The following is a 72,089-nucleotide window of genomic DNA, read 5'->3' on the forward strand; positions in this document are numbered from 1 at the left end:
CCCCCCCCCCCCACCCCCCCCCCCCCCCACCCCCCCCCCCCCCCACCCCCCCCCCCCCCCACCCCCCCCCCCCCCCACCCCCCCCCCCCCCCACCCCCCCCCCCCCCCACCCCCCCCCCCCCCCACCCCCCCCCCCCCCCACCCCCCCCCCCCCCCACCCCCCCCCCCCCCCACCCCCCCCCCCCCCCACCCCCCCCCCCCCCCACCCCCCCCCCCCCCCACCCCCCCCCCCCCCCACCCCCCCCCCCCCCCACCCCCCCCCCCCCCCACCCCCCCCCCCCCCCACCCCCCCCCCCCCCCACCCCCCCCCCCCCCCACCCCCCCCCCCCCCCACCCCCCCCCCCCCCCACCCCCCCCCCCCCCCACCCCCCCCCCCCCCCACCCCCCCCCCCCCCCACCCCCCCCCCCCCCCACCCCCCCCCCCCCCCACCCCCCCCCCCCCCCACCCCCCCCCCCCCCCACCCCCCCCCCCCCCCACCCCCCCCCCCCCCCACCCCCCCCCCCCCCCACCCCCCCCCCCCCCCACCCCCCCCCCCCCCCACCCCCCCCCCCCCCCACCCCCCCCCCCCCCCACCCCCCCCCCCCCCCACCCCCCCCCCCCCCCACCCCCCCCCCCCCCCACCCCCCCCCCCCCCCACCCCCCCCCCCCCCCACCCCCCCCCCCCCCCACCCCCCCCCCCCCCCACCCCCCCCCCCCCCCACCCCCCCCCCCCCCCACCCCCCCCCCCCCCCACCCCCCCCCCCCCCCACCCCCCCCCCCCCCCACCCCCCCCCCCCCCCACCCCCCCCCCCCCCCACCCCCCCCCCCCCCCACCCCCCCCCCCCCCCACCCCCCCCCCCCCCCACCCCCCCCCCCCCCCACCCCCCCCCCCCCCCACCCCCCCCCCCCCCCACCCCCCCCCCCCCCCACCCCCCCCCCCCCCCACCCCCCCCCCCCCCCACCCCCCCCCCCCCCCACCCCCCCCCCCCCCCACCCCCCCCCCCCCCCACCCCCCAGAACGGCCCCCCAGGCGCCCCCACACCGGCAGAATTCTTGCCGGCGTGGGGGCGCCTGGGGGGCCGTGCGGAAACGGCCCTAATTAATCCATGTGAATTTGAATTTTGTCGCCATCTGGTATTTGTGCAAAATAGTTTTGAATCTATTTGAAATATTTATTAGGGATTGTTAGTAATTATATTTATTGTATTTGGAACATTTAACATTGGAATAGGAGAAGGAGATAAGATGGCGTCCATGACGGATGCTCGGCAGTGGAGCTCCGTTACATTAGGTTTTTAATTAGTCTCTCCCCTGGATTTTAGTTAGCTTTTTAGTCTCTAAAGGGAATTTTTACCTGCCTTTGATGTGATGCTTCATGACTGTGGAGCTTATTTACTGAATGACATTGGAATGAGCGAAATAACAACATTAAAGCGAGTGAACCGAGTGAACCGAGTGAAACAACAGAGTAAGGACGGCGGCATGTGATACCTGACTTCCCTGTGCTTCCCAGCGCCTGGTGTTCTGTGCCTCTCACCTCCTGGTTGGATTGTCTTCCGTGTGGCCTCGAGATCCATCTGGGTTCCTCCTACTGCCCTGGAGTATCTCACACTGACGAACTGGGTTTTTTGGAATTGGGGTGGAGGATGACAGCAATCCTCCCCCTGCAACCCCCGGTGGGGCTCCGGCGGCTTTTGGCGGGACCTTCGGCGAGGCGCCTCAAAAATTTACAGCAGGGGCGGTGACAATGACGGGGAGTCCTTCTTGGAGATTGAGATCACAACTTCAGCAGTATTTGCAGCCTGGGATTTCTGCTGCTCTTTCGGGCCTCGGCAAGCCGGTAGTGTGAGGACCGAGCAGTCTGCAGCCTTGGAATGCAGTGGGAGGTCCAGACCAGAGCAAAGTGTAGCGGGGAGATTAGGCTGGAGCAGTGAGCACATAAGCGGCTCTTCTGAGGCTCGACGTGCCGGCGGTGAGAGGGCCGTGTGGGCCGTAGCCCTGAAGAGCGGCGGGGGGAACAACTTCATACTTTCAACCTTGACTGGGGTAATCAGTGGCAGAGACCCTCAGAGACCCTCAGCTCCTGCTTTGCCTCGCTTGGAGCCGTTTTATCGGCCTTACAAGACTGGATTTTTGCAAGTGGCTTATCGGGTGGTGGGAGCCCCGCGTTCTGCCACTTTTGTCCTAAGAAGAGCGCAGGGACCTGGTATTAGAGTTGCCCATTGCCATCTATTGGCGCCCTCTGCTGGCTCCAGTCTTGGTTACCTCCTGCGATCCCTCTCTTCATTCAGAGGCTGGAGGCAAAAGATACCTGTGTTTCATTACATCCCGCGACAGCCCGCTGGTGATGAGAGTATTGGGCTGCTCTATCTAAGGAAACGGTAGACTTTGCTCTTCCATCCAACCTTACGATTTGTGTAACTGCAAGATAGTGCTGGGTTAGCTGTTTAGTATTGGTGGAATTAGTGGTTAGGTTAGTTAGTTTGACTAGGTGTAATGTCCAGCTTTTATTGTATTAGTTGATTGATGTTGTTGGTAGCAAGACTGGACTCACCTATAAAGATTTAGTATTATTAGTAGGCTATCAGATAAACAGAGAGAGTGGAGATATGGGGGCGCCATTGGGGCTGGGGATCCCAGTTTTAATGGAGACCCAGTGAATACAACGGTAGGCGATGAAATTTAGCCTTATGTGAGGAAGGCCGGACAAGATATGGGTATGCTTGTTCGTCTTCTGACCTCCGACCTATCCCAAGACATGAAGGTGGTCGGGCTCAGGGTTACTCCGCTTCGTCTCTGGTGTTGATCAATGCCAGGTCCATTAACAACAAAACTGCAGTGCTTCGCGACTTCCTAGGAAGTCAGCAAATGGACCTGGCTTGTATCACTGAAACCTGGGTGTGTGAAGGCGAAACGGTCGCCTTACGCGAGGTCTCACCACCAGGTTTCGGGTGCTTCCACCAGTCACGAACACGGGGCCGGGGGGGCGGCGTAGCAATGTTCATCCGTGATTCCATTCCCTCTAGGGCTATCCCGGTCCCGGAGATCACAGGTATGGAGTGTGTCGGCCTAGAGTGGTTGGCTTTGGAGAGGTTGGCCGTCCTCTTGGTGTACCGGTCGCCTAGTGCACCGGGGGATGGTCTGCTGCGGCTACTGGAGGTGGTGGCTGACTGGGCGCTGAGGTTCCCCAGACTCATTGTCTTGGGGGGGACTTCAGCGTCCATGTTGACCTACCGCCTCATGTACTGTCAACTCGCGGATCTAGTGTCATCCATGGCGACGCTGGGCCTCTCCTTAATAAATTCTGGCCCCACTCACGAGGCTGGTCACACGTTGGACCTGGTCTTCGGGTCAGGAATTAACATGGTCGTATCCTCTACTGATAGAGTGCCATGGTCCGACCATTATGCCCTAAAGGTCCGGATGGACTTGCCGTGCCTCCCCTGTCTAGGCGACGGACTGATTTATGTCCGCCCGCAATAGGAGACTTATGGGTCCACTTGGTTTCCTGAATGCTCCTGCGGGACCCTGAGCCTGCCGGCACGTTTGATGGACAAGTGGAAGACTGGAATGCTCGGCTTTCCGATGCCGGTGAAACTGTGTGCCCCCCGGAGCCCTCTGCGCCCCGGCTCTGCGGCTTCGCTCCTTGGTATACCGAGGAGCTTTCATGCATAAGCAGGGGAACTCCAGGCGGCACAAGGCCAGTGTGGAAAGTATCTGGTGGCGAAGCTGCGCATTTATCTTATAGGGCGTTTATGAGAAGGCCTGTAAGAGATGGCGGCCGAGGCCCGAAGAGAGTTTTCTTCTCCTCCTCTCTTGCATCTGCTAGCTCTCGCCCAGCCCAATTGTTTCGTTTGGTTCAGTCTTTGACCTCACTATCTAGAGGTTCTAGAGTTCCCAATTGGAGATTGGCTGTAGAGGCATTTATGAGCTTCTTTGCAGATAAAGTTGCATCGCTCCGCCAGGACCTTCCTGCCACGTTGACTACAATTAAGCGAACTAGAATCCCTTACTTGCGTCTTCTGGCCCTTGTTTGGCCCAGTTTTCCCTGCTCTCTGAAGCCCATGTTGACAGGGTCCTGGCTGCTGTTAGACCTACTACCTGTCCTCTGGATCCATGCCCCTCCTGGCTTATTAAGGCTTGCCAGGGGGAGTTACGACCCCACCTGTTGAAGATCATCAATGGCTCCCTTATGCAAAGGAGTCTTTCCGGGTGGAGTTGAAGGGAGGCAGTGGTCCGCCCACTCTTGAAAAGACCATCGTTAGATCCAGGAGATCTGGCCAATTACCGACCCGTTTCGAATCTTTCGTTTCTGGGGAAGGTAATTGAGAGAGTGGTGTTGGAGCAGCTTCAGGGCTTTCTGGAGGACACACGGGCTTTTGATCCCCTTCCAGTCCGGCTTCCGTGCTGGGCATGGGGCCGGAGACTGTCACAAATGCAGCTGTCACAGACCGCGGCTCTGCATACAACTTGGCCGAAGGCGGATCAGCGCTGCTAGTATTATTGGATCTTACTGCAGCGTTTGATATGAGTCGATCCGCGACCTTTTGGCCCACCGCCTGGCCGCTTCGGGGAGTCGCGGGGCACTGTCCTTCAGTGGATTGTCGCCGTTTCTCCGGGACCGGAGTCAACAGAAGTGTGAAGATGCGGGGCAAAATACTCCCAGAGGTACCCGCTTCATTGCGGGGTGCCCCAGGGAGCGCTGTTATCCCCGCTGTTGTTTAACATCTATATGCGACCCCTTGCTCAGTTGGTGCGGAGCTTTTGGCTGCTCTGTCCTCAATGCGCTGGTGGCACTCAGCTCATTTTGTTGATGGAGGGGGGGGGCAGTCATCGCCCCTGCAGCTCTACAGCACTGTTTGGAGCCGGTTGCTGGTTGAATTTAACAGAACGAGTTAAAGGCTGAATCCATCGAAGGCAGGAGATGCGCTTTAGCAGGGCCGCATGGGAATTAGGTGATTTTCAGTCGCGAGATTGGGAGAGGGCTACGGTGGCACCGGCCTCCTCCGTCGCGCCAGCCTGGGGGTCCACCTGGATTCATCTCTTTCAATGGAGACCCAGGTGGCCCATACAGCGGGTTGCGTTTTTTCATCTTCAACAGGCCAGCTGGCTGGCCCCGCCTTTCCTCTCGAAGCCGGATCTTGCCACTGTGATCATCTGCTTGGTCACCTCTGGGTGAAACTATTGTAACTCACTCTATGCGGGCCTCCCCTTCACCGTTTAGCTTCGGAAGCCAGAAGCTGGTCCAGCATGCGTGCACGTGTTCTCACCGGTGGTGCCCACCTTCCAGAGTACATCCAGCCTGTGCTGCATTAAACGCCTGCATTGGCTTCCAGTTGAGTTCAGAATCATTCATAAGGTATGGAGTGCTTACGCTAAAGACCGGTGAAGCGCAGGACCTTCGTAACGCCGGGACGTCGATCTTACCCCATACGTCATTACACGGCCTCTCACGTTCCGTCAGGAGGCCAATTTGCTGGTGGTCCCTAGCCCCTCGATGATGCGGCTGTAGCCTCTACCCGGGCCAGGGCTTTTACAGCCCTGGCCCCTGCCTGATGGAACACCTTACCACCAACTATTAGTCCCTCGCGGAACCTTGGAGAGTTCCGCGGGGCCATATGGGCTGAATTGTTCCGCGGAAGTTTAGAGGCGGCCGGCCGCTGAGGTGCGTAGCCCCTTCCGTCTCCCTTTCCCCTTTACTTTCTGGGTTCTTCACTTCTCTGTTTTGTTTTTCCAGGGTGGATTTATGAAGTCTGTGTTTATGTTGGACGCCACTGCAATGCATTGTTATTAATCTGTTTTAATGGGGGTATTGTAATTATTGTTTTTATCATGTTGTTCACCGCCCAGAGCCCTTCAGGGGAAGGGCGGTATACAAGACTAATTATAAATAAATAAATAAATAAATAAATAAATAAATAAATAAATAAATAAATAAATAAATAAATAAATAAATAAATAAATAAATACGTGTTTGGATACAATTTGTTGAAATCTAGCCCTGAGCCCACAAGGAGAGGGACAGTATAGAAATGAACAAGCAAACAAACAAATAAAGATCTGTTTTCACTTTTGTCCCACTGCTTTTAGGGGCTATAAAAAATCCAAGATACCCAAGAATCAAACCCAGAGATCTCACCTATTGCTCATCTGAAACTCCCAGCCAGAGAAATCTAATTTGCTTGTCACAAGAGTGCTTATTTATAGGAAAATGTTAGTCTTATCTTTCTCTATTTGATTTATCACAATTGTATTTATTTCTAGATATTTGGTTTCAATTAAATGAGATAAGCAACATCAGTGCAAATAGTTAATCAGCATGTGCCTATGAGATATAGCTAATATAGCAAATATGATGACCAAACAACTCTTAAATATCAATTAATCTTGTCTTTTTCTGTAACTATTCAAACTAACTGTCCAAGATGAAGATAAATCTAAGACAGTTGAACAGATGTGTAATCTCTCAGTGATTGCACACTCATCAAAAAAATGGGAGTGATATCATCACAACTGTTTTGACTCTATTGTATGTTTATACTAGGACTTTTTTCTCCTTCCTTCATTTTGTATTATTCAGCTATTGAAAAAGAAAGTGCAAGAGCTCTCATTTAGAAATAAAAGCAATCACTCTAAAATACTGTATTTTAACAGCCTATTTATTACAGCTAGTAGATGCTGCTTTTTTAATACAGACCATTGTCTTCTTGAAGTGTTGTATAAAATTTAATTATAAAGGGTTTATGACTCCAGATTTTATCAACCATTACTGTCTTGCATTTAATTCTGAATAAATTCTGCTATCGTTGGTAAAACTATTGAAGTTGCACAGATACTGTAGCTTTGGTGTATTTGTTTTCATAACTTTAAAATGAACATAATTCTGAATTCAAAAAAGGGCAAGACCTTTACAAAGTTCTGCTTGATTGTCACTATTGTCTACATTACCAAGAACATTATCTTTGCTACCATGTAATGGTAAGGACAAATGAATTATTGCCTTGTATGTCAGCTAGTTCAATTTTAAGTATACACTAAAATGTCATATTGTAGTTGCTAATTACAATGAAATTAGGTGATTAAATGCCCTGCAAGCATGCTACCTTGTGACATTGTCAGGCAGTGACATTTTCAGGTACAACAAGCATGAAGGGCTGGTGGAAGAAAGATCCTCTAAGCTAACAAAGTAGGTGACAAAATATCAAACCTGACTCAATCTCAGCAGTGTAAATTCCATGGACTTTACAGCCTCAAATGAACCCAGAGCATTTGACGTCACCATACCCTTTTCACACTCAGACACTGGAATGGATTCTAAAGTCTTTGAAACGTGAAGATTTAAACAACTAGATTCATATGGCGCAAAGTCAACCAATGTCATTGTGATGCTGAATGTGCCTCTGAACTGAAGCTGATTAAGTTTAGTTACCTGCTTTTCTGAATATGTACAAGTTAACTTGAGAATAAATATTTCCAGTGATAGCTTGTATATTGCTATCTATCCAATATATTTTATCTTCTCCAAGGTATTTAGTGGTCCTCTGAATTACCATATGAAGTGTTGTAGGCTGAAAGAATGAGTGTGTATGTCTGTGACCCACGTGTCACCCAAAGTCACCCAACAAGGTCAGCTGAAGGCTTAGCTACACATTCTTTTTTGAGGTGGGAGGTGTCCCCAGGTCTGATTAAAAAACATGTTCTGGGAGCTCCATGTTCTCCCAGCATGCAAGGGCCTGATTTAGATAAGGAACATGAAAGGCAGGGAAAAGAGTTTTAGACCACCCAAGTACAATTTTCCTAACCCAAAATGGCCTTGGAGACTCACAGTTTGTCCTGGAGGGGGCTACATCTCAGTGTACTCATTGGAACAGTTTTCTTCATGAAGGTTAAAGTGAGCAAAAATAACTGGTCCCTACCTCCCCACAACCTTTAAGGAAAAGTGTGGATCTGACCACAGATCTTTCAAAGTCTGTCAGTTCACACAAAAGCATGCTGGTTGTCAACTGCAAACAGAATTTTGGAAGCAAATGTTAAAGAAAAACTTTTTCAAATACAGCATTTGCACCAACTTTAGCCAGAGAGATGGGAAATAGAGACTAGCAAAAAACATAGCTGAAAACTTGATATACATTCATTTTATTTGGAATTTTATTGTTATGCTTTTTGGATTCTTTTAAAATAAAAAAATCTGTTTTTACTTATTTTAATTCTTTGTGTATTATTGGACAATATTTATTTATTTAGGATACCTCTATTCTACTTCTTCAGAGTCCTGCTCGAATACAGTGAAAAGGCCAAGCAGACTCTCTGACATATGACTTGCTTGTGCCTAGCCTAGCTGGATCTCCATGATAGGGGTAATGTTGCTGTTCTTGGAGCTCTTAATGCTGCTGCAGATCTCTGCCACTCTTTTGAGGCTCATTTCAGGCTATTCTGTTCTCTGCACTGGGATTCAGATGGCTTCTCTCTCCCCTTTCTTTTTGAAATCTCTTTCCCCTCAGAACTTTATTTTCCCTTATAATCCTTTGATGAATGCAAAATATCTCTTTCCTCAATGGGGATATTTTTAACCCCTTGAAGTGCCAAACATCTCTTCCCCCCAATGGGGAAAGGAGTAGTTGCTGGGTGCCCACTGCCACCAGAAACCATTTAATACACAAGAGAGAGACAGGACATATTCTCAGTCACAAGAGTGGAATCTTTGCATGTAAGTTTGTATTTGCATAGGGTGTTTGAAGAAATACATGTAGGTTAGGATCAAAGCCAACATGACTGTGGTCTCTCCCCACAGGCTCAAAGCAATGTGTAATTAATAAATATAAATAGTATATATTAAATATGTTCAGTAAGTATAAATGATTTTAAATTTAAAAATTATCTTTATAATCAAACTTGGATCGTCTCCATAAGGATCAAATAACAAGACTTCTAGGAAGTTAGATGACTAGGTTGTTTAATGGAAACTCTTAGAGGGTGACATTTTTTCATAACCAGAATGTACAAAACTAACTCTAACCCAGTGGCAAAGCCACCAGGGGGCAGGGGGTATGCGACACACTGAACGCACCATTTCTAGTCATGTTGGGGACGAAAAAATCCCCCTCCCCCCAAGCCCCCCTGCGGGACTCCCATGGCTCTGGTCTAGCTACGCCTCTGCTCTAACCATTGTCCTTTTGTAGGCAGTTTCAGATATTCTTTTGTCGACATAATTAGTTAAAATATCACCTTCAACTGTGTTTGTGAGAAAACATACCAATTAGTTCTTTACATCTGGAAACTTATTTATTTGATTTTTAATTTTTTTTGAAATCCATCAAATAGCTGCTCCTGTCTTTCCTGGGAGTTCCTTTCTAGCATTAAAAAAAGTCAAGCAGTTTGATTTATGTGACGGTTGATGACTTGTGATCAGCTGTATTATGCATTTGGCAGAGTAAATGTCTGAAATCCTTGAGAAAGGATAACTTTGTCAGCCATCATAAAGTTTTCAAACATTATTAATTGATCAAAGATTATCACTCTCCTTCTGCTGAAATATTGAGCTTCCAGGGTGACTGTCTAGTCATATCCCAGGATACTATAATTCATGACAACCTCACAAGACAACTGATAGACATAACATGTCTGCTAGTCTGGATGTAGATGATAGTACTGAATTATGCTGCCAGACTCTCTGCAATAACCTTAGTTTCTTTAAGGTATCAGACTAGCATCTCCACTGAGCCTTAACCCTAATGCAAGTAACAATCACAGTTTGCCAAAATAACATATGTGACAGCCGGTTTACATTTAATCTAGAGTATGTTCCAATGCTGAAATTTAGAGATAAAATAGTATCATTTCTTTTTTCTTTAAGCTTGCTTTGTGACTGTTCACCCTTCAAGGACTAGGGCTTTGCTTCAGCATAGTCAAAAGTGCTAAAGCAGATTAAAAATACTTGTGGCACTGGTGATACAAGGCCAACCAATAATGGTTATGTAATTGTAAATTCATAAATGACAGTCTGATAAAAATGCCTGGCAGAATGACAGACATAGATGTATGCCTGTAATGCAAATATTGCAAATTTAAAAAAGAATGTGAGGGCCATGTTCACTACACCAAAATCCTCAGTAATGCTTAGAATCAAGGCATGGTTCAGTTCTTCTTGGGTGTTAGTCATAATCAGGCTATTCAGTCTGTTTTGCTTTATGCTACTGCTTCTTTGTTACATGGATCCCAAGGTTTCAAAGCATGCAAAAAAGTATGCATGCTCTGTATCTACCCCTCACCCATCTCTGAAGTCTACTTGCCTTCCAGAATACCCAAGGAAAGACTCTGCACCTTTACCATGCTGCAAGTGGGTTGCCTGTGGTGAAAGGTACCCTGAGGTCAAGCTTTGGTTGCCATTTCTTTTGCTATGTTTCACAATGTGTACGCACAATCTTTGCTCTTGCATAGCAGATGTTCACTGATGACTGACATGTTTCCCACAAGCAAGAAATATGCTTACCCAGCATCAGAGTCCCCATTCCAAATGTGATGAGCAGATGATTGGCAGAAAACAGAAATACTGTGCACAAAATGCAAATATCAAAAAACCTGTTGGATGTAAATATGGGAAAGGTGTTCTGACTGTATGTCATCTCTGTCAGGAATATATTTGGTGAATTACTTACTGCCTGTTCAACTGCTCAAGAAATTGAAACCAGACAGGGAGGTACGATGAAAACCCAAATGGAAATATTTCCAACTGCTTCCAAACATCTGAAATAATTTGTTGATTTTAGTCTTCTATTACATTAATGACTGGCTCACTGATGACTGAAATGTCTGAGATGGATCATGAGAAGAAAATATCCAACTAGAGATGGGCATTCAGATATTTTTTGATCAGAAATAGTGCCTGAAATTTCATTTCACTTCGATTACAGATATCCTCTCCCCGCATCCCCAAAGAATAAAAATCCAAAATGAAAGAAGACACTCCCCAAAATTTTGGGATTCCTGAAATAAATCTCTCAAAATGTAAGGGTTGTTTCAGTTTGGGCAGTAACCTGGCATCTGGAGATCAAGTCTACCTGGGTTGAATCCAGCGGGTGATAGAATTGGTGGTTGAATCCACAGTGGTGGCCAAATTTACTTCTGTTGTTTTCTCTGAGTGATAGACCTGCCCTCTGTCTTGGACACCTTTTAAATCAACTGTGTTATTTTTTATTTATTTATTTTAATTAATTTTATATACCTTCCTCCCCCTGAGGGCTCAGGGCGGTTCACAACAAGGTTAAAACATACATTAAAACATAATTTAAATATCAGTTACCTAAAAACAGAACCCATTTAAAAATGTGGATGGCGTCTGGCTACCCCCCTCCCCCCACTGTGCCCACAGGAGGCCAGATGACTTGGTAGATATATTTTTAACCAGGCTGGCCAAACGCCTGGCAGAACAGGTCCGTCTTGCAGGCCCTGCGGAAACTCTGTAAGTCCCGCAGGGCCCTGATCTAGCTAGGGAGCCAGCCTGATCATTTTTGGGCCAGGGATCATGAGTAGGTCCTCCTCCAAGGAGCGGAGGGGCCTACTGGGGCAATATGGGGAGAGGCGGTCCCTCAGGTATGCAGGTCCAAGACTGCAAACGGCTTTGAAGGTCAAAACCAGCACTTTAAACATAATCCAGAACTCAATCGGCAGCCAGTGCAGATGGTATAGGATCAGTGTAATCCGATCCCTGCTCGAACTGCCAGTAAGCAGCCGGGCTGCTGCATTCTGAATTAGATATACTCTCCAAGATATTACTGGGCAGATCTGTGGAAGGTCAGTGGGGGGGGGGACTGTTTCTTGGGCAGTGCCCTACCCTTACTCTCTAAAGGTGCCATAGTCAATACAAGCTAAGATGGATGCCGTATCCTAAGTCTGGACTTTGGTTCCAATTGAAGGGTTCTGCCTGGACAAGTTCCCATACATAGCATGCATAGCAACCAGCAACACCTTTCCTGTAGCCTCAGTGATCACCATTTGATTCACAATAGCACAGCCCTGGGAAAATGGCCACAGCCCTGAAAATGGCACACCTGCTATCTAGTCCACAAAAGATATGCAAAAGCTAGTCAGCCTTGGCTTAATCAGCTTTCCTGAGTTCTAATCTTACCTAGCTTAATCCCATAATACCCTTCCTACCCTGATACCAGAGGATACCAACCTTACTTTGAATTGGAACACCCTGGGTTTGTAATTTATCAAATCTAAATCTAATCAAAGCAGGGCACTCCTTAGCTTTGGCTCTTTCCACACACATGCAGAAACAAGCCTCCACCAGCATAATTTATGCCAGTGGAGGCTCAGGGACCATTCGCACACTAGCGTACGAGCGGCGTGCACTTCCCCCCAGCTGGAGAGGCGACTGCGCAAGGAGCCACCTCTCGGTCAGCCCCCTCCACTAACCATCATGTCCAGCGTCACTCTGGAGGTCTACAGGGCCCTGCCCACGCTGCCCTCCAACCTCCAGGGGTCAGAAGGCAGTGTGGGCGGGTCTCTGCAGACCTCCCGAGCGACGCTGGACATGACGGTCAGTGGAGGCGACAGGGAAAGTGGCGTCTTCCCAGCGATGCGGTTTGCACATGCCATTGGGAAGACGTCGCTTTGCAAAAACCTCACTCATTGAGCGAGGTTAAAAGCGGCGGCTTCACACCGCTTCTGTGCGGCCAGGACAGCGCTGCTGCGATGCAGCAGTGTCTCCTGTGTGAACAGCAGCCCGGGGACAGTGTTTTTGCCGTCCCTGGGCCACTATATATCGCCCGTGTGGAAAGGGCCTTTGACTCATCAAGCCATCATCCAGCATTGTTCTCTCTGGAGAACAGAAAGTCATCTTTGTGTTGGTAAGCCATAGCATAGCCAGAGGGTCAAATTTTCTTATATCTAGACTGCCCAAACATAACCCACTTTCTCAGTATTTACTGGATTAACTCTGGTTTAGTTAAGCTATGCCAAGCATGCTGCCACCTTCTCTTTGACTCCAATGTCAGCATTGGACTTTGCCTCCTCAGACCTTTTCCTCTTCTACCCCATGTAATTAACACTCTTCCTGCAATGACCTGCAACATTCCAAGCCTATCTCTCACCCCTTTCTATATCTTAGGCTCCTTCAAAATTATTTCTGTTTGTATTCTGCCACTTGCCTATATTAAGTTTATTATTTTGCTTTTTACAATAAAAGTGTTAATATTTCTACATTCTGGTCTCTTGAAGTTCTCTAAGGAGAAAGACCCTGTAAACTTTGGTGGAAGATCTTGCAGCCAATGCTTCTTGCATTGCAAGATCTGCTCCCAGCTAATTCCTTCATTTAAATGGGGGACAGAATCCTCTAATTCAAGTGACAAACTAGGAATAAATGGGTGGTAGACCTGGCATCCAGATGCCGGGTATACTGCCACTGAGTCCATATTCTTGACCTTCAAATTGTCTCCCTAACAGATTTACAAAGTGATTCCCAGACTTCTGACATTTCAAGTAAATGATAATTATGTTATTTCTGAAATAAAATGAAAATTTGCACACTTCTATATCGAACTTCCAGTGCAATCCTGAGTGGGGGAAACTACTCAGGAGGCAGTGTGACTCTGGCACAAGCATAAATGCCCCTTGTGCTGGTGTAAGAGGTACTTACCCCAGCAGTGGAGAGCCATGAAGCAGGGTGATGCCCAGGCACCAGCACTCTTCCAGTGCAGGAATATGCACTAGTGTCAAAGGGTGCATTTCAGGAGGTGGGGCCAGACTTTCACCAGCAAAATCAGTAACACAGCCTATTGATCTGCATAGGCCATTTTCACAAAGGAAGGGACAGTGTCACTTTCAGCTTGCTGTCCACAGTGCAACAGGCCTCTTTGGAGGCAGTGTTCTGTGGCTGCACTGCCCCAGCTGTGTTGCAACTATACACCCCAGGATAGCATTGCCCAAGTCTTTATAGTACATTTATATAAGGTATTGCCCCTCTTAACCTGCTGTTATCATAAGAGTGCAAGCTCAAATGTATAAAATTTAAATCATAGTTCTCCATAGTTTAAAAAGCTTATACTACCTTGTTGGTCTCTCAGATGCTACTGGAATCGAATTTAGCTATTCTATACAGATCAATATGGCTACCCCCTGAAACTATCCAGGTAGAATAAAACATAGTAAGGCAACACATTGCATTTGAATGGTACATTTGAAGTATGTAAAACCCTTCACATGTATTTCCTCAGTTTTCCTTACATTGGGCCAGTATTGTAATCTCTATAAATAACTTTTTAAAAATATTCAAATACTCTCCAAGAGCTACTTCTCAGGTTATTCTTAACAAATGCCATCACTCTCAGGTAAAGTACATCTGTGATTTCTGATGCTTTAAAAACACTTTCAAGATCATTGATGTTGCAGTAGCTTAAACCCATGAGTTCATATATTGTTTTTATGAATAAGCAAAACAGACTGTCATATTGAAATATTATTAATAAGGTCCATTCAATATATGCACATTAAGTGCATTTCAGTCCTGGGCATTCAATTCTGCATTTTATTTCATTTCTTCTTCATTTAACTTAAGATAATTGCTCATATAAATATGAAATGTTGTAGAGAGATACACATTTGTGTTGGCTGTCAGGATTTTGAATTACTTAGCCTATGTTAATTTTTGTTTATGAGATCTTCCTTGGTTTATCTGTGATATACTGTGCATGTACAATGTTGCAATATGACTGGTCCTGTTGCTAAAAATAAGTACCATTTGGAAAAGTTGAGAACCTCTTGAGTATTTTGAACCTAATGAGATTTATTTCTGTATTGTGACATGCACAGACTAGACACACACTCTGCTAATTTCTTCTTGTAAAGGTATTCATGCATGCCTCTCTAGTACTTATTATGACAAGATGGAACAATAAAATCAATATTCTTAACTGTCAAAGCAGCATAAGGAAATTGCAAACAAATATTAAATAGCTGCATCTAAGAGCAAAAAGTGTAAAAAAATGCTAGAGAATAGAACGTAAGGTATCAGCAAAACTGTTATCCTTCCCCAAAGCACAGCTTGTTTTGAATTGCATTTTATTCACTGCACAGTGAACTCTATTGCATCAGTGTTTGTGTAACTAGAGGAAATGTTTGTTTTCACTGGCATATGAGGATATGGAAAACTGAAGACAAACAAGTGGTGTGAATTGGTGATGATCTTGTTTCACCTAACAATGAATGTGGTAATAAAATTGCTTTCCATGTCAGAGTCCCTCTTGCTAATTTGAAATATTTTGCAAAAGTTTTCTAGTTTGTGACTAGGAATAAATTCAAATGAGATTTTGGCATCTCGGACTAAGAAATGTTTAGTGAAGCATCCCAGCAGCAATGCAGGAATAACGGATTTCCATTATTTACTGCAATTAGATTTTGCAAATTGGCCATTAAAAATAGTTAGATTGTTTTTTTAAAAAAAATGGAGCCATCAAGTTTCCTTCTGAGCCATCATCTAGGTAGTTTGGTACATCATGCTGGGGAGGAGTCAGTAGTCATGTTGAATGTTGGCACCAATGACATGGGGCAGTGTAAATGTGTGGTCCTGGAAGTAAAATTTAGGTTGTTTGGTGGGAGATTAAAAGCAAACATCTCCAAGTTAGCTTTTTCTGAAATGCTACTGGTTCCATGTGCAGTACCAGCTAGAAAGGCACAGTTAGGGAATCCCAGTGTGTAGCTGAGACAATTACTGCCTTGGTGCAATAATGTACACACACACACACACACACACACACACACACACACACACACACACAGTGAGCATAATAGAAACCTGGTGGGAGGGAGAAAAACAATGGGATATGGTTTCCTGGCTATAAAATCTATAGGAATGACCCAGCAGGGCATACTGGAAAGGGTGTTGCAAGAGGGTATGCCATACTGGAGAGGGTATGGCAAGGAAGGCACAGTATCTAACAAGCTAGGTTGACTCCTTCACAACATATCTGTGGATGACAACACCTGACCCCAAAAGTAGTTTAGTACTAGGGACATGCTGACCAAAAAGCTAATGGTTATGTTTAGGAGAATTAAATCAGGCAGGAATCCAAAAGAGGGGAAGGGTGTTTTTTTAAAAAAAATAATGGATGTTTTTAACTACTCTCATATGGACTGGATAAATGCATGTTCCATTTACGCCAGAGAGTTTAAAAAAATGATACCCTAAATGACTATGCCCTAAAACAGATGATCATGGAACTGACCAAAGTACTGAAGACCCTGGACTTAATCACCAATGATGCTGCCCAAGACTGTGTGATGTGGATATAGCTGAACTAATCAGAATCAGCGACCACAATGGGATGAAACAATTTATATGGATGTGGAAAAGTGCTAGGAAACTCCAATATTGTTATATGTGATTTCAAACTTCATCAACATGATAGAAAGGAAGTTGAAAGGAACATTCAAAAGGGTCATAAAGGCATTGGGTGTGTGTGTGGGGGGGGTGATTCGAAACCTCTTTCCTTGAGGTAGAATATACACACATATCAGGAAAGGTAGTACAAAGTTCAAGAGGTCATCAGTATGACTAATGAGCAGGGTGAAGGAAGCTGAAGTGAGCGAAATTTCTTCTTTCCGAAATTGGAAGTTTCCCCCAAACAAAAAGAAACACAAGCTTGCACAAATTGTCAGCAGGCAGACAATTAGGAATGCAAAGATTTTGAAGAACAGATCACTACAAGCATTTTTAAAACTCTCTAAATACATCAGGAGCAGAAAACTTGCTAGAGAAGCAGTTGGAATTAAAGAAGTACTAAAGGATAAGGCAATTGTTAATAAGCTAAATTAATTCTCATTTGCCTTCACTTCTGAAGATATAAGGTAGATACCTGTTCCTCAAATGATGATTTTAGGATATAGAACTTAGGAAGGATATAGAACTTAGGTGACCAAGGAAGTTCAAGAACTTATAGACAAACTGAAAACTTACAAATCACTGGGATCAGATCTCATCCTAGAGTTCTTTAAAAAAAACTTAAATGTGATTGTTGATCTTTTAACTAAGATAAGTAAAATGTCCCTAAGATAAACCTCTGTACCAGAGAACTGGAGAGTGACCTATGTTACTGTCTTTAAAAAAGGATTCAGGGGATTGCAGGACATTACATGCTGGCTAGCTTAACATCTGTTCAGGTAAATTGATGGAAAGCATTATTAAAAATAAAACTGTCAAGCATAAAGAAGAGCAAGCCCTGCTGAATAAAAACCCATGCAACTTTTGAAAAGGTAAGTCCTGTCTCACTAACCTTTCAGAGTTCTTTGAAAGTGTCAGTAAATATGTGGACAGAAATGAGACGATTGATGTTGTTTATTCAGATTTTCAAAAGGCTTTTGACAAAGCACCTCACCAAAGATTCTTGAGCAAACTTCAGAGGCATGGGATAAAAGAACAAGTCCTCTTATTGATTGGAAAGAGGCTAAACAATGGAAAGCAGAAAGTAGGAATAAATTATTAGTTCTCATAATGGAGGGATGTCAGCAGTGGGGATCCCTTAGGGATCTGTATTGGGATCAGTGCTTCTCAACTTGTTCATAAATTACATGGATTTAGGGTTGATTAGAGAGGTGACTAAGTTTATGAATGACACTAAAGTAATTAGTGTGGTTAGACAAAAATTGATTAGAATCTCACCAAACTGTGGGACCGGATATTAAAATGGCAAACAAAATTCAGTGTGAGCAAATATAAATAATCTGATCTTCACATATACTGATCTTCACATATACTACTACTACTACTACTACTACTACTACTACTACTACTACTACTACTACTAATAATAATAATAATAATAATAATAATCCCTTTATAAGGCATAAATATATGTCTCTCAATGTTACATAGTAATTACATAAAATCTCATACATTTCCAAATCACTGAAGATTATATTAAAACAATTACTCGATGGTCTGTAATGCTTCCTTGTTAACATTAAAATAACTTATTACAGACTGCTTAATTTAAATTATTTAATTATTAATATGTTTGCAAGGAGTTTGCAAGAAGAAGGAATTCTGCCAGGAGGGGTAGCTATTCTCGCGACAGAGCTAGTTAGCTGCCCTCAAGAGAGTTGGAGCAAGAAGAGAGAGGCGGCTCTGCACAGAGCCGCCTCTTCCCCTTCCCTCTCCCACTCACCTTGTCACCTCCGTCACCCTGCTGGCCTCCTAAGACCTGCCCACGCTGCCCTCCGACCTCCAGGGGTCGGAGGACAGCGAGGGAGGGTCTTAGGAGGCCAGCAGGGTGACGGAGGCGACGAGGTGAGTGGGAGAGGGACGGGGGAAAAGCGTGTTCCCGGCGGTGCTGACTGACGCCGCCCTGGGGGTGGGGGAGGGGAGCCAGGTTGGCACCTCGTTGTTTTGGCAGCCGGGCCTGTGTTAATGGGCTCCCTGGGGACAGCATTTTTGCCGGGCCTCTGTGGCCGAGCTTATGGGTCGTGCGGGCGAAGGGCCCATGTCTTTCCTCTGGATGAATAGATGTCCTAGTATGCAGTACTCTGTTAGAACGTAGGTCAAGTTCATGTTAAATTAAAGGAGTTTCGGTGGCAGTTAGGCAATTATCTTCCTCGGAGGTTTCCCTTAATTCCAGTGGAGGTGCACTATTGGTGTGGTTTGCTATTAAACACATGTCCTCATGTTCATCATAAGACCCTTCAGTATTACTTTCTATAAAGTTTTGTTTGTTTGTGTTCAAACATTGATCAGAGGAGGGGGGGCTAAAATTAGATTTGAGCTGTAATTCTTACCTTTCCTCTCATTGTTTGTCAGCAGTTCTGATGTTTCCTCTCTTTACAATGCTTTCTTATGGGACAGAAAACTAGTTTTTAATAAGTCAAGTTTGTTAATTGACTGTCCTTGTTTTTGGGTTAAGAGATGCGTGAAAGCTTCTCTTATACTTCTGTCTATGGGGACTGGATAATCACATTCCATTTCAAATATTTTAAACATCATTTTCCTAGATGGTCTTCTGTCTTACTTCCCTTGTTATATGTTGGCCTTATCCTTGGGCTGATTTGAGGTTCAAACAGTGGGAGAGTATTGTAGAAGGCATGAATTGGAAACACCCCCTTATTAATTAGATGATGTTTAACATCCAGGATCCTTTGGGGAATTTTTGCTGAATTAAACATTAGCAATTTTGGGGGTGATGATCCTGTCTTGCATTTGGGGTTTATATATTCCACAATTCTTAAATCAATATCCCTGGCTTCCATTTTGAGAAGAATGCTCAGATGTCTTCTAGCCAGTTTGTATTTTTTTCCAATTTGGTCAACACCCTCTGTAGTTGTGAATTGTTAAACAGATATTAGTGTCCAAGACTAACTGTTGAGAGGATTGCTTACTGCTTCTGTTCTCCCTTTTAGCCTGATTCAGGTTTCCTTTTGGTAGCAGGCAGTTTGGCATGGAGTTAATTATAGTATCCACTTTCAAATTGATCTTTTGTATTTCATTACAAATTTTCTCAACATAGTAGTGACTAGATTACAAAGTGATTTAAAACCTTTATCACTTTCTAAGATTAGCTTTTTATCACTGTCCAAGGTTAGTTCTTTACTCTGTTTTTCAGTGTTATTCACGGCCCACAAATGATTGCATTTGTTATCATCAAACTCTGGAGGAGTTTCAGCTGTTATATCTTCATTTGGTTTCTCAGACGCTGAAGGAGTCTCTCCACCAAAGTTCTCCTCCTGAATCAGAATAGCAAAGCAATTTAACACAAGAACTGAGTGTGTATGCATAAATTGGGTATTTGTTTCAGTTGCTGTAGTTGTAAAATAGTCTTCCAATTTGGCTTGTTTATGTACTGAAGGGCTTGTTGGGGACATTTGTCTGGGACATTTTCCAGCAGTCATTTTAGAAAAAAGTCAGGAATGAATACAATAGTCTCAGTAATCAGAAGAAATGATACCACAAAAATGAATGCAAGTGAATTCAGAAGCTAAAAAGTAAAAGTCTTATCTGTAGTCAACAAAGGAGCTCGTGTTCGGCATGTCAACTCAGTCAAAGCCGGAATCAGAAAGCCCACTGATGAAACCTGAGCTGGCAGTGACAGACCAAGAAATGGCTCTTTGTATGATACTGGATAGCTCAATTAACATGTCAACCCAATGTGTGGCTACTGTGAAAAAGGCAAAATCCATGCTTGCCATAATTAGAACAGTAATAGAGAATAAAACTGTCATTATCGTATTGCCAGTGGAAGCAGAGGACCGGCAGAAACTTTCTCTCTCATAATACTAGAAACTGGGGTCATCCACTAAAGCTGAATGGCAAGAGATTCAGGACAGACAAAAGGAAGTACTTTTTTTACATAGTGCATAGTAAAATTGTGGAACTCTACCACAGAATGTGATGATGGCTGCCAGCCAGGAACAAATTCATTGAGGGTGGAGGTACCAATAGCTACTAATAGCTACTAATATCTACTCCCTCCAGAATCAGAGACAGTATGCCTCTTTATATCCATTGCTGAAGAGCATGAGTAGGAAGATTCAGTTGCAGTTATCGTGTCTGTGGGATTTCTAGAGGCAAATGGTTGGCCACTGTGTAAACAAGATGTTAAACTTGATGGAAATTTGGTTTGATCCACCATGGTTCTTCTTATGTTGTTATGACCCCCCCCCCCACCCCGATCATAACTTCCTTAATTATTCAACAAATCAGCCCAGGATGATCAGCTCATCTGGACATTGTCAATAGGTTTGAGTAATGTTTTGCTGCACAAGTTAATTCAGTCATCTGTTACCAGAAAAATCTCTCTTCTCCATTATATCACCCTAGTACTTCTTACTAATAATCTGTTTTAATTAAAAATTTGAATTACCAATGACAACTTGGATAGTGACCGTTGCAAAAAAAAGAGGACTCTCAAATTCTAAAGTTACTTTGATTGCAGTATCTATACTTTGCCTGTGGGAAGTCAGATCCCATTTTTTGTCCAATGCAATTGTGAATGTTAGTTCTGCTAACAGCACTGTTCCCCCTATTCATACCTGAATAAATCCAGAGGGATTCCCCACTGAGAAATTAAGCCAGATACACTGCAGTTCCAAAAGAAACAGCACCTTTTCATCATGGTTTCTTCCTCCTCACTGCAGCATGTGTCTAATGAGACCTCGATGTCTATTGTGGTTTCAAGCAATGTAAACACTCACCATAAACACACGATTTGTCTGTTCTTCCTTGTCCTGATTGATTGTTGTGTTGTGTTGGGGCAGGAACTTTTTAAAACTTTTTTTCATGCAGCTATGTCGCTATGTAGATGCATAGGTAGAATTTCCCTGCCTATGCGTTTGAAAAGCTTTCTTCTGATTGACTATTGTGTTGGAGCGGGAACGATGCTCCAACCTTGTCTTGTTTTTTGCATCTACGTAGCTGCACAGCTTCGCCATTCCAACACTTTACCTGCGCAGCTGTGTTGGCACAGAAGGCTAATTTCAGTTTACACAGTTTACAGTTTACACAGTTGGCACAGAAGCATTTCTATGTAGCCACAACCGGTGCACAACAACAACAACAAAAAAGACTGTGTGCACTTTTAACACAGCCCATTATGCTCTGTTGGCTGGAAGGCTACATGCCATCCCCTACGGCAGGAAAAATAAGCCTACTCTGTCCCCTGAACCTCCCCACCGAATTGGCTTTGGCACATATTTTTTAAAAAGCTGCACTTCCATGCAGGTTTCCAAAAAAACATGGGATGAGGAGGAGAGCGCGCGCCAGAACTGGGATGAAGCCATGTTCAGCACTTAAGCACTAGGGAGTCCTTGCTTAAACCATGATTTTTATATGAGTATCACGCGATAAACTGACTGTGGGGAATGGACCCCAGACGCATAAAAGGCATGCAAAGCCATCCATTCTTATACTTCATCTGTCAAACTTTCGTCCACTATCAACAGGTCTCCTCATCAAGACAAGAGAGGTTATTCTCTCTTTCACTTTTTTTCCAGAACTGATTCTCAATATCTTTGCATGCACTCCTCTAACACTTATCTTCTCCTTTTCCTGTTCTTGGTCAGCCATTTCTATAGCTAACTGGACCTTTCTTCTCCTGGTCACAGAATCCTTCCTTTTTATCCGTCAAATCTGTCTGCTTTCATTAATCTGCACCTTTTTGAATTGTTTTAGGCAGCCCTCACTTATTTTTTCATTTGGGATTCATTTCTCTGGGCTAGCCATGCAGGTGAATACAGCTTGGGTTAAATATAACTATAATTGGGTATCAGCTTAAAGTAATACAGTAGTAATTTTTTAATTAGATTTCTGTGAGTAAATTGCTCTGTATTTTTTCCATGTAATAGTTCTGTTTCACTGTCTTGACTGCCCCCATTTTACCAGTCTGAGGTTCTCCAGAGGACAGCTACCTCTCAGCTGCCCACTCCATGCTGAACACAATAGGTACTCAGATTTCTTTCATGTTCTGCTTTTCTATGGATTGTTTGCCATTTTGTGATATTTTAGAAGCTTTTAAAATGCCCCTTTATGATTCTTTTATGTTTGCTTCAGTTCACTGCTTTTTGAGTTTTTCTATTTTATTGATTTTTATTGTTAACTTCTTTTGGCATTGACAATGATCCACAAAAAGGTAGGAATGAATAAATATATGTGTGAATAATACCATGAACTCGTACTGGTTGCTGCATACAAGTCACTCTACCTCAGTTTCCCAATTATTTATTTATTTATTATTTGGTTTTATATACCGCCCTACCCCCAGAGGGCTCTGGGTTTTTTGTGATACTTCAGCTTCCCATGACTCGTCACTCTATCTCAGCTTGCCACTACTGATCCTTATGTGAAAATTTTCCCCAGCCATGCAGACTGCGATCCTTTCAATCTGAGGTGGATTCCACATGGGCCAAAAACAGTGGTGTGAAAACAGTGTAAAAATGGTGTGAAGACAGTATAAAAGGGTTTAAAATGATGTAAAAGAGTTTACATTGTTTTCACACTGCTGCTTTTTGGCTCATGCGGAATCCACCTAACATGCACAAATGAACCTTTAGACTTTCTATATGCAAAATGTGCACTACTGAGCGCCCATGCAGTTGAGCTTTGACCTCTCCTCATGTAAGTAAAGCTTCTTTTTCAGAGTAGCAGTCCATATCCTACAAACCCCAAACCTTGAATGGTGATTTCTCATATATCTAAACTTAAAATAGTGATGGTGACAGTTTTGGTTGCTGGTTAATGTGGGTTGGTCCATCCTACTTGCTGAGTTTAGTGGCTGTACACATCCCATGACAAAAGCTATGGTTACATCTGCTAAGGAATGTAGTTTGCTCCTTGGTGAGCCTTAATTGATAAGAAATTGCTCTGTCTAAGCAATCATTTTTAGGTAAAGAAACAAAACACCACTATGAATTTGGCAAAACATTTTCAGGATAAAGGATCTCTCTCTCTCTCTCTCTCTCTCTCTCTCTCTCTCTCTCTCTCTCTTAGCGATAGCTCATAGCAGACCTACTGCCCTGTAGGAGTACCTCTTGTCCCCCTTATGTTTGACCTGTATACTTGTAAATGAAATAGATGTTACCAAAATTCCACTCTAGTGTTCTCTCCTCCAAGGAGAACCAGTACAGGTATGCACTATCTCTCAAACTTCTCAGTGATCAGACATGTGGGAACCAGGTAACAATTCCTAATGTCTTCTTACATGGGACTAGTGTCTCACCTGGCACCAACATTTTAGTATTGATTTGAATTGGAACCAATATTTCAGATACTACATCTAGGAGGAAATGAGCCTCAGATTGCTCCACCCCCCATTTTACATACCATGGAGCATTTCGGCAGTACAAAATACACAAAGTAATAGCATACAATGACTCATTCATGTCCTGGGAGTAAAATGCTCATTTTAAAAAGGGAGAGGAAGCAAGCCAGCACTGGGTTGAGAGGAGTAACATTTATCTCTGTTTATTTAGCAGGTCCCCTCAGCTTGTATCCCTAAGAGGCTGCTTTTGCACTAGTCAGCCCTGTTTGAACAGGTATGATTACTTTATTATTAGTCCATTTGTTTAAGAGGGAAATGTGTGGTTTTGGAAATTAATCTCACTAAATAATGCTGACCATAAACTGCAGTATTTGCGCGCTTGCAAATCCTGAAGTCTAAGCACATTAAATTCAGTTGTTTTGCTTGCTGGACAGATTTTTTTTCTGCACTTATTTTAATTCTGTAGAAATTTACCACCTTGCAATCTTATACTTTTTACCTTACTGTACATTTATGCATTGGAGTGGAAGGAAGGATAGAAAAAATGTACTCAAAACAAAACTAGACATATTTTCTACGTTAACTTGGAGCCATTCTTTGCTTTATAAGCAGGCAACAAATATTTGTCTCTAAGCTGTAATCACTGTCAGACTTTAGTACCTCTGATTCATAAATATGCCTCTTGCTTATTTTCCTGGCATATGTGCCGGGTTTTCACAACAGTTTAATTTTCAAATAAATAATTCTAAATATACCTGTTTTTTGTGGTACCTACCACTGCTTTGCTGTGTTACAACAGAGGAAAAACTGAGAATGATCCTGCTAGTTAGCAGCAGCAGAGTAACATCTCATTGAGTCTGCTCTCATCTATTCACAGTTAAGTGTAAGGACTGGGCATATCTAGCAGTGTACACCAAGGGCTCTTTCCTTTGGCTCTAAGCCTGAGGCCATTTCTGCATGGCCAACTGAGCGGGGGTGCATTGGCATAGTCATGCCGATGCTCCCCCTGGGACTGCTCGCATGGACTGTCCTGCTGGGAGCACAGTCAATGGCACAGCCTTCACACAGGCTGTGCTGCTTCCAAATGGCTTGTACCTCCTGTTGCCTTGTGTACCATGCCACCTTCCACGCACTGCTGTTCACATGGCAGCATGTGGAAGATGCCACTTTTGAAAAATCTCACTAGTTGAGCGAGGTTCAAAAGCGGCATTTTTGCGCTGCTTGGCCTGCTCGAGCACGGCACTGCTGTGATGCAGCAGCACCTGCTGTGCAAACAGCGCCCCAGAGACAGTGTTTTAACTGTCCCTAGGGTTATAGGGCTGTGTGGAAACAGCCTGAGTGTCAGAGCCTAGAGCTAGGCAGAAGAACAGCTAGCAAAAAGACCTATTTGGCAATTGGAAGTAACCCTTCCATTCTTTGTCTTTTCTGCTGTATTTTCTCTCTCTGTATTGTCAGCAACTAAAATTAAATATAAATATACTACATAAATAATAGGAAGGTGAGCCCAACCTTAGGCTATTTTCTGTGAAGCTAATTCTGGTCCATTGGTGAGCACCCACAATGCTTTCAATCACCTTCCTTGTGATGTTTTCTGTTAGTATTTCATTTTACCTTTTACTGTCAAAACTGACTGGAAATTCCCACTGCTGAATTCCTCTAGGAGACCTAGAGCACTAAAATCTTATATACAAGACCTACTGTGAAATCAACATTTTCTCCATCCAATCTAACCAATCTGTAGCTTTGCAATACCAAATCTGTTTCCCCAATTTTTCTACTGCATATCAGCACAGATTTTCCATTGTTATGCCCACAACATTTAGACTTACAATGGTGCCTTCTAAGACTGCATCCATACACCATTGGCTATTGTCCAAATCCAAATCCAAATCATTTATTTATGGTCAGTGACCAGAACACATTGGCTATCATTTCATCATAGTAGTCATTAGCAACCAGATTATCCTGTGTAAACAAACCAGTCCAAATGATGAAAATGATTGTTATTGTGCAATGGTTGTGAAATAGCTGATAATACAGCCTTAATGTGCAACCCCATGAAGAGTTACTCCAGTCTAGGTCCATTGAAATTAATGGGCTTAGACTGGAGTAGCTCTCTTTGCAATTGTACTGTTATTCTGGTTCAGTAGAGTTTCTCTACAAGCAGAATTGCAAATCTGCCATTGCCTTTATAACAATAAAGCCTATATAACAATTATTATTTGCATTCCCTCACCCCCTACTCCATCTTTAATTTTCCCTGCTCCCTTGTAGATTTTGCAAATTAAAACTCTATAGCATTTTTCTCCCATTCTCATGAAAAAACATCCCTGAAATGGTTAACCTTTATGAGAAGAAATGTTATTCCTTCTAGGACATTTTGAAACCTTTAATCATAGTATACAATCTAAGTGATTCTGAAATTTTGGATTTTAGGATAAATACACAAAGTTAGTGACTTTTTAAGGCTGAGTGAACTCATCCATAGACATTTGATATTTGCAAAGATACAGTGAAGGTGCAAAGGAAAAAAGTCCACTTAGATAAGAGCAAAAATATTGAATGCTGAAAAGAAAGTCAGGGCAGCCATGTGAAATGAGATGAAGAAAGCTGATTGGAATCAACCATTTCCACCATTCTGATGGAGGAATGAGGAGACTTTGAAACAGAAGTACAAGACACCCCTACTGTGGTAAATTACAGACTGATTTTTAAAAGATTTCCTTTGTTGTCTGAGTCTGGTGGACTACTGGGGCCACAAATGCTCCATTTCTCTGTATCTGTGTCAGTGATGTAGGTATAGATTTTTATGGGGGGGTTGGGGATGGGGCCACACCCCACCCACCTTTGGGAGCATGACCACACCTCCTCAAACCCCACCCCAGCCTCAGTGCTTATAAAAGCAGCTCTCCAAGGCCAAGGATGGCAGACTCCCCTGCCCCACCAGCCCCTCCCCCCGGCTGGGCTCCCAGCTGGCAGCCAGCAGTCCCTTCTGCCCGCCCCTCTGGGTAGAGGTGTAGCTAGGGAAAATGGATCCCAGTGCAAAATCTCAGTTTTGCGCCCCCCCCCATGGGTGGCCACTGTGATGCTGAAATCCACTCCCAAACTATCATTTTCAATGATGTTTAAACTAGGGAACCCAGATTCTCCTTTTAAATCCACCTTCAAGGGAGAATCTGGGGTCCCCAGTTAAAACAACATTGAAAGTAATGCTGTTTGGGGGTGGATTATCCCCTACCCTGAAACAGCATCACTTTCAATGTTTAAACTGGGGACCTCAGATTCTCCCTTTAAATCCATGCTGAAGGGGGTGGATTTAAAAGGAGAATCTGGGGAAATTTGGAGAATGCCCACTGTCAGGGGTGCAATTGTTAAGCTAGCAGCACCAAACTTTCAGAGTATCTTTAGGAGACTCTCCTGATGATACCACCTAGGTTTGGAGAAGTTTGGTTCATAGGGGCCAATGTTATGGACCCTCAAATGTGTAGCCCTCATCTCCTATTAGCTCCCATTGGAAACAATGGGGGATGGGACACCCCATTTGGGAGTCCATAGCTTTGGATTCACTGGACCAAACTTCACCAAACCTGGTTGATATCAGTAAGAGATGCTTCTGATGATACCACCCAGATTTGGTGAAGTTTTGTTCAGGTAGTCCAAAGTTATGGACCCATAACTTTGCACCCCATAAACAAAAGCTCACCAAACCTGGATGGTTTCATTAGGAGAGTCTCCCACAAATCCCTGAAATTTTGATGCTGCTATCCTAAAAACTATGCCTCCTGCAGGCCAAAAACTGAAAAAACACTAAAAAATTCAAAAACCACACAGACAGGGGGCGGAGCTTTGGACATGTAATGAGGGGGTTAAACCCGAGAACCCCCCTTACCTATGTCCTTGATCTGTGTCCCTTACCAGCTTAGCATCCTTTATTTATTTCTTTGTTTGTTGGTTTATTTCTTCTCTTTTCACGTCTTGCTGTATTTCATTTCTCCAGAACAACCCTGAACCTTGAACAACCTCAAGGCTATAACTGTGAGCTTCATGATAAGACTTGAACCCAGATCTCTCGACTGTTGCTTGACATCCTATTGACTTCCAGTAGCTAGTGATCAAGAATATTTCTTCATGTTAAAGCAAAGATTACATTTTATATACAAGATAGAATATAGTGCATGCTAAAAACAAATCACTTATTTCATTTTTGCCCATTTATTCTCCCTCCCCTCACAATATCTTGGTTTGATCATAAATATAACTACATAGGCTTCTACATTCCTATTTCTTTCTTGACAACATCAAAAATTTTGCCTGAGGACCCACAGGTTGATGGATTACAAACATCAGAAGCTGTGCCAAATATAGTAGTAAATTCACATAAATTTGGCAACACACTTAGGTGTAAGCACATATATCTGATTTCCTCCCGGTGGAAACATTTACACAAATCTCATGTTCAATGACCATAATATGTGCAATCCTCTGGAGATTTAGCCCAGATAAAACATATTAATTTAAATGGATTTGGACTGGAGTAATTTTGCATAAGATTTCACAGCAAGTCTGAGTTTTTCATGGAAACTGTTTTTTACTTATAGGCAGGTGATAAACAGTAGAATCCTAAGGAGGGGCTGGGTGGGTGAAGACACATAGAGGGTAAGCTGATTCATATGCTGGCATGTCTGTAATGAAAGGGCCATTTATGCCAGTGCAGATACTGCAGTGTAAGGGCCATTTATGCCAATGCAGAATTCCAGCACAGCTGTACCAGCTCAGCATGCTGACACAACTGTGTAGTTTCTCTGTGTTGGAGTATCCTCAGTGCAGGGTGCTGGACCAGTGTAAAAGGGGATGGTTCAATGGGCAGAGGTGAGTTTAGTCTGCTCTTTAAGCTATTTGGGGTTGGGAACATCCTCTTTTTGCAGCACAAAGTTATTCAGTCAAAAAAGGTGGCATTACCCATAGGCCTTCATTTTAGGTATTTTCCTCTGACGCTACCACTAGTGCAGTCCCATTGGTCCATAGCAGCTTGGGATGCCAACTAAGTTGTGGACCAATGGAGACACACCCCAGTGCTGGCCATGCCTCCTCCCCAGGAACCTATAGTCTCCATACAGTTAAAATCTTCTGGAAGGATGCACCGCACCAGTGTGATACAGTGACCATTGTGACACAGGACACTGACTAACAGCAACCTGCCATGGGGGCTTAGAGAGAGCAGCACAGTACTTAGGTGGCATGAAAAACACAGAAAGAGCTTTTAGTACAATTTGGCGAGCATTTTGCACAAACACTTTACCAACTGAGCTCTCTCAGTTCCAAACCTTTACAGGTATTTCAGCTTCTCAGACAGGACTTGATGAGGTGAATGTGCACTGACAGTTAAGTTGGGGGTGGCCTCCTAAACCAACTTATACTCATATTTTGCACATTGTATCTCCAGGAGATATATGGCACCACTGCAGAACATACTTTGGGGCTTCAGGAAAACTTTGCTGGAGTCCCCTTCCTAACCTCTCCAGCAAACCAACGGATAATTGCAGAGCAAAGGGGTGGCCTCACTAATGAGCTGACACTTTACAAGGGTTGAGGGCTCAGTCACTCTGTGGTCAGGATGAAGTGCTGTGACATGGCGGCAAGAGTGCCCGGATGATCTAGGAGAGCCCTAGATGATTTAGGAGAGCCCTGGAGATCTGGGGATAGATCCTTATGAGGGAAGCAAGGCTGTTTGCCATGGAGTCCACTCTCCAGAACTGCCATGATCTCCATGGGAACTGATATATGCAAACTGGTGAAGAGACACCTTCCCAGAGGATTTCCAGGTCTCACCAGGAAACTCCCATTAATTTCATGGGCAGGACACTGACTGGCAGCTCATCTGCCTGTTTTGGCCTCTTTCCTTCCCAGGGCTGGTTCTGCCCACTCCCTACACCCACATTCCTCCAGCCCCTTGACTGGCAGAGGCCTGTCACCACCACCCCCTATGCTGCAGAGGTACACCATGACACTTATGCTTCACATTGACGCAGCAATGCCATTGTAAAGGCTTAAGGAGGTTTTTTTTTTTAATTCCTTTATTTTCACTTCTGGCCCATAGGGAACATTTCAACTATGTGTAGTAATGCCACAGCCAACTGCTGTGCAATTCCTGGGATTTAGGATTGTGATGAAAATCTTATCAAGGACTTTTCATCATCTGAACTTCATCCCTCCATTTTTCTTAAAACCTGAGTTTTAGAGAAACTTTGACCAGTCTAAATTAACAGACTTGGAAATGAATCCTATTTCTAGCAATTAATTGTTTCTCATTACTCTCCACTCCAGGCTACCACATATCTTATTCTAGTTATTCTAGTTATATTGGCAGCTTTTGAAATTTTTGGCTGATGGTGACCACCGATATCACCCCACAGTTAGGGTCATAAATAGGAAAAGGGCAGAGAAGCCTAGTTTCCCGCACTGGCAAGAGTTCTCCTGTCCCTGACAGCACTGTCTGTGCTCTCTCAGTTCAGTGGTTAGAGAAAATGGCTTGGGAAAGTAGGGTTTGAGCAATGGTATCATGCTGATATTGTGACATCCCTTCTGGCACAGTCCTAAGTTTTCCTGTTAGGCTTTCAAGCCCAATGAAAGGCTGAGAAGCAGTTTTCTGTAGCTGCTGACAGGTTAATTTGAGAAAAAAGAATAAAACAATTGGCTGAGAGAAAAACCAGGGCCATGCTTGCCTGGCTGTGAAGCTCTTGGAGTGGGCCTGGACTTAAAGCCTCCTGAAATTTTAGACAGTTCTTTGAAAATACTCAGAAAGAATGTTGCCATTCAGAGTCAAGACAGCAAAATTAGTCCATCTCTAGTGTGCTGATTCTGCAAACTTTCACCTTCATGAAATATATTCTTGGTATTGTATTCATTCTCTATCAGGTTATTCCTTTTTCCTTGTACAGGTTCTCAGTTATTGTAGTGTTTATAACACTGGGGAAGCTAGATGGTAATAATAAAATATCCATTTTGTGACAGCTGAAGGAACTTCTGAAGGAAGGGAACTGAACATAACATTCTGTCTAGCAGTCTTTGTCTTTCTGCTGATTCCTATACATGCATTTCTTTACACATTTTATGCAGATTTGTTCATCTTTCCCCCCAGTCCCTGAAGAACACTAACTTTGATGTCTAACAGGTTGTCCAAAGGTGTTTGGTAAGCAATGATCCATGTAGGCAGCCTTGAGACAAATTAGCTTTTCCAATGAATAGAAGCTGAAGAGTTCACTAAATTTAAGGGCTGAAATCAATTAGACTACTCTGTTCAACATGATCTCCATAGGAATAAAATTATCACTCATTTTTTTGGAGGTGGGGCAGTATTGTTTTCTGAATGCGCTACAAGTGGTTGTTTTATATGTAAGAGGGAAACAAACAGTGGTGAGATTCAGCTGGTTTGGGCTGGTTCGGGCGAACTGGTTGTTAAAAGCCCCCTTGTTGCCACCTTCCCTCACCTCCCCCTGGCCCAATATCGAAAAGGGGGTGCAGCAGCCCGGTAAGTGGGCAGCGAAGGGGGCGTGGCAGGGGGCACACTGCAGGGGGGAGAACTGGTAGCTAAATAATTAGGATCCTACTACTGAGCATAATCCCTGCGCTAAATGTGACTCTTTGGGAGTTACTGTGTTTAATCTTAAAATATAATTCTCGAAGAAAAGAAAACTGTTTTAAATCACAAAGCTCCAAATGTTTTAGCCATGGCTGTAGCACAAAGAGAAAGGCAAATATTTCTTCCCAATCTTCTCAAGGAGCTTTTATGCAAATCTTGCAAGGATCCTTTAGATGATTTACTTATGAATATAAGAACTGAGTTGTTGGATCAGACCAAAGGTATATCTAATTAACCAGTCCAACAAAAGCATCCAGCTTCTTGTGGAAAGCTCAAGAGCAAATATTCATAATTATTACAAGTAATTATTACTCATAGTTCTCATGAAGTATATTTGGAACTGGACTTCACTATGTCATACTGCAGGCAAAGGCTCGCATGATTGAATACTATTTCATGTGTGTATTTGCATTTTGATTTATAAATCCTTCTAGTATAACACTAGGTGTAATATGGAAGACTACCAGGAAAATAAATCAAGGAAGAACCTTATTGCTGGCTCACTATAGAAGGCCTCTGGACAGCTCTTAAGAGGATAAAGTGTAACCCCTGATGGGATCTGTGTGATCGGCCCAAGGTCAGCCCTGTAAATTTAAGAGCCTGGACTGGTCCCCTTGGTCACTGAGAGGCAGCTGCCTTGGGCTTGCTGATCTTGTGGGGCTGTGTAGGGGCTTCCCTGGCAGACCTTGCTGTAGCTTTGGTTGGAAGCTCCCCCAAGGAAGCCTAAGGGCCACTAGCCCCCCTGAGGGCCTGCTGAAAATTGCCACTAAAGACTTTGAGTTCTTCCATGCTGTTTGGAGCCCATCATCTCTTATTCCTAATTGAACTTTGTGTACTTCATCCCTCACAGCTGAAGTGGTCTATCTTCTTTGGTTGCTGCAGTCTTAATTTCTGCCATGGGCATTATGGGAGAGGATGATATTTAAGATTCTTAAATTCCAAGCCATGAGGAGCTTCAAAGGACAAATTCAACACTGGGAATTGGACTCAGGAGCAGATCAGCAGCAGTGTAATTGCTGTAGTATTGAGGTTGCACACTCCTAATAGCTGTTCCTGACTAGCCATCTAGTTGCAGCATTCTGCAATAGCTGCAGCCTCTGATCATTTTTGAAGGGTAACCTAAGCAGAGCATGTTGCAATAGTCCAGCCTAGATATGACTAAGGTATGAATCACTGTGGCTAGGTCTGATTGAACCAGAACAGGCACAGCTGATGCACCAGTCAAAGCTAGGCCAAAATCACTCCAAAGCACCTCAGCCACTTGGTTTTCTAAGATACTGTGTTAAGCAGCACTCCCAAGCTATGCACCTGGCTTTTCAAGGGAAGTATAACCCATCCATTACGGGGGCAATCTGAAGTGCCTGGCTGCTTGACTATTAATCCAGAAAACCTCTGTCTTATCAGTATTAAGTTTCAGCTTCTTGCCCTTCATCCATTACTGACTTGAAGAACTGATTAAGAACATCAATAGCATCCCTATATTTTGGTGGGAAAGAAAGGAAGAGCTGGTTATCATCTGCATGTTCAGTATCTTTTATGGAGGATTCAGGGTTTTTTTTACACGACCCCCCCCCCTTTATTGCCCTGATGCTTCAGTTCAGCAGATCTTGCTTACTTGGCAACTGTGCCTCTCCTGTCAAAATGGATGTGTCATCCTGGAGAAGCAAGCAAATAAAGGAAAGTATGAGACAAAAAAATTAGCCTTGTCAGAACAGAATAAATTCAGTGTTACCATTTCTCCACAACTGAGAGTGTCAGAGTCCCTTCCTGTTTTAATTTGTTTGTGCATGCTAGATAATGTAAATAGAGTCAATCAGAAAGCAGAGATTCAAAGGAACATACAAAATGCTCCCTTGCCAACAAGGAATTCCAAGAACTTCAAAGAACTTCAGATTAATGGTCTCTAAAGACAGCCATTGTCTCTTCTAGGAAAGCAAAGATTCCTTGCTAATTGGCTTCTCCTCATAAGGCAAATGGCAACACTTTGCTAAAGTGACTTTTTGGAAAGGGTTATAACATGCCATTACAAGACCTCATCAGCAGGGATGTCAAGCCAGGTTGGTGAGATGAATGTGTTTTTTTCTCAAGTGAACACTGAATGTCTTCTTGGAATGCACACACAGAACCACATATTCCTTAGAAACCGAACTTGTTTATTTCTTTGTTTTTTAAAATTGTATAGCTGCCAATTCATGCAACTTGCAAATTTTGTAAAATTTGAACTCAGTTAGCATTGACCCCATTTCTAGAAAAAGTAATAGATTTTTCTACTCCCAATATGCAGTATTTGATTTCCAGAGTTCAGAAATGTCCTTGTTCTATTCAATGTTGTGAGACATTTACAGCATTCAGTTGCTAAACTATGTTTATCATGCATTACCAAATGTGCAAACTAGTCAAATCAAGTACAGGCATTCCTTCTCATAAAAGATAAGAGTTAAACTTGAAAAGAGTGAGTTACGAAAATGCAGGAAAAGAAAACAGGAAAGAATGAAAGAAATCAGGTCAAACCAATATATGAGCTTACCAGATGTGCTTGTCTTCTGGTAGGATTTTGCTTGTCAGAATTTGAAATTATATATTCCAGACAATATTCTGTAAACATATTTTATTCTACAGTAGGAACAAATAAATATAAGCTAAAGAGAGTCATACATTTTATAAGTTTCAAGAGTTTTTTTTTTAAAAAAACCTTAAAATACTGTACTGTGGGAGTTACATGAATTTATTAGTGTGTAACTCTGCAGAGTTTGTCCAGTGTAAGTACTATTAAAATAATGCACTCTGCATAGGATTACATTATAAAATATCCACATTGCAGTTTGCATGGTAAATACTGTGTGGACCAGAGTGGACAGAAATAAATGGAAGTGTTTCAGAGGCAACTGGTGTAGCTAGGAGAGTATTGGACTACGCTCTGGGAAGCCTGGGTTCAAATCTGTTCTGCCAAAGGAATCTTGCTGTTCAGCCTTTGGGCTACTTACACTTTCTGTGTCTGACTTACTTCACATGATTGTTGTGAGCATTTTTTTAAAAAAATGACAGCAGTCAATGCTCCCTGTAAGCTGCACAGTCACATAGTTGCATAAACACTGTGTTGGTATCACACAGGTTGGGCAGCTGCTGGCAGGGAAAGCTCTTGCAGAACCTCTGCACAGTTCACTACCGCAGTAAGAGGGGCTATTGGCAGTAACCTATTGTTGTAATAAACAAAGTAATAAAATGTGCCCAAAAAGGGACAAAGCAATATGTTTCATCTACATTCAAAGGTGTTCATCTGCATAGCTACATGCTTTGAGCACTCTTTTTTTTTAAAAAAAATGTTATAAATGCAATCTTGCACAAATGTGAGTGAAATGGCACTCACAATCACTGCCGTGGGGAGAAAACATGCTTGGGCGATGTTTCAGAAATGGCAGGCTGTATGAGTTACACCGCCTGGCAGCTAAGCAGAAATGAAACTGACATAAGGTGGGAAAACAGGTGGCAGGTGGGGAAAATAAAGTGTTTGGTGCCTGTGCTGTTTCCTGGTTTGGGGGAAAAGACTGCAGGTTTAGCATTTTTGAAAAAACCAAGTTGTGGGAATTATAATGGGCCAATCTCACTTTGGGGAGGGGACCTGTGTGAAGTTCTTCCTCAAACCAGGATATTTCCTTTTGTCAGCTTGTTATATTTCTTCTGTGCGGAATCAATCTATGCTGTTCTGAGCTGCTTGGACCAAGGTGCTACATAGATAATTTACTTTCTCTCTTATCCTGACGCCTATGAGCTAGCTGACCTATTTGGTATTTCTCAATGACTTCATTTCATTTTTTTAATTCATTTTCATAACCTTTATTGGCATAAGAAGCAACAGAACAATAATACTGGTAGGAAGGTGTGGCTAAGATCGTAGCAGAAATTTTGCTATGGCCTCCAACGTCTCATTGTTCTCATTAGTAAGGAGAAATACAGTTTTTAGCGTCACTTGCCTCAACTTGGTCTACCAACAAGGGGGCTAGGTACTTGGCTCTGATAGACGCATTCTCAATGACTTGTAAGCTAGTTATTTCTGCCTGCATGAACTAGTTTCTGCTGACTGCATGAAGATAGCCTCAGAGTGGGTAACCAGCTCCACAGGCAGCCTAAGCTTCCTCCAGCCTTCCTTCAAGTTCCTCCAGCCCTACTCTTCAAATTCAAAGGACTGTTTTTGATCTAAAAAGCCCTGTACAGTAAACATCAGGATACTTAAAGGACCAAATCTGTCCATATTGACTTGTCTGGACACTGAGATGGACCATCTTCAAATATTGAAGAGGCTGGTATGAGAAAAAGCTTCCTGCATTGTTACCCCTCTCCCATTCACACATAAACATCCTTTCCTGGGACTGCCTTCTTGGTAGAAATCCCCACCATCTGATGGCAGTCATTTGATTCCACACTCTTTCATACGAAGCCTGCTGGTAACCTTGGGTCAGTCATAGGTCTTTCAGAACTCTTTCAACCCACATGGTGGTAGGCAATGGCAAACTGTCTCTCAACATCTCTTGCCTTGAAAACTCTACAGAGTTGCCAAAAAGCAGTTGTGGCAGCATTTTCCACCACCATCATTCAGTTAAGCATTCAGCTAGGTATTCAGAATTTAATTTGTAATTACTGTTTTAACATGGCATTGGCCTTTTTATTAATGGTGTTTTATTGCTTGATCTTAGAGCAAGTCGCCTCAAGTACACTGTGTAAAATTGGGATGTAAACATTTTAAATAAATGCTCTGTACTCTTTCCCACTCAGTACCAGATAAGGCAACTGCTTCTCTGCAGACCACTCTTACAAGCTCCACCTTCTGCCCGACTTTCTGCTTCTTTGCCAAACTGTTGCATAAACTGGACTGGGCACTAATCCTGTATTTATTTTAATGAAAATAATTTAAACATTTATATACCAGAACCACAACTCTTAATCAACAACAGGAACATACATACTATAAACAACAACAACAACAAAACAATGGACAATACATACACAGAGGATCCCAAATAAAATAATATCAAATCTCTGTAATGCAGTAGTTCAAAAACTTGAGTTCTTGTTGATAGGTTTCATGTATTCATAGATGAACAGGATGATGATGAAATCCTTGACTTGATAAAATCCTTGACCACCAGCCAAGGATTTTATCAACATCCTGTTCATCTATGAATACATGAAACCTATAAACAGAAGTTGCGTTTTTGAATGGCATCAGACATTGGTATACTTCTACACTATTAGTGGATCTCTTACTGCATTACAGAGACTTGATATTATTTTATTTGGGATTTTCTGTGTATGTATTGTTTATTGTTTTATTGTTGTTGTTGTTGTTTATAATGTATATGTTTTTGTTGTTGATTAAGAGTTGTGGTTCCAGCATATAAATGTTTCAATTATTTTCATTAAAATAGATTTTTCTCTGGGTCATTATATATATGGAAACAGCGGTTGGAAGCCGCTGTTTCTGAAATACCTCGCTCAAGGAGCGAGGTTCGGAAACAGAGTCTGTGCGCCGCTCGGGGGTTGCGAGGCCACCATGCGAACCCCTCCCCAGGGATGCTGTTTTTAGTGTCCCTGGATGCTGTATTCCACCCATGCAAAAACAGCCAAATTAACAGCTGACTCGTACATTTTAATTCAAGCTATGAAATCCTGAAACACTGTTATGGGAGTAGGTCCCCTTGAACAATTTTCAGTAGACTATTGTAACACACCCTACATGGGTCTTCCCTTAAGGATAACTTGGAAACAGGGGCGTACCTAGGCAAACTGGCGCCCGGGGACAAAGCCTGAGTTTGGCACCCCCCCCTGGCCTGGCATATGGGCAGCCACCCTCCCCCACCATGACCAAACAATGATTTTTTGTACCAGCTCACAAAACACCTCCCACTCCCAGCAAAACATACATGGCTCTCTCCCCACCAACTCTTTTCCTAATTTCCTAATCTCAACAACCCTATGAGGTAGGTTGTTAGCCTAAGAAACAACTCCAAGCCAGTGCAAGTGGGTATTAAGCATGTAAATCTCTCACAAATCACCCCCAGCAAAACATTTACCAAACAAATGTCAGCATCATCTCTCTAAAACACCTCTGTGGAATCCACCCTCAAAACAGCATCACTTTCAGTAATGGTGTTTAAAACTAGAAGAACTCAGATTCTTCTTTTAAATCCACCCTAAAAGGGAGAATCACAAGGGTCCCCAGTTAAAATAAAATTGAAAGTGATGCTATATTGAAAGTGAATCCTATAAGAAACAACATCACTTTTGAGGGTTGGAGATTCAAATGAAACAAGTAGCTGATTCAGATGGAATCTGGAGGCAAATTTGGAGACACATTCGGACAAAAATTGTCCGATTATGTCCTCACCAAATATGAACAAATGCTTGAGATACAAAGGTATTTGGGTTATTTTGGGGGGTATTTTTTGGTGTTTTTTCATCCTGCAAGGAGCGCATTTTTAAAACTAGTATGGCGCCATGATTTCCAGGAACTGTCAGTAGAGACTGCCCTGGTAATTACCACCCGAGTTTGGTGATGTTTGGATCAGGGGCAGCAAAGTTATGGACACCCAAATGGAATGCCCCCATCCCCATTGTGGGGATGGGGAGCTAACCTGAGATGGGGGCTACCCATTTGAGGGACCATAACTTTGGTCCCCCTGAACATAACTTCACCAAACTTGGGTAACATCGTAAGAATAGTTAACAGATGATACGCTGAAAATTTGGTGTCACTAGCTTTAAAAATATATCCCTTCCAGGCACCCCAAGAGATTTGCCCAAGATTCTTTGTTTTGCAGTGACTTTGCTCCATTGTAGCTAATGAGGAATTTCTGAGGCAGACTGCACATTTTTGAAGATAGAGGTGCCAGACTTTCAAGGTTGCTCCAAGAGGCCTTGAGTAATAGCATCCAAGCTTGGTGAGCTTTGCTTCTGAAGTGGGGGGGGGAGTTGAGAGAGTTCTGAGAGGAGCTTTAGCCCATAGGCTTTCATATGCAGGAACAGGGAAACAAAATAAATCTTTAAGGGGCACATAAAATTAACCCCCCAAAAGCAAAGGTCTCTAAGCCTGGATGCTATTACCAGGAGGCCCTCCTGGAGCCACCCTGAAAGTCTGGTGCCTCTATCTTCAAAAATGTGCAGCCTGCCTACACACTCAGAAATTCCCCATTGGCTACAATGGAGCAAAGTCACTGCAAAACAAAGAATCTTGGCCAAATTTCTTGGGGTGCCTGGAAGGGGTGTATTTTTAAAGCTAGTGACACCAAATTTTCAGGGTATCATCTGTTAACTATTCTTATACAGTGCCACCCCAAGTTTGGTGAAGTTATGTTCAGGGGGACCAAAGTTATGGTCCCTCAAATGGAGTAGCCCCCATCTCAGGTTAGCTCCCCATTGAGAAGCAATGGGGATGGGGTCACCCTCTTTGGGGGTCCATAACTTGGCACACTTAGACAAACATCACTGGAAATGTGGGTGGTATCATCAAGTTGATCTCTGGATGGTACCCTGAAATTTTGGTGCCGCTAGCCTTAAAATTGCGCCCCCTGCAGGCCGGAACGTGAAAAAACACTTTAAACATTTAAAAAGTCCAAAACGACCCTAAAATGTTGGCGCCCCTCCACGTGACCAAATGGGGGGCGCCCGGGGACATAGGGTACCCCCTGTCCCTAGGCAGGAACACCACTGCTTGGAAACTCTAGCTGGTTCAGGTTGGAGGCCACAGCTCAAGTGCTATTTGGAGTTAGTTGGATAGTCTATATTAGACCAATTCTACAGTTGCTCCATTTATTACCAATTATTTACTGGGTTCAATTCATTCAAGGTGCTGGTTATTGCCTGCATAGCCCATCATGGTCTAGTTCCATGTATCTGTCTCTTTTGATGCATTTGCTGCAACAGATCTGTGCATCTGAGCAAAGCCTTTTGAAGATGCCATCCTGTAAATAGGTGAAATCCACTATGACCCACACCTAAACTTCCTCCACTGTGGTTCCTACCTGGGAGCATAGCCTACTGGAAGAGATCAAGAAATTTCTCATGCTTTAACCATGCTGCAAGAATGCATAAAATGGTATTATTTAGGAATGGCATTCCTGTTACTAGAACAGGGTTGCAGTAACATTTGAAATTTAAGATGCTCAATTGCTTTGATCATTGTATATTCTGGACTGTTTGTAATGCATTGTTTAAACCTTACAATATGATCCCTCTGCATTGTTTTTGTTTTTATTATATTGTTCTTTTGAGGGGAATTAAAATAATATTATTCTATCCTTAACATATTCCTTTTAATTTATGTAATCTCCTTGAGTCTCAGAGAAAAAGATGAACTGTAAGTAAAATAATAATAATAAGAGTCCTTGGATAAGAACAATCACATACAAAGGGACAAATCACACATGATTTTTCATTTTAAATGGCATCAGGAAACCTCATGTTTGACATGAAAAGCAATTGCTGACCCCCACATACACATATCACTCATAAATGGACTGTAAAAAAACCCCTGAGGTTAAAAACACTGAAATTCAGGGAAGGAGGAGACAGAGAGAGAAAACAAGAAGAATATGGGCTTTCCTAAAAATGTACATGTTCACACATCCCTACATAATATTTTGGAGAAAAGCTGGTATTTATTTTCAACATTTAGCCTTGTCAACCTAACATTTTTCCATATCTCTGATGCAGCCAGCACTCACCTTTCCTTCTCTATCCTTCTTCCATTTTATTCCTATGTCTGTTAGTTCTTCCAGAAGTCAGTCTAATAAAAGATGGCATGTCTTTTTATTTTAAGTCTCAGAATCTGCCCAGAATTACAAAATGCATAATTGACAGGAACTTTAGTGTAATCCATGTGTAGTAATGTTGAACATTCACCCCCATATAATATGGTTATGTTAAAAATTCTACAATTTCACCTGACTCTATGATTAAAAATTCAGCAGGAAAGGGTAGTTAAAAACAGGTCAACATAGCAAAGCACAGTCTTTTAAACTAACAGAATCACACTACAATTCATGGTTACAAGCTAAGGCAAATTAATTTGTCTTTACTGTTCTCATCCAACCTCGCTAAGCTACAAGTGCACTTTGTAGCTAAGGTTTATGGCACAATATCACTTTAACCAAAGCCTTTCAGTTGAAAGGTGAGCTGGCAGAAAAAGGTCAAAGGCATCAGGTTACTGTGAAGGACCAGAAACAAGTCCAGCAAGAATTCATTACACTACTAGGATACTGTCTCTGTTCAGCATCTTAAACAGTAATTCTAATCAATTTGATTTTCTGAATCCAGGGTGACTGTGATGATTATGCAACCAGATATTTAATATAGCCTCCAGAAGCAGACCATCTAAGCCAACCTTGTGGATTTCTTTCTTTCTTTCTTTTTTGGGGGGGAGATTAAGCAGAGTCTGTAGAAACTCAAGCATATTTGCTCTTCAGTAAGACCAACCCAGTTTGAAATCCAGGAAGCCTACAAGTAAGTAGCTTTAAATGTGATTGAAAGTGCACAAGGCTAACACTTAGAAACTGCCTGGTCATGGCCAAATGACATTTTAACCACTCTTTTTATAGGTTAATTAAATAATAAAATTAATTAATTGTCCCATTTCTTAGCACAGGAATTCAGACTCTTTGAAATAGACTGTATCTGTGCCAAATTATGGGGACAGGCTTGTACATGTCGCTGGAACCATTGGCTCACCTTTTGACCTCTCTATGAGTCAAACGTTCAATAATGTAGGAATGCGTTGACTTAAGAAGTAATTTGGACACACCATGGCTCTAAATGGGTCCACTTTATTCCTGAAGAGTATCTATAGAAAGAAAATATGAGAAGAGCTGTTTTTTTTAAAAAACCCTCTTTTTGTCTATCTGCCTTTTAAAATTTAGTTTCACTTCTCTGCTGAGTAAATCAACCATTCTTTTACAAAATATGTAATTCCCAGCATTATTGCTGGGGATCCTGTTTGCCCAGACCCCATTAATTTGAGAGGCAAGAAGCCACTAGGTTGTTTGTAGCATTGACAGCAGAGACAGTCCTCCCATTGGGCAAAGTGGGCAGTTGCCGAGGGCGCTCCCTTGTGGCGGGCGCCAAAAATGCAGGTTTGTTTGTGGGATTTTTTTGTATTTTCAGTGTTTTTTCTGTTTTTGGCCTGCAGGGGGCGCAGTTTTTAGGCTAGCAGCACCAACATTTCGGAGATTTTTCAGGAGACTCTCCTGATGATATCACCCAAGTTTGGTGATTTTTTGCTTTAGGGAGTCCAAAGTTATGGACTCTCAAAGTTATGGACTCCCAAAGTTACGTACTCCCCCATTGTTTCCAATGGGAGCTAATAGGAGATGGGGGGCTACACTTTCAAGGGTCCATAACTTTGGGCCCTCTGAACAAAACTTCACCAAACCTGGGTGGTATCATCTGTAGGGTCTCATGAAGATACTCTGAAATTTTGGTGCTGCTATTTTAATAATTGCACCCCTGACAGCAGGCACCCCCTAAATTTCCCCAGATTCTCCTTTTAAATCCACCCCCTTCCCACCAATGCTTGTTTTCTTTATTTCTTTTATTCTCTCAATGCCTAATAAATAGCTTTTTTGGATTTTAATGCTTTGTATAAATCTCATATTGCATTTTAATTTTTATGTAAACTCTTGGGAGCTGGGCTACGGTTGAAGTCTTATACATGCGTGTATGGCCCATGGCTAATAAACATGAATTTGATTGATAAAATAAAGGTTATTATTATTAATATTAAACCCATCCCCTTCAGCATGGATTTAAAGGGAGAATCTGAGGTCCCCAATTTAAACATTGAAAGTGATGCTGTTCCAGGGTGGGGGAGAATCCACCCCAAAATAGCATCACTTTCAATGTTGTTTAAACTGGGGACCCCAGATACTCCCTTTAAGGTGGATTTAAAAGGAGAATCTGGGCTCCCTAGTTTAAACACCATTGAAAATGATGCTGTTTGGGGGTGGATTCCAGCATCCCTTGTTTAAACTAGGGAGCCCAGATTCTCCTTTTAAATCCACCTTAAAGGGAGAATCTGGGGTCCCCAGTTTAAATAACATTGAAAGTGATGCTGTTTCCCCCAGTTGGGGGGGGGGACTGGATACAACACCATAAAATGTTTTCATAGCAGTAATAAAACATTTTGAAAGCATTTTGAAAATGTTTTCAAAAATATTTCTGCTGTGTGGCATGGCCCATTGCTGTGTTCAGATTTGTGAGTTGGGGCATGTTCTATAATGTAATTGAAATGACCTGGTGGAAAAATATATTGTTTGGTCATGGTGGGGGAGGGTGGCCGCCCATGCAGGGGGGGCATCAAACTCAGGTTTTGCCCAGGACTCCAGTTTGCCTAGGTACACCACTGATTGACAGTCAATCAAGAGGTGAGCAAGAAGGCTATATATTTGTGCAGCTGCACCTCTTTGGGGCAGACTTTTCCTGCTTATCCCCATGCCCAACATAATGGGATTAGCAGGCCACCTGTTGGGGCTAACTGAAATTTTTGTGTTCCCCCTAATGGTGGCAATTCTTTTCCATAAATAGATTAGATCATTTGACTGTGTAGGCCATAACTAGTTTTGGACGGTATTGGGCGGGGTCTGACCACAAGAATGATTAGCACCTTGAGTCATCCATGGGGTGGAGGGAGTGTCCAGAAGAGCACATTACTTGTCAGGTGGTGAGGAGTTGCTGGGGAGGAAATGGCCCTTGGCACTGAGCAACAACTTTCCGAACCTGGTAGCGGCTATGCAGTGCATTAGCTGAGGAAGCTGGGCACCTCTCAGCATATTATGTGTAGGTGGTGATAAAGAAAGCTGGCAAGGTATACAGACTGTGTTTGGAATCTGCTAAAAAAGCAGTGAGCAGCAGGCTGCCTTGGCACAGTCCACCCATTTAAATATTAGATTTTAAAATGTTATACAGGACAGTTCAGAATAGCCAAACTAGTTAAACCCAAGCCACTGTATTCTGTGTTCTTTGAATTGGTACCCTGGGCAAATAATTTTCTTAAACAAGGAAACAAAACACCCCTTAACTTTTCAGTGCCTGGATTTCTATGTCATCCCTCTTTTTTAAAATGTTGTGTTTTCCTTTAAGATGTGTGGTGCAACCCTAAGCAGTGCTGTAGCCTTATAAGATAGTAGTTCTTAACCTTTTTTTAAGATCATTGACTCCTTTAAGAATATGATGAGCCAATGAAAACAACTATGACCATAATCATCTCAGAAGGGTACATTTTCTATAAATCCTATCAATAGGATCCTATTCTAGATGTCATAATATGGTGATGATAATGATTGTATGTTACCTGCCCATGTAAGTTTGCCCTACACACTTGATGAAAACAAAATCTTGAAATGATATTTTTTTTCCTCCAAGACAATGTTCAAAGTAATAGAAAAAGATCCAAGAAAAAATTTTTTTGAACCCAGTTCATGGACTCCCTGAAACATGTCCAAGGACCGACCGACCGACCGACCGACCGACCGACCGACCGACCGACCGACCGACCGACCGACCGACCGACCGACCGACCGACCGACCGACCGTCCGTCCGTCCGTCCGTCCTCAGTCTTTTTGCCCAGTTTGGCTCCACAGTGCATTTACATGTCAGACATTCATTTCACTAACTGGGGAGATGATCAGTTCAAATCTTTGAGGAATAGTCATTTTTTTGGATTCTGAATCAGATTGGCTAAATTTAAATCAATTCCATACTTATATGTCTTCTTGCTGGTCACTTCTATGGGTACCAGTGAGTTGGGTTAGAGACAAAAGGAACTATACACAATTTGGAATGGAAAAAAAGTCATGAACAACTGTTCAGTGTATCTAGCCATTTCCCTTCATAGCCCTACGAGGCAGACTCCAAGCCTACAGTTTCCTTTAAAGTCCACATTGTTCAAACCTGCTCTTAGCTCACGTGAAGTATGATGCCAGGCATCATGAAGCTCCACCTGGTTTCCCAAAGGTACTATAATTTGATCAAAGGATTTGACTCTGTTTTCTCCATGGAGATGCCTTCCACTGTGCCCATATCCATCTGGCACCACATGTCCTTGCTTGAGAATAGAAGTGATCATGGTAGCTGCAGCCCCAGCTAAGATCTACCTCTTCTTAAAATATGCTTGAAGATGCTTCTTAGAAACAAGCCTACTTGTTCTAATTTTATTTGATGTATTGTCGAAGGCTTTCACGGCTGGATTCAACTGGTTCTGGAGGGTTTTCCTAACATTTTGCCTGCATCTGTGGCTGGCATCATCAGAGGTGTATCACAGAGAAAAGTCTGTTTCTCACTGTGTCTAAGTGAGAAGGGAAAGTTTAGTGTGGTATATTGTCCATGTGGTATATTGTCCACCCTGTGACATGGACAATATACCACACTAAACTTTCCCTTCTCACTTAGACACAGTGAGAAACAAACTTTTCTCTGTCATACATCTCTGAAGATGCCAGCCACAGATGCAGGTGAAACATTAGGAACAAAATCCACCAGACCACGACCCCACAGCCCGAAAAACCCTCCAGAACCAATTAATCTTATTTGTTCTTTCCCCTGCATTGAATTCTTCATATTGTTTAAATGATATATTTTGAGTCAGAACTGTAAATTCTTTTTGTTCCAGGGCTGATTTAATAAATCTTGTGTTGTACATTTGCTGGTTTGTTCAGTGACACGTAGCAATATTTATCTTACATTCTGCTATTTCCATTTGTCCTCACACTTTTTTCCACATTCCCTTTTGAATCTGAAGTGTATTGAACTTTGCTCATTGTACTTCAGATGTCAGAGTAGATGGATGATTCCTCTGTAAGAATGAACATTGAAACTGGCACTTGAAGGGTAGATTTGATGCTGGACATACATTATTTTCTTACAAATATGTTGGCATATCAATAGCTGTCCCATAATTTTTTTCTGCTATTCCTTGCACAAAATGCATTTGATGTCAGACTTTTTCAACACCTATGAATCAAGAAAAGGTATTTTCTTCCACAAAGGAGTAAAACTGATTCCCAGGGCATTTTTAATGCCTCATATAAATATCCCTTAATATTCTGTTCAGAAGAAAATACAGATAACCTAGTAAAACATTAATCTTCTATCCTTCTGCTACATAGAGTTTCTCTTATATTTTCCAATAATAATGGGAACAATGAGGCCCCAAATTAAACGTTACTTTATTAATACCACTGGAACTTTATCCCTTTCTCTTTAATACGTTCATTAATATTTCTTAATCCTCAAGAACATATTAATGGAAATCTTTATTTGAATAATGAAACAATTAAATAGTTAATATCATTCATAATAAAAGGCATATTCAAATGGCTGTAATGAGAAAGGCAGCACAAACCAAAATCTGTTGGTCTCACATTCAAAATACCCAGAAATATTAATGAGAAGTAGAACTGAACATAAATATTAGGAATATTGAAAGGAATGAAAGCTACAAGGAAGGAATCCAGGATAAGTTAAAAACTCATCCTACATTTCCAGTTTCAGAAACTCCATGACAATTATTCCACTGGGTGAACAAATATTGTAAAGAAATGGGTTTGCTCAGCCCAGATTAGTTGGGGGGTGCTTCATAAAAATATTGTAAATAAGTGGATTTGCTCAGCCCAAGTTAGTTAGGGGGTGTCCCATAACTTTTGGGGGGTCCCATAACTTGCAAAAACATCACCTTTACTATTACCTGAAATGGTAACCATATTAGCATGTGCACTCCAACACATGCCAACTGGGTGACCTTAGGCTAGTCACAGTTCTTCGGAGCTCTCTCAACCCCACCCATCTTACAGGGTGTTTGTTGGCGGGGTGGGGAAGGGAAAGGAGATTATAAACCCCCCTTGTGTCTCCTTACAGGAGAGAAAGGGGGGATATAAATCCAAACTCTTCTTCATCTCATGTATTTCTGATACGAGCGATTTGTAGTCACAAAACTATGCATATATACATAGGTATTGTAGAAGGTTTTGTGCAGAAAGCTCTGGTTTTCTCTTCATGGCTTTAAAACACTAGCTGGAAATGTGGCATCCCCATTGAGCAAGGAGACTTATTAGCACTCAGAGATTCAATGCATGATAACTTAAGAAAAATAATAATTATCTTATCAAATGCTGCCATTATTCCAGTAAATGTTTTGCCTTGATAGGCGGGTGATGGTTTATTTTTCATATAAACTTTGGTCAAAATGATATGAATCCCAGATAAAATGATATCATTTCCCCAATAACTATGATATAGAATATCATAAAGTGGATACTGTGGCAGGAACAATATGCTATGTTACCAGACAGAGACATCATTTAGATGAGTTAATATCACTAGGCAGCCCCAATGTAGCCAAACTGTTTTCCATTGGGTCACATCTGTTGTATGAATGAATAAAATATATGTCCTCTACATACAACATCTTGCAGTTTTTACTTGACCTTGGAAGCAATATTATTATCTAATATATTGTTCCACAGAATCGTGGAAACCACAAAGCCTCTAGCACTGCTATTATTAGAAACGGAGGCACTTTGAAGCTCTGCAGATACGTTGGAAGTTACTCATGCATGGAAGAAAATTCAGTGATGTTAATTTGTACTATTTAGCTTCCCTGAACTCAGGTTCACAGTAGATATCACTGCCCCCACCCACCCACATATGCACACACAAACCAATATATAATGAAGGATTCATCAAGAAAAAATTATAGGATTGCAAGACAGACATATCCAGTTTCAGTACTTGGAACAATTATAACATTTATGATTGTTCCTATTTTGCCTTGCTTTTGCACTCTGTCTCACCCTGATTGACATCTTTCTATATTTTCCATTCCATATTTTGTTTTTCCATGAAGGTCCCATTATTCCCATCCTATTGGTAGTCAAAGAGGATTTTGCCCACCCTTTCTAAACTGTGGAAAAACCAGTTAGATTCAACCATATGTGATTCTAATATTTTCAAATTTCCCAGATCAGATATTTGGGGTTTTCAGGTGTCCCAATAATTTGGAAGCCTGATAAACCCAAAACCAAATTTTACTGATTTTTTTTGCTTTATTCAAGCCTAGTCATCATCTGACTTAAGACAGCTGCAGCCACCCAGAATTCTGCTGAGCCAGGGAGCACCAATGTCTCCTTCCCCCCACCAATGTTGGAGTGGGGAGCACTGGGGCTGGAGACCCCTGTCAGGCTACACCACCCCATCCCTTTCCCCAATCTCCCTGGACCCCAGGAGAGTCACTAAAATCTTGTGGCCCTGTCAGTTGTGACTGGTCAGGACAGGTGACAGGAGGAAGAGCCAAGCCAAAGATAGAAACAGATGAGTGGTGGAATGAGCAGAGGGATGACCTTGGGCACTACAGGGCAGAACAAGAGCCCAGCACTGAGGAGACAAGTGCTGAGGTGGAAGGAGAGTGGGGAAGGAGCAGCCAGGGCAGATTCAGCATGACTGCCACTGGCCAGACCTTGGTGTCTGGGAAGGGGGAAAAGGTGGAGCCAGGAAAGGGTATAGGGGGAGGCAGGGCCCAGCAAGGATGGACACGTAAAGGGGACAATGCAGACAAGGAAGGGTAGGCACTAATTGGCAAGATGGGCTACAGGGGTGAGGCAACTCCTATAAGAAGAAAGGGAAGGCCTGGACCCAGAATGTCAATTCCACCATTTCCAAGGCTAAGGAATTGCATGGATCATGAGGGAGAGGCAGCCAGTGAGTCTTCTGCCTGCTTTTCTGAGATCACAGGGGTGAACCAGAGATGCTAGAAGATCCTGCAGAGGAACAGGGATGGGAGACCACCGTGACCCTTGTGGATACCACAACATCCTCATAGTACCTGCTCTTTTGCTGAACTTCCAACATAAAAGATTTGAAGCGCTTTCTATGGGTGCTTTCTCCTCCCTCACAACTAATGACTTCTATACAAAACTATATATCTGAAGAACTCAAGAATATTATACCCAAGATATTAAGGAAATACTAGTGATGTGGCACCTGGAGATAGAATAATTTAGATTTTGAAATAATGGGTTAGTCATCTTATTACATTAGAACTTGAAATGCAGTAGTATTTCTAATGTAGTGTGTGACATAACGGAATGATTTTTATTAATCACAAAGTTTGGACAAGGAACAAAGCAGGGTATTTACCTCTTTTAAAAATAGATTCTTACAAGGCACATGATTCACTAGGCAGATACATTCTATCAGGATAAAGTGACAGTAATCCTTTCCATAACACACCAGCAATGTCCTTACAAGCATCACATATTCTGGTGCATGTTATATTCAGCTTGGTTAACACAGCAGACTTTGACAAAGTAAAGTAACTGAAGATAGTGCAGCAAAGGTTGACAGCTAAGATTGTAAAGATTGCCTTAAATACTAGGAGGAGGCAATATCATTTTAACCTCAAAACTGACCGAGCAACTGTATCAAGCAAAAGGACACAAAATTTTTTTAATCAATAGAAAGATGTCATGATCACACAGAAAAAGAAAAATGATTATAAGTCATAGTGATGGATTTTATTGCACAATATTTCTATTTCTGAACAGCCAAAGCACCAAACAGAATGTGTATACAAGGGAAAAAAGTATCCTTCAACAATGACTACAAGAACAAATAGCAAAGAAAATCATTGAAGGTAAGACATTCATGATCAGCTCGAATGATGTATTCAATAATGAACACTCAACAACATAATTATGCAAGCTCAACTGGCCTTGATCCTTCAGAAAGAATAGTATGCAAGTCCTTTTCATTAACTGCAATCCTGAAGTTTCTTTTTTATTCATAACTGTCCACTTTGGGACAATTCAATTTATTTATGAACAAAGCCCTTTTCATATCTTTTTTTTTCATGGACAAACAGAAGTTAATTACAATTTCAAATCCTGTAGTGAAACCTGATTAATTCCCCCCCCCCCCCACACACACACACTGTTAAAACCCTGGAAAACTTAAGTATCTCTTACTAAGAGACACTGTTTAAAAACAGAAAACACAGAATATTTGAGGTGTAGTTCTGAATGGCCAAACAATTTACCACAGATAAGAAGCATATGGGGCCTAGATTACACCCTGAGGCAAAATATCCTTTGGATGTCCCCTCTCCACGTGCAGCATAGCATCCTGCTCCAACCCATTCATACACACACCGCTTACCTGAGCTGGTGGGGGCAGGAGATTCTCTCACACTGGGGCTGCTGCCTGGGCAGGGAAGAGAAGCTGGCTATGCAGCAGCCAGTCCCTCTTCCCTGCCCAGCAGCAACCGCGGTGCGCACGAGGGATGGGAAGAGAAGGTGTGGGACAGGAAGAGAAGCCTGTTCCTGCACCCACAGTGCCAGGGAAGCTGCGGGTGAGGGGTAGAGAAGCCTGAAGGCTTCTCTCCCCATTTCTGCATGCTGCTGCACCCAGACATGAGAAGCCGAGCCAGCCACCAGGTCTGCAGGGGCTCCCAGTCCTTCCCCTCAGTTGGGAAAGACAGGACTGGGCACTCTGGTTGCCAGCTCAGCTTCTCACCTCCAGCTGGAGGTGAGAAGCTGTGCAGCCATCAGGGCTGCAGGGGCTCCCAGTCCTTCCCTCCCCAGCAGGGGAAGGCTGAGGCATAGCTGGGCCAAAGTGTGCCCGGTGCACACTCTGGCTTTTTTGCCCCCTCCCCCCTGCCGCACACCCCTGTGGTGGTGCCCCCCCCACTTACTTTAGAAAACCGAGCAGCCTGGAGAACAGGCCTTCCTGTTCTGGTGGGAACTGCATTTCCCAGGAAGGCCTGTTCTCCAGCCTGCTCGGTTTCCTAAAGTAAGTGTAGGGGGGGTGCCGCAGAAGGCCACTGTGGGGGGAATCACACCGGGGCCCCCTGCGGCATCCCCCCATGGCGCCCTGGGAAATGTAGTTCCCACCAGAACAGGAAAGCCTGTTCTCCAGCCTGCTTGGTTTTCTAAAGTAAGTGTGTGGAGGGTGCCGTGGGGAGGTGCCGCAGGGGGAAGAAGGGGGAGAAGCTGGGGGATTTTGTGCCCTCCCACGTGACCCAAATCTGTGCGCCCGGTGCGTTGCGTACCCCCCGCCCCCAGGGAGCTTTGCACTGGGAAAAGGCAAGACTGGGAAAAGGCAAGACTGGGGATCCCAGTCCCCCACCTCTGTCTGTCAGAGCATGAGGCCTCTCCCCCACTGGCATGCCTGGCAGGGAGGAAGGGGCTCCCGGTCTTGTCCTCCATAGCCAGGGAAGGCAGGACATGGAGCCCTGGCAGCCAGCTTAGCTTTGCACCTCCGGCCAGAGGCAAGAACTGAGCTGGCCGCCGGGGCTGCAGAGGCTCCAAACCTTTCCCTCTGCAGCCAGGGAAGGCAGGACTGGGTGCTCCAATGGGCGGCACAGCTTTGTGCCTCTAGCTGGAGGTGAGGAGCTGAGCAGAGCTCCGGGCGCTGCAGTCTGCAGCCAGCTCCTAGGGACTGGGATCTAGCTGCAGGCCCTGTACCTGGCTTAGCTCCTCACCTCCTGCCAAAGGTGCAAACTGTTTGTCACGTGGGGGGGCATTCGGCGCCCCCCACATGACCAAGGCATGCACCCGGGGATATGGGTTACCCCATGTCCCTAGGGCCATACACCATTGCCACAGATAAGAGGCTATTTTATATTTCGCATTGGATGATTCAACCATCCTTTTCTTTCAAGGCCTCATCCACAGCCAAACATCTTTAGCAACGGGCAATCCTTACAGATCAGAAATATCCTCATAATTGTAAAAAAGTTAGGGTCTACAGATGAGGAATTTGTTTAAAAGAGGGAATCCAAATTATATTGACTAGAAGAGGGGGGGAGAGCCTTGTATCATAGACTTCCAGCTGACAGTTCAGCAAACAAAAGGCCAGGTGGCTGCCTATGGTGCCATGGCACCTTGCCATTCCCACAGAGGCTTCCCAGAGTCATGGAGATGCTTGAAAAGCAAAAAAGCCTTTACACTGCCAAGGCCTTCATTGGGCTTAATAGACTTACAACACCTTTTTGGTGGGCTCCTCCCCGCTATACCAGTGGTGGTGGCAAGGGCACTGAGATGCTAGTGCCATTTCCAGTCCCACATCCCAGCACCAGGAAGGGTAGCAGCAGCCACATCCTGGTGGAATTACTCCTCCTTCAGGGCAAAAGTCCTGGGGAGTCCAAATCCACCAGCACTGTGCTGCTCCCATAGGTGGATTCCTACCCCTCCCCCGGTTTAAATGGAGCTGTTATAAGACCTCAGAAAATTTACAAACAGCTAATATATAAATGTTTTGACATTATGGAGACACATATCTATAAACAGTTATAAAAGGCAAAATGAGGCATAGTGTAGGAAGTAACCAACATGTGACAGAAATGTCTTCATGTATCTCAGCAATCATCTTCACAAAGCACAGCAGTCATGATTTTACAATATACACAAACATCAGGATAAATTGTTATATGGAATAATAACTTATTATATGGAAAACATTAATACTGGCTTCATAATTACTATGACATATTTTGTCTTATATCTACTAATCCCTCTTACATCTACTAATCATAATGTCTTGGCATCTAATATTATTAGTTTATTATTCATGCCTCCCCTCACCTTTCTACTACAGGCAAATTATCTTTGTAGTTTGGCCAAGTTGCCATTCAATTTATTTTAATTCTTAAAATATGACTGGGTATATCAAGGAGATGCCAATTAGGAAGCAGCTGCAAAATCCTTACTTATTTCAGTAATCCCTCTGTAATTGCAAGAGCCATGGTTTAATAAATTAAATGTGAGGAACAACTTGGTTCATCTACAATATTTTGGTGAGGCTCTTTAAAAGACGTTTATTACTCTTCATAATGGATTCTGTGTTAGACTTTGTGGCGGGGGGGGGGGCAATTTGGTTTTATGCTTTTGCAAATGTGCTTATATTTGCCCATTATATGTCTGTGTAATTTTTTTCTCTTATTTTGTGATGGAGGGATCACCAATATAGCTTCCAAATTTAATTAATTCACTAGAATTGGCGCTGACTCAAAAGCAAAGTAAGATGCACAGGCCACAGATAGACTTTATCTGTTTTCTTGTTTTCATCCCCTTCCTGATACCCAAGAAACTTACCCCCAGGTTTTTTTCTTCCAACCCTTCATTTTTATGTATTCAAGGCATGTGCCTACTAGTTGAGGGGTATATAGCTGTTGGGTTCACTTTCTTGGTTTTTTTGTTGCTAGTTTTAATTGATTTATGTGGTGAGACACTTTGACAGCTGAATATTGAACAGCAGCACATATATTTAATTAGTCTTTATAATAGATCAGCCTAGGAGGAACTCTGTTGCCATCTGCAACATCCTAGCTGTGTTTCTTTTTGCTCTTACTATCTTAGGCTGGTCCCCTGAGGCCCCTTCCGCACACGCAGAATAATGCGTTTTCAAACCACTTTCACAACTGTTTGCAAGTGGATTTTGCCATTCCGCACAGGTTCAAAGAGCACTGAAAGCAGTTTGAAAGTGCATTATTCTGCATGTGCGGAATGAGCCTGAGTGTATCAAGGAGGTGGGCTTACTCAAGGAGAAGAGAAAAAGGACTCTTGTCTATCGTTTTTAGAATCCTGTTCATGTTTCATTATAGTTCCAGGAAAACCGGACCTTACTAGCCCAGGCTAGGCTAATCTCGTCAGATCTTAGAAACTAATCAAGTTGGTCCTGGTTAGCATTTGAATGGGAGACCACCAAGGAACACCAGGGTCGCTATGCAAAGGAAGGCAATAGCAAACCACCTCTGAAGGTCTCTTACCCTTAACCCCCACTTCTAACGCTAGGAAAAGTTGAAGGCAGGATAAGAGAAAGAGAGACTAATTGATTCTATAAAGGAATCCATGGCCCTCAGTTTTCAAGACCTTAGCAAGACTGTTAACAATAGAATGTTTTGAAGGACATTAATTCATAGGGCTACCATGAGTAAGAAGCGACTTGACAGCACCAAAGCACACCCATCTAGCTACTATTGGCTTAGGTCTTGAAAGGCCTATGAATTTATCTGGTCTTCTAACAGATTCAGCCCAGCTGGCAGCCTTCATTATGTATTGTGGCAGTAATTTATATGCTATTTATGCAAGGAAATGTTTCCCTTTATGCTACTTGAATCTACAGCCTCCCTGAGTAGAACCCAACTGCACTGAGTGATACCTAGTTCTAGTACTACTGGAGAAAGAGAAGATTATTTGTCTTCCTTTATTTAGCACCATAAGCAGTAGACTGCATCCCAAAAAATAAAGTGAGCACTATTCAACATTTTCTTCTCAATCAGGGTTCAGTTTCTATTGCTCAGGGATTATTTCATCTTTCAGATATTAATATATTCTTATTACCTTCAGTGGCTGGAAAACCAGTTTTAGGAAGGATGTTTGCCATACATAATTGTAAATTTTTCATCTTTGTTGGTTAAATACCCAAATTGCTGTTTGATTTCCTTTGTGCTAACTGAACCCATTATTCTTCATTTCCACGTACTGATTTTCCCCATGTAAAATATACACATTTTGCAGTATCTGTCTGTCGCTATCAATCAAAATAACATACTCTATGTATAAATACCATATACATTATATATAAAACTATACAACATACTTACACAATACAAATGATACACAATACAAAATGAACAGTGATTTGAAGACTGACTTGAAACCAATGGCACATATACACATATGCACACATATAGTGTTAAATAGGGGAAAGTAATTAGTCCCCAATATTTGCTGGAGGTTAATTTACATAAAATATACATGTTTATATGATATGCAATATTCAAAAGACAGCTGAAGTATCAGAATACGAAATCTATACTCAAGGACATAGGTAAGGGGGGGTTCTTGGGTTCAACCCCCCCATTGCATGTCCGAAGCTCCCCCCCCCATTTGTGGGGTTTTGTATTTTAAAATGTTTTTGGTTTTTGGCCTGCAGGGGCGGTAGTTTTGGCTAGTTGTTTCAAAATTCCAATTTCATCATCAGGTGAGCCTCCTGTGACGAGCATGAGTTATGGTTGGTGAAGTTTGGTTCAGGGGGTCCAAAGTTATAGACCCACAAAGAGGGTGCCCCCATCCCCCATTGTTTCCAATGGGAGCTAATAGTAGATGGGGCTACCCTTTTGAGGGTCCATATCTTTGGACCCCTTGAATCGAACTTCACTAAACCTGTGTGTATCATAAGGATAGTCTCCTACAGACACCACCCAGGTTTGGTGAAGGTTGGCTCAGGGCGTCCCAAGTTATGGACTCCCAAAGAGGGTGCTCCATCCCCGATTGTTTCCAACGGGAGCCAATAGAAGATGGGGACTACATCTTTGAGGGTCCACAACTTTGGACCCCCTGAACCAAACTTCACCAAACTTGGGTGGTGTCATCAGGAGAGTCATCTAAAGATACCCTGATTAACAACTGCACCCCTGACAGCAGGCACCCTCCAAATTTCCCCAGTTTCTCCTTTTAAATCCACCCCCTTTTGCATGGATTTAAAGGGAGAATCTGAGATTCCCAGAAGTGATGCTGTTTCAGGATGGAAGATAATCCACCCAGTGATGGGATTCAAATACTTTAACAGCTGGTTCTGATGGTGGGAATTCAAATAATTTAGCAATGGACTGTTTACAAGCACTAGGGTTGGTCAATACTAAAAAAATTCGGTAAAATTCGGATTTGGGTATTTTGGGGCATAAAATGATTTGTATGCCCGAATCCGAATCATAGCCAATTCGGATATACCCGAAAATTCGGGTAAATCCGAAAAATTCGGGTCCGTTTTATTATTTTTTTGAATTTTGGGTGTTTTTACACGTTTTGGCCTGCAGGGGACGCAATTCTAAAGCTAGCGGCACCAAAATTTCAGGATATCATCTGGAGACTGTCCTGATGATTCTCCCCAAGTTTGGTGCAGTTTGGTTCAGGGGGGGCAAAGTTTTTGACCCTCAAAAGGGGTGCCCCATCCCCCATTGTTTCCAATGGAAGCTAACAGGAGATGGGGGCTACACTTTTGAAGGTCCATAACGTTGGACCCCTGAACCAAACTTCACCAAACTTGGGGAGTATCATAGGGACAGTACATTTATGATACCCCGAAATTTTGGTGACAGTAGCTCTAAAACTGCACCCCTCACAGTCACCCAAACAAATTTCCCCAGATTCTGTGCTCTGTAGTGGCTGGCTGGCTCCATTGCAGCCAATAGGAAATTTCTGTGGGAGGGCTGTGGAGTGCACATTTCTCATGGTAAACCCACAAAACTTTCAGAGTGTCTTCAGGAGAGTCTCTTCATGACACCATCCAGGTTTGGTGACCGTTGCTTCAAGGGGTTCAATGTTATGGGTAGGGTCCATCTCCCACTGCCCCCATAAGCAAAGTTCCTCAAACCTGGATGGTGTCATCCAAAGACTCTCCTGAAGATACCCTGAACATTTTGTGACTGTACCTTGATAAATGTGCACCCCACAGCCCTCCACCAGAAATTCCCCATTGACAGCAATGCAGAAGTCACTGCAGAAAAAAGAACCTTGGGCAAATTTTTGGGGGTGCCTGCAGGGGCGCATTTTTAGACATATCAGCACCACAATATCAGGGTATCATCAGGAGACTGTCCTGATGACACCCCCATGCTTGGTGCAGTTTGGTTTAGGGGGGCCAAAGTTATGGACCCTCAAAATGGTAGCCACCATCTCCTTAGCTGTCATTGGAAACAATGGGGGATAGAGGCCCCCCTTTGAGGGTCCATAACTTTGGCCCCCCTGAACCAGAAACTGCACCAGAGCTTGGGGGGGGTGTCATCCAGGACAGTCTCCTGATGATACCCTGAAATTTGGTGCCACTGGCACTTTTACAAAATTCAGGTTTTCCTGTGTTTCACCGCTCCTGCACATGAAGCCTGCTGGAGGTGAGTGAGTGGTGGTGAAACACGCATAGAGCCAACATTTTTAAAGCTAGTGACACCAAACTTTCAGGGTAACATCAGGAGACTGTCCTGATGATACCCCAAAAATTCAGTGCAGTTTGGTCCAGGGGTAATAGCTGGACTCTCAAAGGTGTAGCCCCCATCCCCTATCAGCTCCCATTGGAAACAATGGGGGGGATAGTTGCACCCCTTTTGAGGGTCCATACCTAGACAGAAGCTGCATGGAAAAAAAACTTGGTGGGCAACCTCAGGGACAGATACCTGATGATACCCTGATAATTTGGTGCCAATACATCTCAGAAATGCACGTCCCCTGACAGGCACCCCCCAAATTTGCCCAAGATTCTTTGTTCTGCAGTGACTTGGGTGTATTGCTGTCAATGGGGGGGGAATTTCTGGTAGAGGGCTGTGAGGTGCACATTTCTGAAGGTATGGTGCAAAACTCAGAGGCCAGCTTCAGGAGAGGCTCTGGCTGAAACCATCCAGGTTTGGGGAATTTTGGTTGCGGGGGTTTAATTCTATGGGACCCAAAAAGGGTATGGCACACCACCCACTTCCCCCTGAAGTAAAAGTTCCCTAAACCTGAATAATCATCCAGAAACTCTCCTGAAGATACCCTGAAAGTTTTTTATTGAGTTTATAATGAAAAATGTGCACTCCACAGCCCCCCTCCAAAATTCCCTATTGACAGCAATGCAGCTAAGTCACTGCAGAACAAAAGAATCTTTGATACAGAATTCTGGGGAGGTGCCTGCAGGGAGTGCATTTGTAGATGTATCGGTACCAATATTTCAGTGTATCATCAGGAGACTGTCACAGTGATACCCACTCAAGTTGAGATTGCAGTTTGGTTCAGGGGGTCCAAAGTTATGGACCCTCAAAAGGGTAGCCCTCATCATCGCCATGAAAAGTTCCCATTGGAAAGAATGGGGGATAGGGACACCACTTTTGGGGGTCCATAACTTTGGCCCCCCTAAACCAAAATGCACCAAACTTGGAGGGTATCATCAGAACAGTCTCCTGATGATACCCTGAAAATTTGGTGCTGATATGTTTAAAAATGTCTCCCCTGCAGGCCGAAATGTGAAAAAAACACCAAAAAATAAAAACGCAATTCGGCTGGTAATCCGAATCCCATGGATTCGGATCTGTTAGGATTCGGACAGCTCAGATTCGGCCCCTGCTCTTCCGAATCCGTCCGAATCCGTGCAGATTCGGTAAAAATTCGGATTTGGACTGTCCGAATCTCCAACCCTAACAAGCACCATTTTAACAACCGGTTCTGCTGAAGTGGTGCGAACCTGCTGAATTCCACCACTGAATCCACCCCAAAACAGCATCACTTTCAATGTTGTTTTAACTGGGGGCCCCAGATTCTTCCTTTAAGATGGATTTAAAAGGAGAATCTGGGCTCCCTAATTTAAACACCATTGAAAGTGATGCTGTTAAGGGGTGGATTCCAGCATCACAGCAGCTGCCAATGGGGGTGGGGGGCAAACCTCAGATTTTGCACCAGGCTCCATTTCCCCTAGCTACCCCTCTGCCTGGAGGGGAGGGAAACAGGACTGTCGGCTACCAACTGGAAGCCCAGCTGGGGGGGAGGCGGGGAGGGCAGGGCAGGGAAGTCTGCTGTCCCTGGCTGCAGAGAGCTGCTTTTATCAGCACTGAGGCCATGGGTGGGGCTTGGGAGGTGTGGCCATGCTTCTGGGGGTGGGTGAGGGTGTGGCCTCACCCCCGAACCCCCCCCATAAAAAATCTATACCTACGTCACTGTCTATACTATTACAATTTGACATAATTTTAGGATATTGTCATTAGGGACCAGATACAATTATTCAAGGAATCACATCCAGCCTTTGGGTTATCAGTTGGCCAAGCCTGAATTAATAGCTTCAACTCCTTAAGAAATAATCCCTTTTCAAATGACTTGGCCTAAGGGCATGCAAGCAGAATGTAAGTGGAAGGGAAATGGAAACTCCCAACTAAACTAGAGGAGATATTCAAGCAAAATAATTACAAGGCCTCAGTTAGGCATGAAAGGCAATCAAGATGTCTACAAAACAAACAGGAGGCTTTAAACTCAGCACTGTGATTCTACTGAAGGGTAAGTTCATTCAGGCCCACTCAAAGGTGTAGGAGGCCAAAATGGCACCTGGGGCAAAATGGTGCCTGACCTCTCCTGCCTCCCCTTAGTTTAATTCATTGTTGTATCTTCTGTGCAGTCGTACATGGAGAAAGCTTCTCAGTTCTCTGTTCACTGGGAACTAAAGTTCTGAGGAGACCTTGCGAGGAACGCTCTCTCTGCCTCCATTTGTGTGACCATTTGGAAGTAAACCAGCCTGCTCTAAGCTCTGGAAGGGAGGGGGCAGAGTGCGCCAAGCTTTCAAACTTTCTAGAAGCCTTCCCCATGCAAGACTGCACTGAATACACAACAATAAACTAAACTAAGGTAAGTGGGGGGTGGGGGCATGGGGGCGGGGAGGGCAATTTTACACCCCATGTGACCTGCTGGAGCATGCCCAGAGCACCCTGCCCCCTTGCAGCCTCGCCACTGAGCCCACTACACATGGGCCAAAAACATTGCCCCAGGCACAGTAAAAACACAGTTCCTGGGGCGCAGTTTGCATGGCTGCAACCTCAAAAATGAGGCCGCATGGTGCTTCCCCCCCCTCCCGCAAAAGCAGGAAAATGAGCAAGGTTTTTCAAAAACAGCATTGTGCAATGGGTGCTGAGTAACTGGCACCATGTCAGAGGCGGCACTTTTAGGCGCGTCCTGTTTTTTAAAAACTTACCTTCTCTCCTTGCACAGCTCCACAGGTATGGAGAGACAGGCCCATGCTGCCCTCTGACCCCCAAGACGTCTCTGTACACACGGGGGGGGGGGGTGTCTCCTCATCCCTGTGGAGCTGTCTGCACAGAAGCATGCGAATGGCCCTAGGGCTCCACTGGTATCATGTATACCGGTGAGCAGCTGCTTCACTGGTCCATGCAGAAAGGGCCTCTGTGGCAGACTGATCTTGTAGAGAACATTTATTTCCTTCTTTAAAATCTAGATTCACGCTGGGGAAAAGATCCTTTGGGTGATGATTTGGTCATTCAGGGACAATTTAGAGTAGACTCATTCTTGGCAACTGAAGAAGTCATTTTACAACTCTGGCTTGGATAGCACATGTGATCTGCTTTATTCTTAACAGAAGAAATTCAAGGCAGGGCCAGTTGCAAATATAATTGAGCAAACTGAAACTGCCTTCCTCAATGTAGCCTTTCATGTTCAGAGCTGATGAATTCTGTTCCTGTTGCAGTTGACATCATTTTGATGAAGACCCTTTTATTTGAAACACAGATTTTTTATATAATCTGTCTTCCCAAGCCTCTTTATACTCTTTTGTTTATTGTGATCTGTCACAAACTTGGCTGGGAGGCTTTCTGAGAGTTTACTTTCTATCCTACCCAGGCAATCATGCACAATCACTTATATTTTCTATTGCTTCCTTTAATTACTGTTAGTCTCAAAAACTAACCACTTATCCCTTATAAAACAAATATTATGTTTGCTGCCTGCACTGTTAACAAAAATGTTGAAGGTAGCCTGAGAAAGGGTTACAGTTTTCTTTTTTCAAAAGTCAATTAAACAGTGCTGAAGCTAACCACAACATCTGGGGTTTGGTTTGAGTTGAGCAATTCGTTTTCTAGTGTAATATCTGCAAGGTTTCAACAGAGGAACAAATATATGTTTACATACAGAAGTCACAAATTGCTTTAAATTATAGCTGCTACAGAATACTTAAACATTGCTGATATTCCTTTACTCTGACAGTATCAACCTAAGCAAGAGATTTATGGTTACAAAACAATATTTAGATTTCAAATCCATACAGCAAAGTTTTAGTTTCTGACGACAATACCAAACTACTCAAATTCTCATTCGTAAGAATTTATATGTGTTTAGTTTGAGTGTTATAACACATGTCATAGCCAAAATAACATCTGATGTTTTTTCTCATTTAAATATGCAGTCATTATTTTTCAGATATGGATTCACTGAAAAGTTTTTCTTCAAAAAAAGATTAACCACATCAGTTAAAGCTTTAAATGGTGTGACAGATGTGAAGGTAAAATTGCATCTGAACCAAATATTGATTTTATGACCATTTCGGTTTGCATTTTTCCACTTGATTAAGTCTGTAATTTTTCTGTGTCCTAAGGAGACTGCTCCTAATATTAAGGTCACGTCTGCTGAACTGGATTGGAAAGTTTCAAACATGGCCTAAGAGGGTAGTCAGATACAAGCTGTTATCTGGTTACATTTCTAGTTAAAGTTTCATTCAGACAAAAATTCAGGTAACTATCTTTTTTTCTGGGATATACACAGGATTGCAACAGCAACAAAAATAATCATTTAATGTCCTGATTGATAACATTTAACATCTATTGCTAAAGTATCCATGTGCACAAAAGCATTCATTGTCTTAGGGGCTAGTGCAGCTAGCCATCCTCCAAGTGTTGTGTCCTGTAGACCTCCAAATAAACAGACTGAGTGGATATGAAACTGATTTATTGATTTTAGTTTAGATAGGATACACTTCAAGGATTTTTGACAAAACTGAAGGCTTTCAAACTTGGCTTTGCCAATAATCCCCATTTCATACCCCTTTCCTTTGCACTGTTGCTAGGCAACCCCCTCCCTTCATCTTCCCACAAGTAATTCACAAGCTTGCTGTTCTCAAAGGCCATGCTCTGAGATAAGGATCGAGGTGCAAACTCCCTCCCTCAAATAGCCTTTATGATTAGCCCACATGTTACAGTATAGCTCTAAATAACATTACAGACAGCATCAACCAGGATGCCACATGGAGACATGGCAAGACCAAGGTGGGTCTTCACATGAATCTTGATACCAAGTAACCAAACTACCAACCTCATCCTAATTAACAACTGGAAACTGTAGGATATGTCAAACTGGCAGGGTCCAAACTTGCTTTCAGCCCAAACTGTCTCTTATCTCAAAACTCCTTTACATTGCCCCACAAAGGCAGCTTTCATACCAGGAGACAATGTGGCAATCAGTGCCTTCTGTCCTTCTATTTCTGCAATTATATACAAGAACTATGGTCCTAAACTACCACAAGGTCAGTAATCATATCAGTAAACTTCAGCCATGCATCAGTAATAACCTTAATTTGTCAAAAAGCCCTTAACCTGAGTAGTGCAACACCAAAACTATCCTAGCAGAATTAGTCATGTACCTATATAACTCCATGAGATTTGACAATCCAGTCTGTGTAATTACTGGACTGTAATCCAGTCCAGTAATTAGAGTCAACCCTCTAATTACTGAATCTTCCTATGAGCAACCTGCGTTCTAGCAGACAGCTCCTGTCACAAGACTTTATCCTAACTGTGGCCTTCATAAGGACTCTAAAACATTCACTATAATCTCCACCCTGTATGCTGATCCTCCTGTTAAAGTATTACAACCAAAACATCAACTCAAGCTGCTGGGCTGACCCTCTTCTCTTGCTCCGCAGGCTTTGGGGTCTGCAAAAGGCTCCCCCTGAGACCAAAGAGGCAGAGGGAGAGAGGGCCCCTTTCACCCTGGTGTGGATTCTTTTGCAGCCCACTCCAAAAAGAGATGGGGGCACATCTCAGGATTGGAGAAACTGAGAAAGGCACTCTTCATATGTTCTTAGACACACAACAAGGTGATGCCACCATAGGCCATCACATCACCTGCCCCACCCAAAACCCCCACCTCCTCTGCACTCACCACAAGGCCTCCTCCTGCCAAGTTGCAGCAACCATGTCTGTGCCAACTCCCTCTTCCTGCTGGGTAATGGCTAGAAGTGAGTCATCACTACCAGCTAGGGCTAGGCTTACTCTTTTATATATACTGATTGGTTGTTTTAAATATTTAAAACAGCTTTTGTTTTGGCTCAAGTCTGAAGCTTTCTTCCAATTTAAAGAAACTTCCCTCAACTCAAGTGGTTCTTCCATTTGAGAAAGAGCCCTCTAACTTGAAAGAATGATCCTAAGACAAGAGGAAGGATACTTGGATTGTTTAGCTCTTTTCTTCTTGGTTGTACTAATCCAATTTTTATCTGGTTGCTGATGAGATTTGTTAATTTTGATGAAGGCAAAACAAATCTGCTGTGTTTGGGGTAGTTTCTATGACTGTTTCACCATGAAGACAGTGGAGTATGCAACAGCAAAGCCTGCAAAATCTACTTTTCTGTTTACTGTATGCAGTAATGGCTTAGAAATGTGGGCTATTGCTCTGTTGAATTGCTACTTTCTCAGCTGGAAAGCAAACAGTTATTTACTTTAAGCGCATGTTTATAATAGTTTTGTTTTTCTTGGTCTATAGAAGTGCTTAAGATTTTCATTTAATGCGTAAATTAATTCTGTCCTGTCGCTTTCTAAACATTTTAACAAAAGCTTCCTCTGTTTCAGTCTTTCTGCACTTTGCTTCCAATGTCTGAAAAAAAATCTTTGGGGAATTAGACTTCCTCTGACCATTGCTTTTCCTTGTCTGAAGTGAAGACAATTATTCTGCCCCAAGGACTGGTTTAAGGGTTTATCAGAGCATTACAAGTGCTACCTCTCTATTGTTATTAATTCTCAAGAACTCATTCTACTCCCATTTCTTTGACACATTTGAAAGGTGAGACTCCCAGAAGGATGTTATGAAGTTGCCACCAGCTAGTTGGTCCCAGGGAAATTTCCAGTGTTAGGAGAGAAGGAAACTGACATGGCAGCATTGCAGGGTTGATTTCATACTCTTCAGCCTGTATTACACTAAATCATGGACATGAACAAATACATATACAAAGATGAAACCTGGAGTTAATTTTCTGAGGAGCAGAGACAGAGACCACAATCAATTCTGGCAGCCCTGGAATAAACAAAGAGATTCCAACTAAAACAAATAGCAATAGCAATATCTTAACTCTGCTCCTCAGTTCTGAATTTGGACCAGCCTACCTTTGGGAAGTGTAATCAAGCAAATTCTTCATGCCAATGGAAAATAGGCATAAATTTAAGTCTCCAAAAGCCTCCTGAATGTAAATTACACTTATAACATTTTCGAGGACTTCTAGCATTTACAAATGGTAAAACTGAAACTATAATTATGAATCAACAAACTTATTATGCACACCTTAGAATTTTTTTAGTTCCTTCTTGTGTTTAATATACAACACCTTGCATGTTGTATACCATCCAGATTACAGATGTACTGGTTTCATAATACTGTTTATTCTGCTCTGGCGATAGGCATAGATTAAAAAACCCCGATTTGTCCAACTTAGTGTACAGATTCATTTTCTCTCTGTAAATATATGGATATTTTTCAAAATCAGAACCAATGGAATATTTGGAACTGGTTTTCTCTAATGAAGATGTCTGTGACTTCAGATACAATAAGGTTAATGCAGTAAACAACATACATGGAGTAATCTAGGCAAAGAAAGAGGTTTCCGAACATAGATGAGAAAAGGTACACACTAGAAAGCTAAAAGGATTCTGGAACAAGCAAAGGTGAACAATCCCTGTGGAACATGAAGTCGGAACTGCAGAGGATGGGCTTTATGTTTGCTTTCTCCTATAAGCCACCAGCAGTGCAGGAGGTGGTGAACTGATGCAAGTGTCTCCTGTCATCCTGGTAGAGTTGCTAGAGATTCAAAAAATTAAGGGGCATAAACAATTTATTTTGCACCATGCTAACATGTGACATCACTTTTGGCACAAAACCAAATGTGACATCATCACATCAAAGCAATGCTATAGGGTTCACTTCAAACTCTATGGTTGATGTAAATCCTAGAGCATTATGCTAACATGATTACGTCAATTTCAGTTTTTCACTTGAAGTAATGTCACCTCCCCCCAATTTTCTCTCCACTAGCCTCCACCAGCATTCATGCGTACAGTGGGGCTGAGCTCAACAGCCTCTGGATATAAGGCAGCAGACAGTTGGCAGATCAACAAGGAAGCCTTTTAACAGGAAAACAGACTAAAGAATATGCAACACCACATCAGACAAAACTGTTTGATCCCTGAGAAACTAGGAAACTCTGCTCTTGTTTCATTTTACACAGATGAGGCTGCCAAAGAGCAGGGAGTGATTGAAGGACAAAATTCCCATTGCCCAAATTAACTGTAGGGCCCCTGAAGGCAATGGCATGATGCTTTCATAATACATTTTATTTATTTTAATTCTAATGCAGTTCAACACTGCAGCCACTAGGGGTGCAAGAAAGCAGAGTACAGTAAACAGCAACGTTTGCTAGAAAGAGGCAAACACTTTCACAATCTCATCAACCAAGCCGACACTTGAGTAAGGCAAGCACAGCTTATTGCTGCTACAGCCATTCCCTGGACTGCACCTCCTAAACAGTTTGTTGTTTCAAGCAGACTATTTCCTTCTTCTTTTCATTCTATCTAAGTATATAATCTTTTCTTGGTCAGCCAAATCTTCCTTTTTAGTGTGTCTTAGAAAAATTAACAAAGCTTCTTCTTTTTCTTCATCTCACTTCCTCTTTTTCACACTTTTCCTCCTTCATTTTACTTTCTTCCTGTCACAGTATGCCTTCATTTTCCCGTTTCCCCTTCTATGTTTTTGATACTTGTCAGTCTTGGTCTGAACTCTCATCCCTGGTTGGCAACTTAGAATGTACTTAATATAGTAGAGCTGCAAACCTTTGTTAATATTATGAACACATGTGTGGGGGAGGCATACTATTTTCCCATAATCTATTAATCTAACAAAAGAATGCCTCCTCTTCCTCACGCTCTTAACATGAATTGCATGTTAATCTGTTGTAGTGGTTATACATGTGGAACAGAACCTAGAACTCCTTCTTTCCCTTCCCCCAATTAGATTTAATTCCATTTTAAAGACTGTTCAGGCAGTGGGTTGTTGAAGTAGTTGTATGGAAGGACATCTAATATATCATTGTGAATGCTGTTTTGCTATTGTGGATATGAAGCTTAACATGTTATGACAAATAACACAATCTTTTTAGAAAATATGTTAGCAAAATCAGTCCCAGTGTTCCCAGGAATTCTCATTTAGCACCATTGTATAATTTTGTGCCGGGTAACCTGAGTAAACTGGAATGGATTTCTTATTGATATACTTAATAAAGATTTATTGTAATAATACAGTTTTTGTGAACTTCATTAAAAGTGTATTGGTACACATATGTGTATGTATACAAATATAAAGTTACAAAATTAGACACATGGTTTGGACCAGAGTCATATGAGGAGGGGAGGGGGGAATGGACTCTTTGTCCCAGAGGCCCATGGTGGCTCATGGCAGCCCTGTATGTAGATACAGATGTTATTTCCCTAGCCTATTGTACTGACAGTGCTATACCCTAAAAATATTGTACAATATATTTGTTTTCAAATAAGCAATATTAAGAGAATAAGCAATGTTAAGAGGCTGTCCCTGTGACATGAAGTGTATCAAACATACTTCTCACAGTAATTGGCATTCTTACAGATCTATAGCTCTATGTTTTCTTATACCAAACAGGAAAAAAAGAAAACTAACAAGCACAAAATTGTGTGTGTTATGGCTCTTGAACTGGCTAGTTTATATATGAATAGACTTCAGCAAATCTGTCTCAGCTGTAAATGAGAAAAGCCAAGGATTGGCAACAAAATTCATTGATTGGGGAGGGGAAAGGACACAATTTAAAGGCATTCATTATTCTCTTGATCTGAATCATTTGTAAATCTCTCAGGAACATTATAAACATAGTATCCAAGATTGAGAGGAATTGCTTTACTTGGCTCTTTAGAGAACAATGGTCAGTTTCTATCAAAGCAAACCATGTTGCATCAGTAGGCACAGCAGGGGCCAAAGGAGCCCAACCCCACCAGCTAGCCCTAAAAGTCAGTAACTGTCATATAGACCCAGTCTCCACAAGCTAAATGAGCCTTCAAGCCCTCATGTGATGTAGCCTTCCCAGTGCTTGACAACTCTGCCTCCTTCCTGTTTTTTTCCAATAGCAAGTAGGCAGCAAAACAACAGGTTCTTGAGCTCCTGCTAGGTGCTTTTAACTTGATCAGTGACAGGATAGACAGGGTAAGAGAGAAGAGGCACATTCAATACATATTAAAAAGGGCATGCTATGGGTGTAGCCATAAGCAGGGTCTTAGATATTCTATGGTCATCCATTCTGCCTATCAATCATGTACAAAAGCAGGGGGCAGTGGGAGAAAGAGCTGCTATTATCCTATAGGGAAATAAGACAGGTAATGTGCAGGTTTCGTTAAATGTATGTAGACATTTACACACTACTTTCCTCCCCCTCCCCCTCACCAATGGAAACCTGAATCCAAAGGTTCCTGGGGATAACAGCAATTTGGGGGGCAATTTATTTCAAGCCTGAATGGGGTTAAATTCCCTTACCATAGTTTCAACTAAACCTCAATCCTAATAGAGCTGTTTAAAAATATTACATTGGGAAATTATTGTCACTGAACTCCTATAACATGTATCATTCCCATGTGCAGAATGCATTTCCATCATCACAACATCTGCATCAAATGATACGATGTTTGGTTAATGTAGTGCTTATCCAGCATTTGTTGCTTTATAACGTGAACGTGCCAGAGTTTCAAGCTCCGTTGCGTGGAGAAAAGTTCTTAACCACTTTCCCTCAAGACAGTTCCCCATGAAAAGTTGTCCTTCAATCTTCTTTCCTAATAAAGAAAATCACAGTTTTACTTACTTCTTTTCATTAGGTGGGCAAAAAGCAGCTGATGAAAAGAGGTAATTTCAATAGAAGAAAAGGGATGACCACAAAGGGAAGAAAAGTGCATGAGCAAAATGCCTTTGTTCTTGCTGTGCCAGTCCTCTGCTTTCATGTGCAGCAGCTCAAACACTTTTTATCAAACAGAAAAATGTCAGGGGCAAACCAAATAAGGCTGAAGCTTAGTTCCTAAGGTGCCATTCATTCAGTGCAGCAGCAGATTCTATAACAGAGTGACTTTTCCACCTGTGGATGGCAGAAAGGAGTTTGTTGCTGATTCCCCAGTTGAACCTCATTGTTTTTTTGGAAGGGAGGGAGGGGGTCCACTGTTCTGCAGAAGCACAACTAATGGCACAGGTTCCTGCTGTGAAAGGAAGAGACAAAGAAGATGCCTCCCTGAGGAGCACCTCTGATCCAGTCCAGAGTCACATGTACTTTGGCCCTTACATAAGTCATTCTTTGTTCAGTACATCATATAAGTGATGGTCACTTATGCAAAGGCAAATCTGGTTCCTTAATATGGAGTTAATTGCAGTAGAATTACACAGACATCAAAAGGTACTCTTTTCAGTGATATAATAATAACAACAACAGTCACCAAAAGTATCTTTAGCGTAGCTGATCCAGCAGTTCAGTGAGCATCCTGGTGCCTGCTTCCTTCTTTTCCAAAGCATCTCTCCCCACCCCCCCAAAAAACCCCTAGTCTTAGCTTTCTACCATTTCATTGGAGCAGAGGGTGCTTCAAAGCTGCCCAGATGATACTGCCTTAGTGTCTTCAGGGTGTACCAATTTCATCATGGAAGATGATTGGCTTGAAACTTCACAACATTGTTCAATTCATTTCAACTCCCATAGCTTCCACATTGTGATGGCACCCTTCACAAAATTCTAATGATGGCTATAAGCTCAACAAGGTCACCCCTGCAATAGATTGTCTACTGCACATGAACTGAAGTCTCTCAAGCACATATGTCCCATGCCTCCTGCCCCCACCGAGCCCCCTGGGACCCCAACAGCCAGTCTGAAGTCACAAGAGCTGAGATTCGAGTGGCATGCTGAAGAGTGGCCAGGTGGGTGGCAGCAGGAGATGCAGCACCAGGAATCAGGCAGCAGGGGCAGAGTCATCCCAGGTGGCTTTCCACTGCCAAGAGTGCCCAGTGGCTGGGTGGGAGTGACCCATGGCAACAGCAGGCCACAGGAGCAGGAGGGGCAGCCCAAAGTGGCTGCAAAGACAGAGGCCAGGCAGCACTCATTGGCTCCTGAGGAGCCCTTCGATGCTGAGTCAAGGCTAGAGAGGTGTGGCTGGGGAGGCAAGCCAAGTAGTAGAGTAACAGGGCCAGGTTCCAATCCAAGCCCTGAAGGAAGAAGGTGAGTCTAAAGCCTGGGTGGCTGGGGAAGGGCAGAAGGATGGTGCAACCCCTGTAAAAAGGAGCAGGAATGGCATGACTGGGGAGGAGGAGGCAAAGAAGAATCTCACACACACTAGGGAATCTCCTTGCCAGGATGGGAGACAGCAGGACAGCAACTACCTATCCCATCCATTCTGAGGCCAGCCCCTCACCTCCTGAGCTGGAATGCCATGAGGGAATGGGTGGCAGCAAGGAGAGAGACACTGCTCATGCAGTGCACCTCACAACATAATTACAGCTATTTCTGCAGCAATTCTACAGGATTACAGAATAAGATAATATTTTTTCAGAACCAAACCAAGGCTACTCCTGCTTATGAAAAAGTAAAACTAATGACAAGTGAAACCAGGCAACATTACTTCCAAGAAGATGTTTCCATTCATACACTTTTTAGAAGTGGAATAAAACCAGACTTCCAGTTGCCCATAATTAACATTTCCCACAATATATCAATCATATCAGCAGCAAAAGAGTCCAAGATTTCTATCAAACTGCTGTCTTATGCTCAGACATCTTACAATTGGTACAAATGAAACTAAATACCCGAAAAAGTCCTACAGATCAAGTCAGCTAGAAACAGGTGGGAGAGTAATTCTGAACTCAAAAAATTGTGCATAACAATGGCATCCTAAGGACACTTTCCTGAAGTAAGTCCAACTGAATAGCCTTGGGTAGGATCTGAGTACATAGGACTGATCTCTAAGCCATCCACACATACACACACAAATAGACAAATGGATAAAGACAAGAAAGATAGTGAAAAAAGGTTCAATTATGAATTTGCAATAGCTTCTTAAAGCAAGAAGGCTGTAGAATGGAAAGTGATCTAAGACACGGAAAAGTGAAAGAGTATAAAGTTGAGAAACAGTACATGAAAGACAAGCTTTATAAAGACAAGTATCAGAAGAGCAAAGGTGAATATGAAAAAGCACAAATGTTAGAGAACCAGGATTAAAACAATTAAAATGAATGTGTATTTTATTCTTTAAAATATGATTTTTAAAATCATAACAATAGTTTAATCATCACAAGGTAAAAAACAGTGTGCCAATGAAAAATAAATACATAAAGTAGAATCATTAAAATGGGGATTAAAAATTTGGAATAGAAGAATTCAGAACAGACATTAGAGACCAAAGAAAAGAAATTCAGACCAAATAAAAAGAATGCTAAAAAATCAATTCAAAAAAATAGAATAAATAGCAATTTTTGCAGAATTTAATAGTTAAAAATGGATACTTCCATTTGGAGGTTCTAGCAGGGGAGCGCAGCTATCGTATACCCTTGACCGAAGAACGGTACACTCCTTCTATCTGGGATGGTCGTCCTCTTCCACCGAGCGCGCAGCTTCGGGAGGGACGCACATGGAGCGGTGAGGGAGGTAGGGGACACCCGCCTAGCCAGCCAGATCAGCCGAATCAACCCTGGCGATCAATGGGGTGACAGATGTCGCAGCCAGATCGCCCTCACATCCATATACTTCCATTTGGAAACTGGAAAAACTGTAAAGGAAAACACCAACATGTTTTAGCAACAACAATTAAAAGGGGAAAAAGTTTCAACAATAATTCATTGCTTTCATATTAAAATGATTAATGGGATCACCAAAAGATAGTGAGATTTTAAAAAAAGTTTAGGAAGGAAAAACGATTTTGATTTATGCATCTGGCTGCCATTTTTCTTTCCATCTTGCAGTGACTCGAACCAGCAGAAGAAGATTCTCCAACCATGGTCACTTTCACTCAGAAGTTAAAAAATGCACCTAAATGGAAATAATATTACTAAAATGTTATTATGAATCCCATAAGAAGAATTTAAATAGCAAAGCCTAGGCTTACTCAAGGAATAAACATTTTTAAAACATTATTTCTTTCAATTACCATATGGTAACTCCAGAAAGGTTTCATAATGTTCTTCATCTGGTATGATAATTTACAAGTGCAGGTGCTCTGATAGATCAGTAGAACAGCCTGGATAACTAAACAAACAGCTTGAAGTCACCACCTAGTTTTTCATGATCACAGCTGTAATGTGACCTGCTATTATAATTCAAACTGAAAATAACTTTCTTCCAGTATTCATGGAACCTTTGGTTCAAAACAAGACAGCTTCCATGCGGCTCACCACACAATAAATTCAATCAGTCAAAAAGTTCAACCAGTCAAGCAAAAGAGCTGTCAAGCAAGCAAGATACTCTTTCAGAAGATGAGAAAAAAAATCCTGGAGCAATGCGTTCTTGAACAGAAGGCACACAAGTCCTTGTGACAATTGTGCTGATTTTGCAGCCGTGCTTTGGCTTTAGAAAACTCAGCCCTGCAGAATGTTCTGCATGTTGTTCTTCCATTAATAATTTAAAGCAATGATATGTTTTTAATCTAAATGAACCACTGTTAACAGTGATCCTGCAGGACAACGTATGCCCACCTGTTAATTAAATACCAATACTATCTGTAAGCAGCTGTTATCTTTATTAATACTGAGCAAAGTTTTCATGCAGAGGCCAGGCCTCTTGATACAACTTAATTCCCTAGTTTTGCAGTTCTAGACTATCCCATCAAAGAAACACTACCCAGGTCTCAGTAGCAGACAAAAGTGTATGTATTCTAAAAGAGGCCATGATCCAATGAAAAAACTTGAATTTGGTAAGAAGTCCCTAAGATCCATCTGTTCTAGATTTTCTAACACCACACTGCTAGAGGCTTGTGAGAATGAAAAACCAGAGCTCAGGCAAGTAATGGTCAGTTTGCTGCAAAAGGTGAGCCCCTGATGTAACATTTTCAGATATACTGAGCAAAAATCCAATGAATTGTAAGAGAAGACATATGACATTTGTTAACCTAGAGATTTCTTTTTAATGTATTGTTTTATTTCAAACATACATTTATTATTTATATATTATAAGTTATAGCTCTGTTTTTCCAATGTATATGGACTACCAGGGAGGGGGAGACCCCTGCAAAATTCATAAAAATCTACAAAATAAGACATATTTAACAACACAGAAAATGTTACAAAACAGCTATCAACAAATTATCTACAGTATATTAAGACTTCAGCATATGAATCAATCCAAATTTTCCAGTGCTATCATTACAGCCAATTAATGAAAATATACAAGTCACTTCTAGAATTTCATTATATCTATCCATCCCTTTTCCCTGCACAGAACATTTGATAATTTTAATTGACTATTATAGTTCAGATCTTATGTTCTCATTGGCCGATTATTCTAAGTCTTTGCTGCATAGTGGAGGCCAATGTTTGACACAGCAAGATTTCTTGTATAGACATGTTTTAAGGCTGTTGATGGGTGGAGTTAAGAGAGGCAGAGACCCAGCAGAGTTCAACAGACAAACTGTGCTCCATGCTGTGGACTGCCTTCTCACATGTAAACAGATAAATGGGAGGAGAGCCCACTACAAACCCACTGTGGAGAGAACAGGCTTGACGTAAGAATTCCATGCGTAATGGGCCATTTTTTATTTGTTGTTATTTTTGTTCTTTTTCTAAAACGTATCAATTAAAAAAATTGTGACTGCCAAAAAATGTAATTATAACCATTCTTTTCTTCACGTTCAAGTCAGCTTTTCCCTATTATTTACTTTACTGT

The sequence above is a fragment of the Sphaerodactylus townsendi genome, linkage group LG10 (genome assembly GCF_021028975.2).
Source record: "Sphaerodactylus townsendi isolate TG3544 linkage group LG10, MPM_Stown_v2.3, whole genome shotgun sequence".
In the NCBI taxonomy this organism is placed as follows: Eukaryota; Metazoa; Chordata; class Lepidosauria; order Squamata; family Sphaerodactylidae; genus Sphaerodactylus; species Sphaerodactylus townsendi.